Raw genomic sequence first — 72,089 nt, forward strand, 5'->3', positions numbered from 1 at the left:
TCAGGTGTCAACATACAATAAGTCCCTTTCCATGGATATGCTTCTCTCCCCTACCATTTTCTGGAGAGACGACAGATACTTTAAGGCCCCTATTCTAGGCTTCTTGCCTCTTTCTATCGAGTCCGCTTTGTTTTTGGCTTGACTCGATTTCTCATCTGAATCCAGGGTTAATGAGGCCTGAAAAGCATGGAAGTCAGCTTTTTTCGGGCATTCTCTTGCCAGATGTGTTCTCAGTGTTTGATTGGTAAGGCCTGCGGTCTCTACCAGAATGTTTGTCTCCCCCGACAGCTTTGGGAGAACTCAGACGACTATTCCTATTTCTTCTAGGTAAGGAACTTTGGTGACGTCTCACATCTTAAGAGTCACTAATCAGATCAAACAACCGTTCGGCTACCGCATACGCTGACGTGAGGTCTTGGACCCTTTGTTTAAATAACTTGGTCTTGGCCCACGGTTTCAGCTCTTCGACAAAACAGAAAACTTTGTCTTTCCCTGACATGTCGCGAATGTCTAACATCAACCTCGCAAACTATTTCACGTACTCCCGAATGTTGTCGATGTGTTTCAGATCACGCAATCTTCGTCGAGCCAAGATTTCCACATTCTCGGGGAAGAATTGCGAGTGGAGTTCTTTCTTCAAGACGTCCCAAGTATCTATTGTGCAACGCCCTTTCTATATGTCCATGTATCGGGACCTCCACCACAATTTGGCATCCTCAGACAGATGCATCGTTGCCAATGTCACTTTGACTTCCTCGGTGATTGTGTGTTATGGCCTTGAAGTACTGCTCGAGATCAAATATGAAGTTCTCTAAGGCCTTTGCGTCCCTTACCCAACAGAAGGGCTTGGGTTCTGAAACCTTTACCTTACTAATGGAAATTGTCCCTCCAACTGGAGTTTGGTTTGCCATTGCTCGCATTGTGAGATTCAGTCTTGCGTTCACATCTGCGATTTCATTCCTAACGACATCGAGAGTAGCTCGAAAGTCCTCCGACATGCCGTTTATCATCTCTAAGAGTGTCTTCTGGAAGCTATCTAGCTCATTGACACGGTCCTCCATGTGGACAACAAAGCCCAACGAACTGTCCCCATATTCGTAGTTACCAGTTCTTCCAACTGTCACTTCTAGAGTGTCAACTCTTGCGAACAACTCTTGTATCGGTAATCCTTCAACACGGTTAGCTACCGCATTGACTCTATCAGTTTTCTCAGAAATTTCTTCAAGACGAGACTTCAAGTAGCGGATGGAGTCGAAAACTTCGACTAGGTAGAGCATCTACTCTTCTAGCTCTACTAGTGGGTCTTTCAGGGTCTTACCCGCTTGATTTTTCGTCGACATACTTTGATCTTACTGTCAATTAGCCAACTACGCTTTGATATCACTTGTCACAATCGTAACCTTTAAACACGATTGTGCGACACTTGTTCTGCTCGATCAACAAGTCAGTCGTTCAATATTCGAAATCCACGGACAAATTCGGGGTATGATGTAGCCTCCCTCTACGTTCTTAGGAAAATGTCCTTATAAAATTGGAGAGAGAAAGTAAATTGTTGAAAACATCATGAAGAAAGCGTTGAAGACTGTCAATTGCAAGGAAAATAGCTTAGTTTGCAAAGAGTGCGACAAGGCTTGGGTGGAGGTTCAAATAGTGTGCTACCCCTTATAGTACATATTGAGATTTTTGGCCTTGGCAAGCTTGCATATGAAAAAGCCGAAATGTCACACTGTGGCTCGGCAACACGAAAACGCAAGAAATAACCTAAACTACTTATAATAAGTAAAGACAAAGCGATTTAGGGGTACTCGGGCATACGACCATAGGTAAACAACACCTTGGACAAGTATGCCCGTGACACAAAGCGCGTAAAAAAACGTCTACCTTGATGGTCCTTACCCATCAAGTAAGCAGACATCAAGAAAATCCAACCATCAAGAAAACTAGTTTTAGTCAAAACATGTCATCAAAAACTCTTTTTTGATTTGGCCATAAAAAAAAGAGACTTTGATGTTTTTTGCACATCAAGGAAGTTAAAAAATCTATTGAGAAAACCAGTTTACTTGATGGCTAAAACATGCCATCAAAAACCTTTTCTTGATGGTATTGGCCATCAAGAAACATAAATTTGACGCTTTTTACCCATAAAAAAAATTGGATTAGTCTATCAATATAACCTTTTTTGTTGACGTGTTTTGCCCATCAAGATAACCCTTCTATTGACAGTTTATGTCCGTCAATTTTTTTTTATTATTGACGTTTTTTGCTCGTCAACTGTAACAACTTTTGAAAAATTAAAAAAAAATATAGGGGTCGTCATTACGACCCTCTCATATATGCGACCTAAATCAACAACAAACAAGCTCAAAAAACTACATAACCTACACAACTCTGCCACAACTCTAAAACTCCAGAACTCCAACAACTCAAAACTTCTAACTGCACAACTTCAAACAACTCAAACAAAATATCAAAAATCACAAATATAAATTTCATACCATATTCAGACCATATAATTGAAACGCACATAACATATACTTCATAAACTTACTAGACATCCATCGAATAAACTAATTAATTTTCATCAATCAACTATAAACCAATGTTTCTACAAAAAAATGGTATAGAACAAATAGAATCATATAAGACATAACCCAATAGAAATTGACAGTGTATCACAATTACATAAACTAATAAATATAAGAACCATTAATTCATCGCAATAAATAACATGTATCGTATGTAGCATCCTAAAAATTCATAGTAATAAACTCTTATAACATCCAATTTAGATTCAGTGTAAGGTGCAAACAAAATAAATGTAATGTAATAACTACATTGTACTAAGTGTAAGAATGATAACTGATGGAAAGCATACAGACCAATGGAAAACAAGATCGAAAAAATTACTCTATGAAACTAAACACTTTAGTGATTAACATGCTTAAGACTACCCTATAGGGTTAAAATAAATTCTTACCTTTGAAGCTTTTCCCGACTTCTTCAAAACTTCTCACGATCACGAACCGGACCACCACCAGTGTTGACTCGCTATTCTCCGGACTTATAACCGAGTTCTGGGACCAATTAAGTGAAGGAATTTGAGAAAGAGATGGGAATTGATGAGGAGATTAAGTTGAGATTTTAGAGAAAAATGGTTTATTTTGTAATTCAAAATTACAAAATTGGCAAAAAAAAAAAAATTATCCAATATGAAAAATACCCTATTTATAGACTAATTACATACATAATTGCATGCAATTAGTTTATTAAATATCAACACCTAATAATCCAATAACAATTAGTGGAACTTAGTGTCCTAGGTGTTTACATCTCATGTAGCCACCTATCCCACTAAGTCCTAGTAGGATTATCCAACAAAATGTTGAATTTTTCACTAACTTAGTCCAAGGGCATTTTGGTCATTTGACCATTAAAGTCAAAGACAAACTTTGACTTTTTTAAGTGAAAAGTCTACATTTTGACTTTTTACCATTTTGTCCATCCTAACTAATTTTGACATCCCGAGCATGAATCCATAGTCATCTTTCTGAAATTTCAATCACATTTGAATATAAAGCCGGTCAAAGTTTGACTTTTCAAAGGCAAAAGTCAATACTTTGACTTTTTACAACTTTGACCTTTTTCATCAATTTCGAGCTTCCAAATATGAATCCATATTTATATTTTTAATATTTAAATCACATTTAAACTATAAAGCTCTATAACCGATGGCTATATCACATATATTCTTTAATCTCTCTCTCTGTCTACCTAATTCGAACAATTTGAATTATTCCAGCATATTGTTCTAAGTTAATTTTATATGAGCTAGCAGGGGAACCTAATGGACTTATAGATCATGGGCTCCAACGATCCGAGATTAACTGGCTAAACTTTTTTAAACCTAGTTAATCAACATTCGTTAATTAACAGGTTATTCCACTAAAGTCCTGTAGTTGTACTCCCCTCATTATAGATATATTTGTGTCCATTTGATATAACCATGATCAGTAAGTTAATCCTTTGCAGGTTGTTCGTAACCTCGGTTGGGTCAAAATACTGTTTTACCCTCGAGACTACATCTTGTTCCTTAAGTCTCACTGATTCACTATTAAACATTTGGTTTAAGGCCCAACCTATAAACTGAATCCCTCTCGAGCCAATGAGAGGGCAGGATCCCTTGTTCAAGACTTGGATTCAGTCCTTAAGGAAACAACCTATTTACTAACCCTAAAACGGGTAAGAGTGAATTTCGTCTTGCACTCTATGTTCCTAACCATCCACCCAGTCTTACCCTTGAAATGGGAGGCTTATTGAGCCAGCACCGTTGAGTTGCCCTCACCTACGCAGATCTAAAGATAATATCGATTGAACAGAAGTTCATAGTTAGCTCAGGATTAAGATTAAGTTACCTAGGTCATCATAATCAAAATAATCAGTTTATAAAGTCAATGATGTTATAACTTAAAAGTGACTCTATTGCATTGTTCCAATCTTATGCAAACTCTTTACATAGGATGCCCTCACTCCCATGTCTCTACATGAACGATTCAGGATCACATCGTTTATACTAACTACAGAGTGTGCCGCATCCATAGTGTTCTCTGTTGGGTTTTATGTCCTAAAACTCGTAGATAGTAAATATAATCAATTGACTATCATTAATAAAGTGTTTTATTATTATAATATCAATAAGTGTCATTGATTATATTATTAGTTTTGTCTTAATAACCTAAATCCAATAAACTAACATTCTAAGCTGTTTGATGAGTCTTGAACAGTATGTAGAGACATACGGGGATCAATGTTCAAGATCAGCTTAAAGGGTCTATAGTATAGGGTTAAGGTTGGGTACCTTATCCTGTTAACACTATGGATACGACTCACTTTGTATTTGATACAAACACATTGATCCAATGCCTTCATGTATGCGACAAGCGAGTGAGGGTATCCTATGCAATGAGTTTGCATAAGACTGGACCATGAAATAGTAATCACTAGATGTAACTCCGTTAGCTAGTTGGATTTCTATTTCATTAGGATGACCTATGTGACTTAGTCTTAATTCTGAGTGTATTATGAACTCCTGTTTGCGAGAGATTGTCCTTTGATTTGTACGGGTGAGAGTGGCCAAATTACCGAAGTAATCAAGGGGTAAAATGGTAATTTAACCCAGTTGGTTTTACGAACACTTGTGAAGGACTAACTTACTGGTATTGGTCTATATCCATGGACACAGAAATATATCTACAATGAGAAGAGTTCAGTTGTGAGTCTTTAGTGGAGTGTATACATAGTTAACGAATATTGATTAATGTGGTTAATGAGTTTAGCCAATTAATTTCATATCGTTGTAGCTTCTGATCTATAGGTCCATTAGGTCCCCTTCCTAGCTCATAAAGAGTAATGAGATTTATTTATATTGGTTGTAATTTGAAATGTTCAAATTTACTTTGGGAATTAATATAATGTATATTGATACATTATAACATAAAGTTTATATTTTAATTAGACTTTATTATATAAATTTAATTTTGGATATGATTCAAAATTAAATTACGAGAGAATAAAATATTTGAATAAGTTCAAATATTAGTTTAATGTGAATTAGATTCATATTAAAACTATAAGTTAAAATTTAATGTGTATATGATACATATTAAAACTATAGGTTATGAGAGAAATTTATATTTGAATATGATTCAAATTATGGATTAAATTAAATATAAGATATTTAATTTAGAAATTAATTAATTGGAGAATTAATTAATAGTTTAGTTTAATTTGATTTAATTAAATTAATTAAATTAAAACTATAGGTTATGCGAGAGATATTCATTTAAATATGATTTAAATGAAAATATTAATTAAATATGATTTAATTAATTATTAAAATAATTAATTATTTAATTAAATTAATTAATTAGTTTAATATATTAATTTAATAATAATTATTAAGTTAATAGGGAACGTGGGTGGTTAATAGGGAACGTGGGTGGTTTTCCCACGTTCCCATTTATTATCTTCAACTTCCCACTTCTTTCGTCTGAAGAAGTAGGAATACTTTGTGTAACAAAAATGGTGGTGAGTTCTGTGAAAAGGGATTGCTCTCCCATTTCTCTCTGAACAAATTCTCTCTAAGAAAAATTCCCTTATTCCAATTGGTTCCCACAAACCATCTCAATCAGAGAATAAGAAGGTTTTTGGTGGTGCCCAAATTGGTGATTGGTAGATTCAGAGTCGTCAACGAGCGTAAGTTTTCTTCTCTGTATTTTTCTTCAAAGCATGTTTAACCATAAAAAGTGTTTTTGTAATTTTTTGCCAATGTATTGGTTTTTTTAAGGTTCCAATTAAAATTGGGTTTCTGTAATTCTTCCGCTGTAAGGGGTTTTCATCCCTCCATTCTTGAAATAAGGGCCCAACCTTATTCATACACTATAGATCGTTTGAGCTATATACTCGAACTTGATCCACATTTATGTCTCTACATAAAGTTCAAGTCTACACTAGATAGCCTTGGGACTTTAGTTATTTGATTCAAGATTATAGTATTCTATTTTCACTAATAAGTTCTCAATAACCACTTTATTGAATAGAATATAATTTTAAACTACAAACTACGAGTTTTTAGGACATAAATTCCAACAATAACTTTATGAGATGGTAAAAGAAAATGCATACCACATCTATAATTGTGACGGTCTTTTGCCGTACTATGTTTGCATGAACTTCATAACACAATATCCACATATTGTATTACTCGTCTGTTGAGATAACTTGAGAAAGTTATACACTTAAGCTACTCTAAGCATATAAAGCAATGAGACAAAACTTATTATACTAACGAGACAACTTACAAATAAAAGAAAGTGTGAAATAAAATGTGTAGAACCCTCGACTTACACTAAACTTATATCTAAGTGACTATCATAATTGCAGGATAGTCATTCAATGTATCACCGAAGTATCACGACACACTCAAGCTACTCTAAGTAAATAAAACAATGAGACGAAACATACTCTAAGCAAATAAAGCAGTGAGACGAAACATATTATACTAATGAGACAACTTACAAATAAAAGAAAGTGAAATAAAATGTGTAGAACCCTTGACTTACGCTAAACTTATATCTAACTAACTACCATAACTGCAAGACAGTCACATTCAATGCATCGACAAAGTAAGCATCACGATACACTCAAGCTTTTCTAAACAAAAAATATTATTGTGGAATAGTATTGGTTTTGGAGATACAAGATCAGAAAAATACTTTATTCTTGAAAAGATGCCTAATACCTAATGCAAAGAACGCTTAGGGTATGTTTGGAAGAAGGAAAGGAAAAGGAAAATAATCATTTCCATGTTTGGGGCAAGGAATAAGGGGAGGGAAAAGAATATACATAATTCTCCTTATTCCTTCTTAATCTCTCTTTTTTCCTCTCAATCCCCTCTTATTCCTTCTTATTCCTTCTCTTTCTTCCTTAAAAGGTGTGATATTCTTATTATTATTATTTTAAATTAAAAAATATATTATTATTATTATTATTATTATTATTATTTTAATACTATATTTCAAAATAGAGTTGTATGATATAATTGATGTTCATCGTTTAACTGTATTAAAAAAAACATTTGTTTCCCATATTTCATTTCCTTTCAATGCTATTACGTTGGTCGTCGTTCTTTTAAGTCGATTGTTAACGGTACGTAATTTTTCGATATTGTACTTACAACATCAAATTTAAAAAAAATACACGTAATTTCTTTCGTAATAATGCATCAATTAATTTTTTGGCACGAAAAGCTTGCATACAAAACGTTCAAAATTAACATCGTATTTACAAAAGCTAATGAAACATGTTTTCCAATAAAAATTCCAAATTTCGGTAAATAAAATATGAATATTTGTATATTGGATTTACGATACGAATTAAAAAAAAATACATTTGTACAAATTAAAAAATAATAATAAAATTTTTTAAATCGATTGTTAACAATACGTAATTTTCTGATCAATATAAGAAATTTGGCCTTTAATGTCGGTTGGCAACCGAAATCTTTGCGAGCGTTATTAAAGGCCTTTAATGTCGGTTAGGGTTTAACGTCGCTTTATAACCGACATTAAAGATCTTCAATGTCGGTTATAAACCGACATCTTTGATGGTGTTATTGAAGATCTTTAATGCCAGTTTAGAACTGACATTAAAGATGTCTTTAATGTCGTTTTTAAACCGACACTAAAGATGCCTTTAATGTCGTTTCTAAACCGACATTAAATGCCTCTTTAATGTCAGTTTAAAAACGACATTTTTGCCTTGTTCTGGGCCTGTTTTTTAATTTTATTTTTATTAAATTGTTTCATTATTGTCCATTTTTTATAAACCGACATAAAGCCCATGTAGATAAATATTTTTTCTCACTCCAACAAATCAATTAAATTAATATTATTTTAGAAACTATAATATTTGTCTTTTACATTTGTATACACAAAATAAAATCTTAATATTGTATTTATATATACATTCTACAACAGTACATGAAACAAGATCCTAATACAAAACTTTAACAAGAAATTCTAAACATATCTTCTCAGTCTTCAACCTTCAATAATAGCCTATCTACACAATTGCTTTGCTTTCAACCCGATATGTCTTCAATCATTCTACAAGCAATATCAAAATAAACCATTTAATTTGACTACTGAAACATTCAAAAATTTCTTTATAGCAATTATAAAAGGACATTGAAATTGGCTTAAATAAGAGAAGCTAACACGATTAAGGATGCACATCTTCACAAAAAAAATAGTTAAAACCCAATATATGAAAAGGTAACTACCCTCTGTTCGAGCATTAGTCTTCTGAGTTTTGATGAAAACGACTTTCTCAAAAGCTTCCTTTGTACTATTTGTAGGTTGGTCATCAGTATAAGCTACATCGAAATACTAAATTAAGTAGCTTACTGAAAAAGTTTTACATATATTCTAATAGAGCAGATGCTATAAATATCAACATAATACTACCTCACCATTTTCAATTCTCAATCAAAAACTCCAATTCGTCATTGTTTTTTTTTTATGAATCACATTAATTCCCAAAGACATGCTTTATTTGGTTCTTTCCATCAGTAAACAAGCATAAAATCATGTTTCTTTCAAAATAAAATCCAATGTCATAACAAAGTTCCATAAAATCAAACGCACCATCGAAGGGAGCAGTCAGTTCAATACCATACGAAAAATGAAAAAAGACGTTTGAGTAAGAAGTAAAGAAGAAAGCTACATACTTCATATACAATTCTACTAGGTTTCTTTGTGAGGGTAGACACATCATATATAATATCGGAACGCTCAAAGAACACAATTGTACAAAAAGGCAAAAGTACAGAATCTATAGGATATATCATTTCAAGTAAGCAGTCAAGAAAAAGGCAATATTTCTTGAGACAAGTTTGCGGAAAACAGATCCTGCTCAAGTTGTCAACAAATAGACAATATTCTATAGACAAGTTTAGATCCTCATTGAATCTTAAAGCCCTACCTTTCAAAAAGTAAAGATTTGAACCATATACTCGTATACAAATTTATGAATAAACAATAATATAAACACGATTGAATACTATACAGAGAGTGAATGAGATTATAAATTGAAAGAAAAAAATTAAAGTACAAATTATTAGGAAAAAAATGCAAATCAGAGAGATCTAAATACAATGAAATTACCTTAATTTAGCTATTAGCAATTTCAGATGTTGGTTAGCTATACACATGTTGGTTAGCTATTAGCAATTTCAGATGCACATCAAAAAAATATAAGAAAGGGAGAAATCTCAAACCTCATTCGTAGATGTGAATTTCGTGTTCTTCACTTTTCAGATCTAAAATGAAATGTATTTGAATTTATAATATGAACCAAGGGAAAATATTGATGAATTTAAACTAAAATATTACAAAACCTTGTTGCGGTCGAGCATGACACCCTTATCCATTGCCTTCATTGCAAAGTATTGATCAGTCCCATATAGTTCTACCAAATGCACATTGCCGCCAATTATATAAAGATTTGTGCTTAATTGGCTTCATTGGCTTGAAAGATTTGTGCTTAAAGATCACCAGACTCCAAAGGCTTCATTGGCTTGAAATGTTCCAATCCTATCTTTTTTCGTTGTCCAAAATCTGTACAGAAGAAGATAGCATCAAGTTTTACTAAACTGACAATGACATAAATTCAAGAAAAGATTACACAACGAGCTGACTATAATGTAAAAAATTAAAGTATCTAAAACTTGAAAGACATATGAGTTTGGTTGCAAGAGGGATCAAATTACTCTTTGACAGTATTTATGTTTTTGAGGTAATATCATTCAGGCAAAAGAACAAAGCAAAATGAATATTACCTTCTAGATAGCTTTCCGAGGACTATCCTTTCTATGAGGTTTTGGTTGAACCTTCTATCATTTGTATGATCATTTATGCAAGTGTCTTAAAATGTAAAAACAATTACTTTCCACATAGCATAAAATTGAAAAATGAAAAACAAACCTTTTCAACATTTTCTTCATTATTAGTTCAAGTCCTGTTTCAATGTCCATGATCTACTCAACTTCCAAAATCTTCATTGAGTATATTTCTAAGGAAGAAGCATACAGTAAAGAGAGGGAAAAAAAGATCATAGGGAGTGATAGTCATCATCATTAGAGGAAAAGAAATATATTGAAAGAATATTCCACCTCAGCATCTGTATATGTGCTTCTAAGTCTTATACGTAATGACCACCGAACATGAACATCCAGACATCCAAAAGCAAACAAAAGTAAGTAGTAATACTATACATGTTCTTGAACATATTTGACCTTAACAAGATTAGAATCCCTAAATTTCAATTTTAAAAGCCATCTCTAGAATTAACGAACTAACAATCAACCAGGTACATATAATTTACAGTAGAAAACTACATAAAATAAAGCAAAACTAGACTTTGTCGACTCAAGTCTATCGCATAAGAAAAATCACCTGTGTTAAATCACTAACAGAGAGCATTAAACTGAAAAATAAACTTAATATGTAATTAAATTACTACAACTTTAACTCTTCAACAGAGAGCATTAAACGGTTTTTCTCATATTTCTTTAGAAAAGACACACAATTCAATAATAAAATTAAAAAAAATCAAAATAAACACAAGCCAAAGGATATTCTCCTCCACAGAGAAAGAAATATCACCACTCCACCGTCTCACAACAACAACAAACATAAACTCACCTCTGAAACTTCTCGGAATTAATAAACTTCAAAGATAGTTGCAAAAACAAAACGAAACTCTGAAAATCAAACTCCAACAAATTTTCAATGCTAATTAAAGAAACATAAAACAGACAAAAATACGAACCTTACTCAAATCTTCATCCTTGTGAGAATAAAAAAATGCTTATTTCTATGTTGTAATATACTCTTGACTTGTAACTAGATATCTAAAATAAAACATGAAGTTCCAAAAAACTAAAAAGAACAAAACAAGAACATACATATCTTAAATTTTAGAACATACATATTTGAAATCACAAATTATCAACATTGCATTGAAAATAAAGTTAAAAGAATGAAGTTAGATATCACAATTCAATAAAATTATGAGATAATGCCATAGATATTAGATAGAATCAATTTAGATATTAGATAACATCTGCAGAGAAAACGCCATAGATATTAGATAGAATCAATTTAGAAGTGTCAAATTTGAGATGTTGAAAAAAACTAACATTTTTACTCTTCTTGACTGTGACATGGCTCACACCGGAGATAGGCTTCATTCCAAGCTTCAGCATTGCTTTACGACTCTTTTTCTCACTTCTACTTTGCTTAGACCTACCATTGGCTACTCCATGTCCTACCACAAGAAACTCCATTCTCACAACATATACCAACCAAGTAAGGCATGTGCAACACATAAACACGAAATTATGAAAGGTTGAGGTAACATTCCAAATTAAATGGAAACAAACACAAAATATATGCATTCACTAGATAGAATTTTTTATATCAGCTGCCATCTTCAAAGCTGCCACAACATCCCCCAATTTTGTATATATATAAATGTATATCACACTAATCAGCAACTCTTCTTCGTTTTACTTGTATTATATATTTTGATTGGTGATTATCATTTTTAAAAGTTATAATAAGAGTGCACACACACATACGTATAATAATCCCCTGCACCACAACACTTGGGAAATGAATAAGATAATAACATAAAGAGAAAAAGCAGAGAAAATGCCATAGATAAAGCCTATCTCATAGTATCAAAAATGGCCATACCAACATAAATCCAAGTTAATCAGTAGTTAAAAGATAAAGCTCGTCCCAGTTTCCAACAGAACAAACAATCAGTGATATGGTTTCCACCGGTTTCAATATTACCAGCTGTAACTCAACACGGGAATTTACATACATCATAATATCCTGTTAAGCATACCAAAAGATTATGTTAATCAGTTATAAGAAAACCTGACGAACTATATATGAGCTACTTCCTTAAAATGAATAGAGAGAAAAGAAAGAGAACCTCATTGGGATCAATAGCATCAAGGTATAGAAGTTGAGCAACAATGATATTCGACATATCATCATCAAGGGCTCCACCACAACGAATAATTCTCTAATCCAAAAGCAAACAAAAGTATCAATATAAGAGAAGAAGTCCTTCAAATTGGGATGTTATTGTGGGATTTGGAGATTAGGGCCGATGGAGATGGAGGAGGCAAATGAGGATGGAGGGAGTAAAGTAATTTGTAGCTTTGCAACGGAAACTGAAAGGCTTCGAATTGGAAACATTGTCTGATAGTATGCGGCAGTGTGCGGCAGCGTGAGCCGAGAAGGAGGTGGCTGGAGTCAGATCTTGGTGGCGTCAGGAGTTGCAACACGGTTGGAATTAGCATCACGGCACCAGCAGGAGTCAGATTTAGTTGAGCTTGCGACTGGAGTCAGCACTGGCAGCGAACGATTGAGGCAGCGGCTGAGATGTGGTGACGGGGGCATGAGTGATTAACTTTGGAAGGGATGGAAAAATCGTGGGGAAGGGGAAGAAGGGAAAACTTTAATTTTTTACAAAATTAAAAAAATAAATAACTAATAAAAAAGAGCTTTAACGTCCGTTCTCAAAAAGTAGGATGTTTAATGTCGATTTTAAACCGACATTAAAGCTCTATCTTTAATGTCATTTTAAAACCGACATTAGACATCCGCCTTTCGAAAACCGACATTAAAGCCATTTTTCATTTTTTTCCACCCGACATTAAAGGGCAGATTTCTTCTAGTGGATATTGCACTTACAACATCAATTTAAAGAAAATAAATGTATTTTCTTTCACATGTAACACATCAATTAATTTTTTTGGCACGAAAAACTTGCATACAAAATGTTCAAAATTGACATCATATTTACGAAAACTAATGGGACATGTTTTTCGATAAAAATTTCAAATTTTGGTAAATAAAATACGAATATTTGTGTATTGGATTTACAATATGAATCTTTAAAAAAATAAATTTGTACTAATTAAAAAAAAAATTGTCATATTCCTTCCCGCCACTTATTATTTCCCCCAAACAAGGATTATAAATTATCTCTCATAATCCTCATATTTATTCCTTCTTTCAGACAAGGATTATAAATGATCCTTCCACTTATTCCTTCCCCCAAACAAGAATTATTATAATCCTTTCTTTTTCATAATCCCCCATTTTTCTTATTCCTTTCCCCCTTATTTCTTTCCTTCCCCCAAACACACCCTTAGAGTCCTGGTGAGCAATTAACAGTTTCAATGCAAAATAAATATAGTTTTCCAATATGTTTAGATATCCTTAAAACTATTTCTATATAACAAATAAGACTATCTAAAGATGTTAGCTAGATATTTGTTAATTTAGACATGTAATTTTAGACATTTGAAGATTTCAATTATATAGATATTTCCAAATAACAAATTACCCCGTTATAGTCGATCTAAACTTGAGTTTAAGATATGTGTGTGTGTGTGGGTCACGGTAAATTGAAAAGCCAAAGAAAATCCAGTTTAGGTAAACTAGTACCTGCTCAATAGTTTGGAAAGAAAACCGATTCGCCAAATCTCTCGGTCGTATATTATTAACCTATAGGTTAAATTTTCCACCACAAAAAAAGAAAAAAAGAAAATTAGAAAATACTCTTCCTCCTTCATAAGTGGGCTTGAGTTTATTTATTTCTTTTTGCAGAGGATATGAAAATTTTCCTCAAGTGAAAAGAGCCTAATGCACACACGATACAAACAAAACAAAATAAAATAAAAACCTCACGACAAATGATAAGACCAAACAAAACTAGCAGGGTGAAGGAAAACCAAGACAACTAAGACTTGATAAAAGGGGGAAAAGAAAGCATCCCATCTTCAAAAGATATCTTAAATGGGAAAACCACCAAAGACCTCTAATATCAAGCACCAATACTCTTAAGTCTCTTCTTTTTTCCCAAGTCAAATATTTTTTTTAATCTAACTATGCTCCTAACAATTTAAGTCCACGTCACACACACATTAAAATTTTAAATAAATAAAGTACATGTAAAGGAAAAGTGGAAACATCCATGTAACTAATTTTCTCATACCTATAATTTATAATTCAAATTTTTTCTCTTTCGTAAAGTTTTCAACTACTTCATAAAATTAAAGAATTACTCATATAAACTTCAAAATTATGTTTCACTTTAAGAAACTTTTTTTTTGCCTTAAAAAAGAAACAATTTGATTTACTTTTTCTGTTGCCATAAATTTCAAAACCTATAAAATGCTTTCAGCATGAAATTTACTTGATGATCTTTTCCTATGACATAGAAGATTAGCTTACGTGTTGGTTACATATCTTGTAGTTGCTTTTGATGTTGTTCTTAGTAAGTCAAGGTAGAACATTGTTTTGATCCACAACATTAAATATATATTTTCATTGCTCGTGAGTTGCCAACGACTGCATCATCTTCTTCGCTTGTCTACTTCAATTCAGACTTTCGTATAACTTTACCAATTTCATCCTTTTCAGTGGGGTGCTCCCATCCTGAAATAATGGTTCTCCAACTCCTCATGTCCATAGACATAAGAAATACCTCTATGCGCGAGTTCCAGTAACCATAGTTTCCTCCGTCTAGAAAGGGTGGCCTAGTGGTTGAGTTTCCTTCATGAATTTCGTCCATTAATGATCGATTGTTAACCCGTTTTGATACCAATTGAAATATGAACGATTTTAGTGATATATAATAGTTGTGCCCACAGTTGTATATAGAGTATTAAACTATAGTAACATGAAAAGAAACGATCAACACATCAACATTTGTTAACCCAGTTCGATGGATGAGCATCTACATCTGGGGGGCTGTTTGTCCGGGATAGAAGATTGTATTAATCACAAATGCAATAAGTGTTGAATACATAGTTATGACTAGAGGAACAATACTTCTACACTATTGTTACTGTACTATCCTAGAACTGTTTCAACAGAACTCAATCATGATATAACATAGTAATCATAACTACTTAGAGGGTGGGACGAATCTCCCCCTTAATTGCGGCACTAATCAATGATGTACTCAACTTCACTCCAATTAATTGGAAATTTTCTTCTATCAAAATTTCCTTATTTTTCTTCGAAAAAGCGTCCGTGAAGAACTTACTGTAATCGATATTTACCCTTGATTCACACCCGCGCATAAATTTCGTTAGGAAGTTATCAATATATAAGGTAGGATTTTAACGCACAAAAAGATGTTAACCAATGCCTTAACCATTTCTTTAAATAATATACTGAAATAAAATAAGTGGGATGATTCTATTCGGATAGAGTAACACATTTAAACATCATTTTTTATGTTCATTATTGTGTACATTATTTTACACTATATAAATAATTATTTAAACTGGACCTCATGATCATTCTAAAATACTCGGGTGCGACCGACAATGAATCAAAAGTAGTGTCTATTTGAAAATTCCGATCTCCAACAATTTATTACCCTTCGTCTGCCATAGTTGTCTTAAGTGAAAATAAAAAAAGAAAAACTAAAATCATCTTTGGCTTTACCTTTATTCCCTTTCTTTATTCTCTTCTCTTTCTTCTGCCCTATAACTCCGCATGTCTCTGCTGAAGAAGACTAATTAAAATCACTTTCTTTCTTTACATTTAATTAGTTCTCTCTTTCTCTCTTCTATAACCCTTTTCTCTCCCAAACTCAAAATCTTCTCTTAATAATTTCTTGCCCTATCGCATCTTTGTTTTTGTATATGATTGGTTGCTTTATTGTTATTATTATTATTTTCAGTATTTGAGTTTAGGGTAATTTAAATATGCCTAATATTCAAAGGGTTATAAATATTGAATCTTCTTCTTCTTCTTCTTCTTCTTCTTCTTCTTCTTCTTCTTCTTCTTCTTCAACTCCATTTCTTGATCTTTCTCTTCAAATTAGTCCACCCAACAGTATTATTAATCATTCTACCTTCGCTACTAATACTATTGAAACCTCTAATGGATCAACTAACCAATTGTTTACTCATCATTACACTAATAAATCACTCAATCAAATTAATAATGGGGTTTCCCTTGATCATCATCATGCTTGCCCGATCAATGGCTTCCCAATTCATCCCAACCCTTCAATTTTCTACCCTAAACAAAGGCTTACTTCTCCTGCATTCTCTGGGGCCTCTTCATCTTCTTCAATCTCTACTTTCACTTTGCCGCCGCCGTATCTCCACTACCACTTGGACTCTGATCGATTGTCGGCTGTGGCGAGAGGACGATCCATGAGGGCACCGAGAATGCGGTGGACGAGCAGCCTCCACGCTCAGTTTGTTCATGCTGTAGAGCTTCTTGGCGGACATGAAAGTAAAATTAATTTTTTTTTCAATTGTATTTATTTATATTTTGCTCTTTATTCTTTATAATTTGATTAAGTAATGTTGTGTTTGTTTAAGGAGCTACGCCTAAATCCGTTCTAGAGCTCATGGATGTGAAGGATCTAACATTGGCTCACGTCAAAAGCCATTTACAGGTTTTTTTCTTCTCTTTTTTCTTTTTTCATATAATTTTTAATTTTTTTATATTAAGTTCAAATTATTAATGTACAAATGAATGAATGCAAATAATAAATGCCCCTCCCTCCTCATCTGACACAGTAAACCCTAACTCACAAAGTGAGAAAAAAAATATAATTTTATCATTATTTCTAATCAATAATACAACCATCATCATGTATATCGCTGTAATATATATGTATTTTTTCTTACTGTTTTTCCAAATACTGTTTCAAATAATTATGTAGGATATAGAAGGAAGAAGGAAGAGCCATTATTAATTTTTCAATTTGTCTTGGGTTAACAAAATTTTATTAAAACATTAAGTTCTCGTTTACCAACCATTTAGAGTTATTTTATTCTACGAAAATTGTAACTATAAACTCTCTCTTCACCGTTAAAATTCTTATTTTATTCTCTTTACTAATGCTTTTTTAAAACAAGTTAAAATTTTAAAACTAAAAAAATCAAAATATATTCATAAAATTGGACTAAAAATCAACTCTTTGCTTAATAAAGATACAAATTATATGAAGATATTTAATTTTAAATCAAATGATTACCAAAATAATACGTATATAATTTTAACCTTAATTATGACAATTTATATATGACTCCACCCTTGAAATTTATGCAAAACAAAGTGTAAAGAAAAAAAAAATAATAAAGAAAAAAGAAATACAGTCATAATCATAATACACAACTTTCTAAATGAAAATTATCATAATACTTTTACATTTTGAATCCTTAATCTCGTTCACTTTTTTTTTTTACTTAAGACCACTTTCTACATGCTAATTATAATTATCCTTTAACATTTTGAATCCTTAAATCTCTCTTTAATTTTCAGCTATAATCTTAGAAAAGCAGATTTTACACTCATATGAGCTCTATATATGTTATAGCAAATAAATTATTATTATTATTATTATTTTTTGACAAAAACAACTTTTTGTTCTAGATGTTTCGGGCACATAAGATGACTGACAAGCCTGCAGCTTCTCCAGGTAAATTAATCACTTAACTTATCCCCTTCCCTCCTTTTCTTTTTACCAGCCTTATCTTTCTTTCTTTCTTTTTTTTTTCTTTCTTTTTTTTTTAATTTCATATTATTTTTAGGTTAATCGACATAAATCTAACCAAACCAAAAAATATTTAGGGTTCCTGTAACAAAATAAGAAAAATTCATGACGTACGATATTTTTTTTATAAATTTTATATGTCTTTGTAATTTATATCTTCTTTAGGATTTATTAATTTCGAGTCACTTTGATGCAATTAAGGCCCAAGATCGAATAACTAAAGGAAGAAGTCTTTCATCTTAAAAAATCTTAGGGCAATGTATGCTTGAGATTGAATAAAAAAAAGGTAAAATTATTTCATCCCGAGGCATCTCGGTATCACTAAGATCCGAGATCTAATAACTAAAGGAAGAATTCTTTTATCCTGGGGTATCTAGGATCATTTTATATCTTAGATCAAGTAAACTAAAGGCAGAATTCTTTCATTTAGGACATCTCGATGCAACTAAGACACAAAATCTTGTATCATGATCTACACGATTGTTTAAATTTGAAAGCCATCGTTTACACTAAAGTAAAAAATTGTGTAGATCTACCACTTACGTCTTTCATCTCGAGCCATTGTATGCCTGAGATCCAATAAAAAAGGAAGAATTCTTTCCTTCCTAGGGCATCTCAGGGCATAATATGCTCAGGATCGTGTATCAAAATGTACATATATAATCGAGTATCGTGCGCGTGTGGCTGATTTATCGCGTGTTGACTAAGGTAATTTTAGTATTTTACATGTAAATTTTTTTCGATTATTTGTTATATTTAAAAAAAAAACCCTTATTTTTTATTTTAGGACAGAATTAAAGAAAAAAAAACCACTCAAAATACGGTGATAACTACATTACATGAGCCTCGGACTTTCAATTAAAAGCTAATTGGTTTGTTCAAATCTATACATAATGCAGATTGATCAGCTGTGCATCATTGTATTTCAATTAGATTGAAACATCTCTAGTACTTTTATCCTATCCCCAGACAACAATAAATGTATTGAACAAGAAAAGAGATAATAGGCAAAGAGGTAGAGAAGAGCTCAAGTTTTTTATAAACAACTACCACAATATTTTTATTTATCTTGGCTTAAAATATAGGATTCTGAAAAACAAATAAAAGATGAGAGAAAATTGTGGATGGATTAACATAACAAGGTGCATTTGGCTCCCAAGTTAGAATTAGGGCCTCCCCAACTACAACCACGAGGGTGGAAACCCACCCATAGTTTGGTTCACCAGTAATTAAAGAAGATTGTTATTCAACTCAATTACTTCTTATCTTGTTACTTGTGTCAATTCTTCTAATTACTTACCTCTTATAATATAATTACTAACTCAACTTTGTGCCTCAATCATCTTTAATTAAAAATAAATTGGACTCCGTCTTAGAAAGAATTTTCAAGTACCAAGTCTTCCCACCTCCACCTCCACTATCCTATAATAGTCATTTGGCTTTTTGTTTTTAGTCTACCGTAGACTCATTATTTCACCTCTAAGTGTGTGTGTTTTTTTTATATAGTTTTTATCTATTTTTTTACTTATATTTTCAAAATTTAAACCAAACTTTGAAAATTAAGTAATAGTTTTTGTTCTCTTTTATCTTTGAATATAATATAATGCAAATCATTAGAAATAGAAAAGAATAAAATTGATTTTCTACCATGAAAATAGAACATTTCTAAAGTATTTACACTTCAAAGATAGATGAAGGATAATAAATTGTCTCTAGGTGGTTTATTCTGTGTGGTATAAATAGTTTGTCGATTTTTTTTATTTTTTTTAACCAAAACCCCTTTTTAAAAGCTAAAAGGAAAAAAAAAACGTCTTAATTTCTAAATTATTACCTATATATCTTATGTCATACGCTATAATTAAACTCACAAAAATAAGATAAAGTGGGGAAGTTTTCCTTTTTAGATGTTTTGAAACTTGTTTGAGCTCTTTTAAGCAAGTTTGATATTTGGTCATATATATCCACTTCACATAGCACACACTGTCAAAGTCTTTTATAATTTAAAGAGTAAAAATAAGAAGAGTTTGATGGGTTTTGTTCATTAAAGGTGAAGCAAAATCCAAATAATTCTCTATTCTGACACACTAAACCATACATAGATTTTTACGCCATATAGACCTCGTGTTTATGTCATATTAAAACTGAAAATAAAAAAAAAAGGGGGGGGGGGGGGGGGGGGCAGAATTCTAAGATCCATTTTGCTTTGGATTCTGTATGGATCTTGAAAAAGAAGATGATGAAATATAATTTTACATATAAAGAAATGGTGGTGTTGTATGAACAAAACTTGGCTTTATTTTGCTTTTTTATGTATATTTCTCTCTTCTTTCTTCTTTTCTGGAAGATTTTCTTCGTTCTTTGTCACACAGACGTTGCTATCAAATAACCTAAAAGAAAAGTTACACAAACTGAAAAAGCTCACCTTCTATAGTTTTTTACTTCCCATTGTTACTTTTTTGGGTTATAAATCATTGAGTTCTAAGTTTGAATTGTTTGTTACCCTCTTTCAACTTTTTCATCTTTATTATTTCCACTTTTTAAAATTAAGTCTACACATAGGTATTTCCATCTTTACGTTTTAAAAGGGTGTTCAAATTTCAATACAAAAATATGATAGTGTTTAGTCTTTTTTTTAGAATTCTGGCTAACCGTTCGATGATATATTTATTTTTTTGAGATGAAAACATTACGGAAAAAAAAAAAAACAATTTTGAAACATAAAGAAAAAAGCTAAGGTTTAAGAGAAAAAGACAATGTTTCTTAATGTTAACAAACGAATTTAAAGCATTTTATTGTAGTATTCAAAATTTGTACAATAAAAGTTTGAGAATGTTTGGCCGTCAGCTTGGAGTCGGGAAGTGTAGGTTATTGAACACGTTCAACATATTTTTGGATTCCTATTATGATTGTTGAAGATTATAATTGTTTTAACTCACAGTTAACTGTATTTTAGATCGACATCTAGTGAAAATATTATATATTTTTTTCATAATGACACTTCCGTAAATTTTGTATTTAAAAATACGTTCACGTAAATTTTTATGGTTTTTCTATTTTCATTTTTTAAAATGTCTTATTCAATACGGTTGAGACATTTTGTTCTCGTGAATATAGAAATTTCAGTTGAGTTGAACTCCTATCGATAGTTTTTCTATTTTCACTTAAATATAAAATAGTTTTTTCTATTTTCACTTAAATATAAAATAGTTTAGAACAATAAAATTACGAAATAATGTTTTCTTAAATTAAAGTATAAAAAATGTAGACAAATTTGAAGTTTTTGTAATTAACTTGTTTTTTTGTTTAGATTTAGTATAGTTATAAAAAAAATAAAATATAAAATAAATGAGCTCCTCAACATATTGCAAAATTAGTTTAATAAATTAGGTCAATAGCACACAACTTTTAGATTTGCAAAAATGGAAAAATTCAAGTTCAGTCGGCCACATTTGAAAAATGTAAAATTACAAACCTACCATCTAGAATTATACACATTTCACATGCACTACAAGAAATCTGGCCTTTAATGTCGGTTTAAAACCGACATTAAAGGCCTTTAATGTCACTTGGCGACCGACATCTTTGCGAGCGTTATTAAAGGGCTTTAATGTCGGTTGGGCTTTAATGTCGGTTTATAACCGACATTAAAGACATCTTTAATGTCGATTTATAACCGACATTAAAGGCCTTCAATGTCGGTTATAAACCGACATTTTTGAAGGTGTTATTGAAGGCCTTTAATGTCGGTTCATCTTTAATGTCGGTGGATAACCGACATTAAAGCTGTCTTTAATGTTGTTTTGAAACCGACATTAACGATGTCTTTAATGTCGTTTCTTCAAATTTATTTTTATTAAATCCTTGCATTATTGTCCATTTTGTATGACACCAAATAGTTAAAAATGAAATCTTTTACTTGTACATATACAAAATAAAATCTTAATAATGTGTACATTTATATACAACTTGCTCCAAACACAAAGAAATTATGAAGTTTAATTATTACACTGATCATCCTTTGGGAAAAAAAAAAAAAGAAAGAAAGAAAAAGAATATATTGAGAGAGCAATAACTAAAATTGCAACTAATAGTAAACTAGAACGCTTCACAAATGACCAACTTCAAGATCTTGTCACAAAGATGAGGGTCTGGCTAATTGTACTCACTTGCAACTATTTCTTCTATTGCAGTCATTTGTTTAGTGATAGCTCCCTGTAAAAGACATCAAGAAGGTTCAATTAAGTAACAATGTTATGACTTAGTTGCTAGTAGAAATATTCACATTTGATTACTAATTAATAAAGTAAAGGGTTGGTTACCAAACATAACTTTTATTGCGCAATGCGGAAGGTAGATCCTATTTAAACTAAGTATTTGAAACAAAACAAAAATGTAAAAAATAGAAACTAGCTTATTTAACAATTGAAAAATAAAATGAATGGGCTCAAAGAATAGGTAAAGAGATATAAAACAAAGGCGAAGGAGATTACATTGTTGAAATATTTCAAAGGATTTGGCCATAGGTCCTCTTTAATTATCTCAGCTACCTGCATTTAAGCCAAAAAACCAAGCACGTAAGTACAAACCAAAAAAACTAATAGATAAAACGTTGTTGCATTTACAAGCCAAGCGTTTATATTATTATGGGGCAGAAAGATGTTCAGACTTACTTCATCATGAAGCTCAGTGATATCCTTTTGATCGGTTTCACCAAACCAACTGAAGAAGCTGCATACATCAATATTGATGAACAATAGCGAGCAAATATGTTAAATTTAAATTAAACCAGATACCACAAAAGGAAGAGAAAAGTGGAGGACGGTGTTACTAACTTTGACTTTTCGATTTGACAAAGAAAATTCATTGAGGATATGAAAGAATAAATCATTGTAGTAGGATAAGAGCTCAACAGTGAAGCATAACATCAACACGTATTGGAAAATCAGAAGTTTCTTCCTTAAATACCTTTTAGTATCTAATTAAACTTTATGTTGAATACACGGATTTAAAAACTTTTAAATGATATTATTCTACACTAGTGCACAGAAGACTATTCATTTATTGTAGCTTTGAATAATTTTCTTTCGGTACACTGAATAAATCATTGCACCTGTCAAGAATAAAACAAATTATTTTAATAAAACAATACATTAAAATTTATCATGGTATTATTCTATTTTTCAAAGGATCAATTTCTAGTTAAAAAAATAACTCTTCATTTGGTACCTAATTGGTTTTTGGCTCTCAATGTATTAAACAAATTTCTAATGACTTTTTTCTAAAAAGGCAAAATAATATATTAAATCATTTTGTGTTCATCAAAAAATAAAATCAATGAACTGAATTTAGATTCTCTCTCCCACAAGCTCCCCTTCTTAGGTAAAGAACAATCAAGGAATAGAATAGTAAAGAACAATCATTAATCTGATCAAATGAACACTTGGAATTATTGTTTTGATAGAAATAACAGTTACCGAGCCATCCTTCCACTTGATTGTTGTTCAAGTAATTTTAATTGCTCCATCTTCAAAGAATGTATATGTCTTCTCTAGCTTTCTATCTTCAAAATAAGGATTCTCATTGAAACTCTGTAAATTTAAGGAGTTCAGTGACAGATCATCATCACATTCTGCAATTGAAGGAGGATACCAAATAGGCCAAAAAAGTAGCATATGAATGATGAAAATGAGTAAATCAACCAAGTTAGCTGAAGCTTACAAACATGATGGAATAGCCCATCTTTACATCCTTTTGATCCTCCACTCCAAGAGAATCTAAATGCCTAAAGATCTGTGCCAAGAATAAGAGACCAACAGGCAACGGTTAAGAGAGTATATACTTGCACGCATTTGATTCTTACAACATCAAAAGTCTCTTTAAATTAGGATTTCAATATAAACTGAGTATAAAAAACTTGCAGAAATATCCATTTTTCAATCAAGTTATGCCTCAACGAAAACCCAGAAACCACACTTCAATTAGCAACAAGAATTAAATCTATTCCAAATACATCAACGAAACACGATTCAAGTTAGTTCCAAACGAAGGAAATGAAAAGAAAATACCGATAAAAAATGAAAACTCCACCAATGTCTAGGACACGCCCATGAACATGACCTTTGAGGAGGAATGAAAAGTTAGGCTTCTTTCTCTTGGTCGTGGAGCAGGCCACGAGGAAGGCTTACGGTGCGTGCGACTTCAATAAATTACAAGATTGAGAATAAATCGATAAAGGGGTACAGATGTCCCGACTGGCGTCTGGGCTGATCTTACGACAAGGTAGCGATGTTCCGACAAGGTAGCGATGTTCCAACGGGTTTTTGTGCAAGATCGGTCCCAAATCTCTTGGTTTGTGAGCACTTCAGTTTTTCCATTAAAAAGAGGTTAGGGATGCGGACGACAAATAGATCCAAAGCAAAAGAAACACAAACAAACACATTACATATTCAAAAAGGGATGGAAGAAACTGACGACGACGACAGGGATGGAAGAATCTGATGTATGCTGGTGGTGGTGGCGGCAGCTGTCGAAGGAGAGAGGGAAGAAAGTGATGAGATTGAGAAGGGTGAAAGAAATTTGAGAAAGATGAAAAATAGTGTGTAGGAGGGTTTGAGAAAAGAGTAAAGTAAGAGAGAGAAAGTTGAATTTTTACAAAATTAAAAAATAAAAATAAAATAAAAATGGGCTTTAATGTCAGTTAAAAAAAGCAGGGTGTTTAATGTCGGTTTTAAACCGACATTAAAGATAGATCTTTAAAGATAGATCTTTAATGTCGGTTTAAAACCGACATTAAACGTCCGCCTTTTGAAAAACGACATTAAAGCCCATTTTTCACTTTTTTCACCCGACATTAAAGACTAGATTTCTTCTAGTGATGTCACGTGATATGTTGTTGAGACACTTGTTATACTTTGTTGTTACGCTCGATAAATTAAATAATACTCGATACACATAATTGGTTTGATACACTTGATATGTATTTGATACATTTCTTAAACTTTGCAAATACACTCAATCAATTAAATATACTTGATGCACTAAGCATAATATGTTTGTTGTATTGTCGATACACTTGTTATGTTTTGTTCATACACTCTTGATCGGTTTAATATACTTAATACACTACTAATAAACATTTTATACTTCATCGATACACTCGACAAATTTAATACACTTGATTAATTCATATGTTTGATACCTTTGATGTACTGTTGGTACACTTTCTATGTTTACCGATACACTAGCTAGATTGATTAAAATACACTCGATACATTTGAGGTTCTGTTGATACACTTAATATACTTCACTAGTATGCTTTAATACACATTATATGTTCGATACACTAAGTTATATCATTCATATACTTAATAATACTAAAATGAATTGCATAAAAATTTTAAAAATGAAAATCATGTAGTAAGTGTATCAACCAACTAATACATAAAATATAAGTACATCACAATATTGATATACAAAACTGATACAAAACTAATACATATAACTTGATGTTCTAACAAAACAAAGACAACCACATCTTCATTATATCCCAACTCAATAGATCTTGAATTAGATCTCAATGTCTTAAACTCAAAATTAGTCTTGATAGCTATAAAGCGTAATGACTTTAGCAAAATTTTTTTACTACAAAACAAATTCTTCTCCCTTAGAAACCAACTCATCCTTAATATTGATAAGATCAACATCTCTAAAAATTGCTAATTCACCTCCCAAATTAGCCTCAACTATGTAAGAAGAAAAAGAACCAATTGAAACATCCAAAACTTTATCCACAAAATGAGCAATTAAAGGATATTGATTAAACGATTGATCCTTCACCAATATCAAGAACCAAATCAACCAAATCACATCATTATCTTCAACAATCTTAATAACACAATTATTACCAATAGGCAACAAAACATAAAGTTCAATACATAACTTTACTTGAATAGTACGTATCAAGTTCACAAAAGAATCAAACAATGATATCACTCCATCAACAAAAATACAATTTTTTTTGTAGTCCACATAGCACTATCGCTCATCCCATTGATCACTATGAAAAACAATTATAGCAAGCTTAACCATAACTACAATGAACTATAATAATTTCGGAAAAATAAAAAACACTTAGTAAGTGTATCAGTCAACTAATACGTATAATATAAGTACATCATTCTTATCCTCATTCGTCGGAGAAGCTCTCATCTCATAAAGCAAATGGAGAAAAGGAGAATTAGGGATAAATAATCCATAGTGACCATGAAATGTCGGCCCAATATTCACAATGTCAATCGATTTCGACTCAAAAGAACTCATGGGAAGACTAAAATTGGAAAGCGTTATACTCTCCTGTGTGTGAATAATTTAATAGAACAACGACGAAGTAAGAAGCAGGAACACACTAAGAATTAGATTGGTGGGATTCACAGCATTCTTAATAGAAACGACAATTGCTTCATCGAAGATAAAAAGGAACTCACTAAGTATTCACGCATGGAAGGTTGAAGTTGAGTCCTCTGGCGGCCGAAAAACCAACTTATATAGCAAAGAATAATAGGGTTGAGCTTGAGCTTAACCGTCAGACTGGTGTCGATCGAGAAGAAGGTTAAGTGATTGTGAATCTATATGCTCGAGAGAGTTGTAAAAGCTATTGGTGGTACAAGAGCAGAGAAATTCGGTGACGATGGCAACGCGTAGTGATGGTTGAGTATCAGTTGAAGAAGATGAATCATCATCAGAGAAGGATAAAGAGGTAACGACAAAGATACGACCAAAAAGAAGGCCGTTGACGGCGCTAGAGGAGGAAGAGAAATGTTGGATCAAAGAAGCTAAGATTGGAGGAGAAGAAAACAAGAAGAAGATGAGAAAAAGAGAAGTAGTGAGGATCACAAGAAAGTTAAAAGGAAAAAAAAAAAAAAAAAAACAAAAAAAAGAGGAAGAGAAGAATGGTGGAAAATAACAAGAGGGCCAATTTGGAATAATGAAAAATTTAAAATAGAAAATACCAACCAAAATTAAAAGCTTGCTTGCAAAATTGAAAAGGTTGGTACTTTTATATTGCTAAAACATATTCTCATACAGCGTAACCAAATACAATTTTTCTAAAATAAATGTATTCAAAATCCTTTCTTAAATCAAAGTATAAAAAAATAAAATGAAAAAGATTTGCAAAGGTTGATTTTTTTTTAAAAAATTAATATAGTTATTTAAAAAATGTTTTCGACTCCCTTTCTTGAAGTAAAGTACAAAATATGTAATTAGAAAATTGAGAAAATTTTCCAATTTTGACTTTTCATAATATATAGCTTTGTTAGAGTTATAACAAACAAACGGATAAATAATCTAAGTTAAATTACACAAAATTATTCTATATTTTTAACTTTAAAATAAAAATATTTTCAATTTATTTTGGATGGAACAATTAGTGTGTTGGATAAAAGATAGTTTTAAATTTGGGGTTTTTTTTTTCAAAAACATAACAAATCGATAAAATATTTATACTGTATAGAATAATTATAAAAACGGAAAAATTCCACAGGTCCAAAATGGAAAATACCAAAAATACTTCAATCAACACGCGACTAATCGGCCACACACGCATGCGAGTAATATATTCTTTTTAACGATCGTGTACTACAGTCTAAACGAATGATCTACTATCGTTTATGTTATGATATACGATTGTGTAGTTCTTTTTAACGATGAAAAAAAATGCTTCAAATTTAAATGATCTTGTCGATCATGTTAAATGATCATGTTAGACCATGACAAACAATCATATTGATCATGAAAAACGATCATATTAATTGTGGTATACAATTGTATAGTCCAATGTCAATGATCGTTAAAAACTTCAAATCAAATGATCGTGTTGACCATACTAAGCGATCTTGTTGACCATGCTAAACGATCATGTTAAATATGGTAAGCAATCGTTTAGATCATGCCTACACGATCACATAGTTCGTTTTAAATGATGATAAAAAAAGGACTTCAAATTTAAACGAGATTGTGTTGACCATGGTAAACGATCGTTTTGACCATGATAAACGATCACGTTAACAATAGTAAACAATTGTTTAGATCATGTCAAAATTAATGATATTTAAACGATCTTGATATTCTCAAACATGAGAAAATTAAGACAAGTAGATTCATAGAATCTTACTGAAAATGATGAAGATTAAATAGGAAGTTTAAACAAAAGAATAGTTGAAAAATTGAAGAAAAAAATCTAGAAGAAGAAATGAAGAAAATTTGGAAGAAAAGATGGATAATTTACAAAGAAGAAGAAGAAAAAGAAGTGACGAATTGTTCACAAATATTCAAGAACAAATCTCAAAATTATGAAAATATTTTACCAACTCCATGGATTTTTATTTTTTGTTATACTGATCGTTAAATATTTTTAGATTTTGTTACATTTATGTAAATTTATATTTCAATTTTGTTAGATTTAAGAAATATTCTTAAAACTTAAAAAATATTATACAAAAATAACTTAAAAAATATTAGTGTTAGTATATGGACAATAACCATTAATGGACTTCTAATTTATTTATTTTTTCCTGTTTTCTTTTCTTTCCCTTTCATTTTTAGTACATTCTTTTTCCAGTTTATTTCAAACAAACAGACAAATAAATTAATAGACAAAAATTAATTTATATCTCTTGGACGGTATCAATTTAAATATCCATACAAAAATAATTGTATCAATTTGAACCATAAATGTCAGAGGATCTATTCAATTTAAATTTTAAACTAATAGTTATATCAATTTAAACCTTAAACTTTCACATGTGTGCATCAATTTAAACTATAAACTTTTATAAATGTATCGATTTAAACTTTCAAATTTTACAAGTGTGTTCAAGTAAAACATAATAAAGGGTTTAAAGGGATACATTTATAGAAATTTAAGGTCTAAATTGACACAATGTAGGTTCTAAGTAAATACAATTACTAGTTTGAGGTTTAAATTAATATAACTATTAAAGTTGTTGTATTCTTTATATCATTTTTATTGGTGTTTTTCATTGTGATTGCTCCATAAATAAAATTTATGGATGTAGGAGGGGTTGATTTGAATGTTGATGAAAAGCTACTGTGAAGATCATCAGTTGCATTTGGATTGTCACAAACTCTAATTTGGAGACGGCTTTGGCAGGTCTGATTTGGCATATACTAAAGCAGATGTTTAATTTCTCCTCTTAATCATTATTACCTTTTTTCCTTTTCAATTCCCTTTTTTCAGTCACATACTTAATTAAATATAGGGTCACTCGATAGATCTCATCAATTCATATATATTTTAGGGCTTGGAAAGAGAGTTCATATCGATATTGTTTGATCACTTTTTAGTTGTTTTTCATTTTTTAGTACACTATATGCATATAGAGATATTTAACTTTAAAAGAAATAGTACATGTCAACTACAGCTTAACTATGATTACTATGATACTTCTAACATTTGTCGATTGTTATTTTTTATATTGGGTTGCTCATCATTATTTGTGAATTTTTAATTTTATAATTTTCGAAACAAGGAAAATATATAGTTGCAATTTCATTGTTGAAATTAATGGAGGTATTAATTTTTCATTGTTCGTAATCAACAAAAAGTCGTCTCCAAACCACATAATCGAATATGGATTGTTTCTCCTAATTAGTTACTTTCCCCATAAAACAAAAGCCGAGCTTAATTTGAATTCATTTGTAGGTATTTGATTTAGTGATATATTGGTCTTCCTAAAGAAAAAAAAAAAATCCAAACAAGTTGTACTTAAATATCTCAATATATAAATGGAAGGGTAATTAAAATAACTAAGGAGATGTTTGTTAACTCATTTATTTTTTGTTTCTTATTTTTTAAAATTAATACTTAAAAAAAATTAATACTCCAGCTTTCAAACCCATTCTGGCTTAAACCATGTATTCACAATCTTTCAAATTTTATTTGTTGACTTGGAGAAAGATTTCAAGCTTAAACTAAAAAGAATTAGTGCTAAATGACTATCAAAATCCAAACCCTAAATCAAAGGTGTGCTAGGCTGCCATCCTCTGGAATCTCTCTCATCAAATGCTGGTAACTGAAATTATAACACAAGTAGAAACAAATTCAAGCGATAAACAAGAAATTCATATGAAACAATTAATAATAAATATTTAACAAATAAGTAAATAATAATACAGAAATAAATTGTGTGTATCTATCTTTTGATAGCCAACATTCTTTAACTTTAAAAAAATTGCAGCAAATAAAAGACCTATAAGAAAAATGATGGAACACCACCTTTTGGTATGAATTTCCTCTTCTATTTAGATTCTCATAAGGGGTACATTCTGGAATTGAGTGGACTCAATTCCTTTCTCTATCTATTGTCTTTCTCTCTTTCAAGAAATTACAGTAAATCTTCTTACAAAATTCTCATATCCTTCCTCCCGAATTCTATTAGTATTTATACTAATCTTGCCAGCCTCTAACTAACTCACATGTGAGTGTTATTACAACTAATATAATAAACTAATGTAACAAACTCCAGCTGGTATAACTAACTTTTCCTTCTGCTGTAAACAAATCTAATTGGGGGTCTATCATTACTCCCCCCTTTCAGATTCACCTTGTCCTCAAGGTGTGTTCACAGCTTTCTTTCCCTTTTTTTTTTTATTTTTTTTTTTTTAGTTATCCACAATTTTAGGGTTTAGTTTTCTTTCCTCTAACCTCATTTTCTATCCCTTTCTACCACGTCATCAGCATCACGGCAACATCTCCTTCTTTACGCAACTCTCCCGCTTCCGTATCGTCTTCTCGAACAACCACCATTTGCCGGCGTTTTCTTCCTCCTTCTCATCCACACGACTGCTGCCGTCTTCTTTTTCCATCGAAACCAGTCAACTTCAGGTGTCTTCTTTTTCCATCGAAACCAGTCACTTCCAGCGTCTCCGAATTGCAACTTTTTCTTCACTTGGATCTTCGTTTTGGGTCTTGCCGGTAATTCTCGCTGATCTTCCACGATTTTCGGTTTGTTTGCTAAGAATCGCCCGCGGCTAAGTTCTTCCCTCACTGATTGGAGAGGAAGTAACAACCCCTTGTTTTAATCTCAACCAATCCTTGAATGCATCGTGTTCATCCTTCGACCGAAACTAATCTAATGTGGTTCCATCGAATCTGATTACAGCAACGTTTACTCTCGCAGAATCGATCGGTTCATATTTTTGGAAATTCCGTTCGGTCCAAAAAATAAATTAATCGAACTTCTTGCCGCTAAACCTCTGTAACTCTACATTCTTGAATTTGTTTCGATCACTTATATCTTCTTCAATTCCTATCTACTTTGTTTGTTCTTCACCTACCTTCTTTTCAGTTTCTATTTCCTTCCTTTGTTCTTCGGTCTCGATTCTTTTCATAGGTGTACTTCCTCCTTCAACTATACTCTTCATCACTGGTAGATTCGATGTGATTCTTTCACTCACTATTTGTTCACTCACTATCGATTTTTTTTTCACCATGGTTTCAACGCATTATAACAACAATTGTTGATTTTCTTCGGCTTGAATTCTTAACCGCTGGAGGCTCTTTGTTAAGGATCTCAGATTTTCTTCAATTGCCGGAATTTTGCTTAATTCTTTCTTCATCCCAATCACTTCTTGTTCAAAGGCTTCCAGTTTTTCTTCAATTTGCATTTGCTCCATTGTTGATTTCCTTCCCAAGATTCACCGCTCTGATACCAATTTGATGGAACACCACCTTTTGGTATGAATTTCCTCTTCTATTTAGATTATGATAAGGGGTACATTCTGAAATTGAGTGGAACTCAATTCCTTTCTCTCTCTACTGCCTTTCTCTCTTTCAAGAAATTACAGTAAATCTTCTTACAAAATTCTCATTTCATTCCTCCTAACTTCTATTAGTATTTATAGTAATCTTGCCAGCCTCTAACTAACTCACATGTGAGTGTTATTACAACTAATATAACAAACTAATATAACAAACTAATATAACAAACTAATGTAACAAACTCCAGCTGGTATAACTAACTTTTCCTTCTGCTGTAAACAAATCTAATTGGGGGTCTATCAGAAAATCAACCATACCTCAAGGTGAGATGGAACGAGCGACGAACGTAGATTGGATCGTGAATGGAACGAGCAGTGGCAGACGAACAGAACGAGCAACGACGGACAAGCAGAACAAGCAGTGATGGACAAAACGAATATTGAGATGGAACGAGCGGCGAACGTGAACAAAACTAGCGACAGAACGAGCAGATGCAACGATTGATGGAGAAATGAGCAGATTGGATGGAATGAACGGTGGCGGCGAAGAAAATGTTGGGGAGAAAACGAGCAGACGCAATGGGGAAGAAGGAGCTGAGAAACGAAGAACGCGTGTGGGATGTGTTGAATTGTAACTTATTTGACGTTTTAGAAATTTGAAAGGATGACTCCCCTCCGTCTTTTCATAAAAGTTCTTGACGTTTTAATAATTTATTTGATATTATTTGACATTTTTAAAATGTCAAGGAAAAGTACATATCACTTGACGTTTAAAAAACGTCAAGAATGTCGAATTTATAAATATTCTTGACGTTTTAAAAACATCAAGAATTTAATAGATATTCCTTGACGTTTAAAAAACGTCAGAAAAAAATACATATTATTTGAAGTTTAAAAAAATACATAGACAGAGCTTGAACTTTATGTAGAGACATAAACATGGATTAAGTTCGAGTTAATAGCCCAAATATTCTATAGTGTATGAATAAGGTTGGGTGCCTCATTCTGGAAAAACACTATGGATGCAGCCCGCTCCGTAGTTAGTACAAACGATGTAATCTTGAATCGTTCATGTAGAGACATGGGAGTGGGGGCATCCTATGTAAATGGTTTGCATAAGACTGGAACCACGAAATAGTCACTTTTAGTTATAACGCCGTAAACTATATAAACTGACTATTTCAATTATGATGACCTAGGTAACTTGATCTTAATCCTGAGCTAACTATGAACTTCTGTTCATTCGGTAGTATCCTTAGATCTGCATAGGTGAGGGCAGCTCATCGTCGCTGGTCCAATAAGCCTCCTATTTCAGGAATAAAATCGAGTGGATAGCTAGGAACATAGGGTGCAAGATGGAATTCACTCCTACCCACTTCTGGGATAGTAGATAGGTTGTTCTCTTAAGGACTGAATCCAAGTCTTGAACAAGGGGCCCCACCTTCTCATTGGCCCGAGAAGAATTTAGGTTTATAGGTGGATTAGCGGCTCTTAAGGAGCAAGATGTAATCTCGGGGTAGAACGATATTTTGATCTAACCAAGATTACAAACAACCTGTGAAGGATTAACTTACTCATCATGGTTATATCAGGTGGACAAAAATATATTTATAGTGAGGGGAGTATAACTATGAGCCTTTAGTAGAATGACTCATTAGTTAACGAATGTTGATTAAACTTGGTCTAAAAGAGTTTAGCCAGTTAATCTCGAATCGTTGGAGCCCATGATTTATACGTCCATTAGGTTCCCCTACTAGCTCATATTGATTCAACTAAGAACAATATGTTGGAATAATTTGAATTGTTCGAATTAGAAAAAGAGAGAGAAACCAACAAGTATATAACATATAAGTCGATAGATATAAACTTTAAGCTTTGTGTTTAAATATGATTTAAATAAATATGAATATAGATTCATATTTAGAAGCTTGGAAAGTTTTGAAACGGTCAAAGTTGTAAAAGTCAAAAGTTGACTTTTGACTTTAAAAAAATCAAAACTTTGACCGAAATTTATATTCAAATATGATTTCAATTTTAGAAAAATGAATGCGGATTCGTACTCGGGATGTTAGAATTAGTCAAGACGGGTAAAATAGAAAAAAGTAAAAAAAGTTGACTTTTGATTGAAAAAAGTCAAAGTTTGACTTTGACTTAATTGGTCAAATGACCAAATTGTCCTTTTGACTAATTTCTTAATTAACTAAAAGTTAGTGGGTAATGTGGCAGCTTATTGTGAATTAGAAGCCATTAATTCCATTAAAGAGTTACTGGATTAATTAGATGTTGAGATTATATGAAATAAATTGCATGCAATTTGCATGTAATTTTCATATATAAACTTCTCATTACAAAATGAGTAAAGGATGATGTTTTCTAAAAAAGATTACCTAAATGATACACCTAACCGCCTACCTTCTCTCTAAACAATTTCCTTCACAAAAACGAGTCCCACAACTCGGTTCTTGGTCCTGAGTTAGGTCAACTTAGTGGTTGTCCGTTGCTTGTGATTTTCAGGCAGAGAAGTTTTTTGGAACGAAAAAGAAGTTATGAACTACAAAGGTAAGCTCATCGTTTACCTTTTATACTCTTCGTTTAGGTTTATCGTGTAGTAATTGCATGTTAATTTCTAAATCGTTTAGATGCATGTAGAGTAAAGCATGATCTAATTCTTCCGCTGTGCATGCCATCTCTAATGTTTTTGTTCCATCATGTGGTATCAGAGCATGCTAAGTTTTACTCATATGCATATGGTGGATTCTTACAATTTATATGATAAATTGCTATGGTTAAACTAAAATGGATTAGTTTTGAATTTGGCTGTAAATTAAGTTGTTAATTTGAATTAATCATTGTAATTAGTTTTGTTGGTGGCTTAATTTATTTTTGCAAAGAGTCTGTAATTTATTGGAGTCATTAGAGTTGAATTTAAGTTGTAACTACTTCATTCGGGAAGATGAAGTGCTGTTTTGAAGCTCAGACCCGAGAAGAAATTGTTTCAGACCTATCGTTCACTATCTCAATGATCGCGTATGGTACGCGCATCGATTGTGCCAGTGAACGTCGCTCTTACCAGCTAAACGATCGTGTATGGTACGCATATCATTTTAATAAGACCCCATCGTTTACTTGCTAAACGATCGCGTATGGTACGCGTATTGTTTGCATAAGAATTAATCGTTTCCCCGCTAAGCGATCACGTAAGGTACGCATATTGCTAGCACTTAAACAATCGTTTTCCAGCTAGGCGATCGCGTAAGGTACGCGTAACGCTAGCACTTAAACGATCATTTACATGCTAAGCGATCGCGTATGGTATGCGTATCGTTGGTACCTATAAATGATCACTTACCTTTGTAAACGATGGCTCACCTAAAATCCTGTCGTTCAACGATTGTTTACATACTCAGCGATTGCGTTGGTATGCTCGGCGATCGCATATGGTATGCGCATCGCTTATGCCTGTGAATACCATCTTCCTGCTCAACGATTGTGTAAAGAATATCAAGCAGTTATTGTACTCCATCAAATTATTATTGTAATAATCTAGTTTTAACTTAATTTAGAGAGCGAAAATCAATCATTTTATGGTGTTTTTAATTAATCTTGCATGTGATGTATGATTTAATTATTACTAAAATTGTGTGTGCATATTGTATGACATATAGTTTTAAAATCCCACCACAGATTAACATGTTCATGCATGTTGAGAAATTAATATGGAAATTAATTAATATGATTAATTAATTGTTAAAATTTAAATTAATATGATTAATTTAAAGATTAATTGAATTAATTTTATTAAATATGATTTGACAAAATTAATCAATTATTGATTTATTTAAAAGTTAAATAAATAAAAAATATCATATTAATTGTTAAATTCCTAGATTAATGTTATAGGTTTATCTAAGAGTTTTATCAGTGTTATAAAATAAATTTGATTTTAAAATCTATAATAAAGATAAAATGCATGCTTACTTAGGTTAATACCATATCTTTCAAAATTAGATTTAGGTCGATATCTTGTAAAACTAGGTTACAAGAGGCACACCTGATTCGATCTTGTCAAAAAGTCATATAAGATGACTAAGGTGTAGAGGTTTTTAAGTTGATGGTTTACGGAACACCTCTTACCTGAAGATCGTAATAAGTTCTTGAGCCTAGTTAACCTAATTTTATGAGCATGCGTAAGAGATGTAAGGTAATAAAATTGGTTTAACACCTAGACATCGTAGGTTAAATTCAGTATAAAAGTTATGCTTGGATGTTTTACCTAGATTTAGGATTTGTTTAAGTTAGCCTAAATTAAATCGTGAATAATTTACCCAAAAATCTTTTCAGAATACTTCAGCTGGAGAAAAGTATCGTACTTTTAGCTTAACGTCCCCAAGAGTTTACACCGTGAGGTTCATGCAGGGCTTTGGGTCGTGCATAGGAGCGGACTCCCTTCGGAGAGTGTTTACATGAGCTATGAACAAGGTGAATGGGGGAAGTAGTTCATAGTAAGTGGGTGAGGGATATATGACAATACATCCCACAGTCTCTTCCATTGGGTCGCACCGTGAGATTCCTATAATGCGTCTGCTTGTCTGCCCTGAAGCAACGTACCTTTCGGAGGGCTATATTATAGGATTCGGAACACCGCGAACTCCATATATTGGATAGGGTCTCTTAGATAAGTTTTCATATTGTCTTTCCACTTTCGGGAGCATAATGATTCTCATCTCTAAGGACCGAAAATGGAGGGTTACGCTTACAAGAATTATTAAAATAGTTAGTATATTCTTGATCGAAGTAACGGTAACTAAATGCGAAATAAATATAAGATACTTGTGAGTTAGCATTTGGTCAAGATTGTCTTGATTCAAAGGATGAGTAATCGGCTACCCCTCGGTAGAGTTTATTCTGAACCTTTGAAATATCGTCGCAAAACATAATAAATGGTATATTATTAAAAGTTTTTGCTAAAAAGATTGGTTTATTTAGATTATAGTTTCTAAACAAAGTATGTTTGTTTTTCAGCATGAATAGCTCGATACTTCAATTGTTAGCTTTCGAAAAACTTAACGGCGATAGCTATGCGGCATGGAAATCAAATCTTAACACAATACTAGTGGTTGATGATTTAAGATTTGTCTTAACTAAGAAATGTCCTCAAACCCCTACCTCAAATGCAAACCGAACTAGTCGGAAAGCATATGATTGATGGATAAAAGCAAATGAGAAAGCTCGTGTCTACATCCTTGCTAGCATGTCTAATGTTTTAGCAAAGAAACATGAATCCTTAGCCACAACTAAAGAGATAATGGATTCATTAAAAGGAATGTTTCGGCAACCAAAATGGTCCCTAAGCCACGAGACAATTAAATACATTTACACTGAGCGAATGAAGGAGGAGACCTCTGTTAGAGAACTTGTCCTCGACATGATGATGCACTTCAATATTACTGAGGTAAATTATGGTGCTATTGATGAGGCTAATCAAGTTAGCTTTATCTTAGAGTCTCTTCCGAAGAGCTTCATACCATTTCAAACAAATGCGTCCCTGAACAAGATAGAGCTTCACCTAACAATCCTTCTAAATGAGCTCCAACGTTTCCAGAATCTTACCAAAAGTAAAGGAAAAGAAGTAGAAGCAAATGTTGCTACTACAAAAAGAAAATTCAAAAGAGGATTGTCCTCTAAATCTAAAGCTGGACCCTCAAAACCCAATCGTAAGATAGAAAAGAAGGGAAAAGGGAAGACTCCCAAACAGAACAAGGAAAAGAAGACTATAGAAAAAGTTAAGTGTAACCACTGTGGTGAAAATGGGCATTGGTTGAGAAACTGCCCAAAATACCTTGCTCAGAAAAAAAGCAGTGAAAGAAGCACAAGGTAAATATGATTTACTTGTTCTTGAAACATGTTTAATGGAAAACGAAAATTCTACCTGGATATTAGATTTATGAGCCACTAATCATATTTGTTTCTCATTTCAGGAAAATAGTTCTTGGAAAAGGCTTTCTGAGGGCGAGATCACTCTCAAAGTTGGTACTGGAGAAATGGTCTCAGCTAAAGCAGTGGGAGATTTTAAGTTGTTTTTTAATGATAGATATCATACTCAAGAATGTCTTGTATGCACCTCAAATGAAGAGAAATTTGATATCTATCTCTTGTATGTTAGAACATATGTACATAATATCTTTTGAAATTAATGAAGCGTTCATTTTCCCAAAAGGTATTCATGTTTGTTCTGCTATACTTGAAAACAACTTATATAAGTTAAGACCAACACGAGCAAACTTTGTCTTAAATACTGAAATGTTTAGAACAGCTGAAACTCAGAATAAAAGACAAAAAGTTTCTTCCAATGCCTTCTTATGGCACTTAAGATTTGGTTACATAAATCTCAATAGGATTGGGAGATAACTCTTTACCTCCATGTGATTCCCGACTTGAAGGAAAAATGACCAAAAGATCTTTTACTGGAAAAGGTCTTAGAGCCAAAACACCTTTAGAGCTCGTACATTTAGACCTTTGTGGACCAATGAATGTCAAAGCTCAGGGAGGATACGAATATTTCATCAGTTTTATTAATGATTATTCAAGGTATGGTCATGTTTACCTCATTTAGAACAAGTCTGATTCTTTTGAAAAGTTCAAAAAATATAAGGCTGAAGTTGAAAATGAATCAGGTAAAACAATAAAGACACTTCGATCAGATCGAGGTGGAGAGTATATGGACTTGCGATTCCAAGACTATTTGATAGAACATGGAATCCAATCACAACTCTCTGCACCTAGTACGCCTCAATAGAATGGTGTATCAGAAAGAAGAAACTGAACTTTGTTAGACATGGTTCGCTCTATGATGAGTTTTGCTCAGTTGCCAGATTCTTTTTGGGGATATGCTTTAGAAACAGCTATCTTTATTTTAAACAACGTTCCCTCTAAAAGTGTTTCTAAAACACCTTATGAGCTATGGAAAGGGCGTAAATGTAGTTTACGTCACTTTAGGATTTGAGGATGTCCATCACACGTGCTGGTGCAAAACCATAAAAAGTTGGAACGTCGTTCAAAATTATGCCTATTTGTATGTTATCCAAAAAAATCAAGAGGTGGTTTATTTTATGACCCTCAAGAAAATAAAGTATTTGTATCGAAAAATGCTACATTCTTAGAGGAAGACCACATAAGAAATCATCAAATTCGCAGTAAACTAGTATTAGAAGAAATTTTCAAAAATACTACAGATAAACCTAGTTCATCCACTAAAGTAGTTGATAAAACTAGGAATATTGGTCAAACACATCCTTCTCAAGAGTTGGGAGAACCTCGACGTAGTGAGAGGTTGTACGACAGCCTGATTGCTATTTAGGTTTAAGTGAAACTCAAAACGTCATACCTGATGATGGGATAGATGATCCATTGACCTATAAACAGGCGATGAATGATGTGGACTGTGACCAATGGATCAAAGCCATGAACCTCAAAATGGAATCCATGTATTCCAATTTTGTCTGGACTCTAGTAGATCAACCAAATGATGTAAAACCTATTGGTTGTAAATGGATCTACAAGAGAAAACGAGACCAAGCTGGTAAAGTACAGACTTTCAAAGCTGACTAGTGGCAAAAGGTTATACACAAAAGGAGGGAATAGATTATGAAGAAACTTTCTCTCCTGTTGCCATGCTAGAGTCGATTAGAATACTCTTATCCATCACCACTTTTTATGATTATGAAATTTAGCAGATGGATGTCAAGACAGCCTTTTTGAACGGAAATCTTGAGGAGAGTATCTCATAGTCCAACGAGAGGGGTTTATATAAAAGGATCAAGAACAAAAAGTTTGTAAGCTTCAAAAATCCATATATGGATTAAAACAAGCATCTAGATCCTAGAATATAAGATTTGATACCGCGATCAAATCTTATGGTTTTGAACAAATTATTGATGAACCTTGTGTTTACAAAAGGATCATCAATTCTACTGTAGCATTCTTAGTTATGTATGTAGATGACATTCTACTCATTGAGAATGATGTAGGTCATCTAACTGATATTAAGAAATGGCTAGCTACGCAATTCCAAATGAAAGATTTGAAAAATGCACAAAACTTTCTTAGACAAAATAGTTCGGAACAGAAAGAACAAAACACTAGCCATGTCTCAAACATCTTATATAGACAAAATGTTGTCAAGATATAAGAAGCAGAATTCCAAAAAGAGTCTACTGCCGTACATATATGGAATTCATTTATCAAAAGAACAATGTCCAAAGACACCTTAAGAAGTTGAGGATGTGAGTAACATTCCCTATGCTTCTGTTGTTGGGAGTCTGATGTATGCAATGTTATGTACTAGACCTGACATTTGCTATTCAGTAGGGATAATTAGTAGACATTAGTCCAATCCTGGACGTGATCATTGGACAGCCGTTAAGAATATTCTAAAATATCTTAGAAGAACAAAAGACTATATGCTTTTGTATGGTTCTAAGGATCTGATCCTTATTGGATACATTGACTCCGATTTTCAAACTGATAAAGATGCTAGAAAGTCTACATCATGATCAGTTTTCACTCTGAATGGAGGAGCAGTAGTGTGGAGAAGCATAAAACAATCCTGTATTGCCGACTCTACTATGGAAGCTGAATATGTAGCTGTCTGTGAAGTAGCAAAGGAAGCAGTATGGCTTAAAAAGTTCTTAATAGATTTGGAAGTTATTTCAAATATGCATCTGCCAATCACCTTATACTGTGACAACAGTGGTGCAGTTGCAAATTCAATAGAACCTAGAAGTCATAAACGAGGAAAGTACATGGAACGAAAGTACCATCTTATCAGGAAAATCATACATCGAGGAGATGTTACAATAACAAAAATCTCCTCCAAGCAAAACATGGCTGATCCATTTACAAAAGCTCTCACGACTAAAGTGTTTGAGAGCCACCTACATGGTTTAGGTCTACGTGGTTTGTAAACTAGGACAAGTGGGAGACTTAGTGGGATTATGCCCTAGTTTATATATATATGTATATTGTACTCATATATATACTCTTCTCTCATTATAAAATTCTAACTTACTTGGAGTTTTAGTCCAAGTGGGAGCTTGTTGGAATTTATATCCTAAAACTCGTATTTTGTTATTTGATTCAATAAAATTTATTATTAAATGCTATAATCATAAAACCAATAAATTAAGGTCCCAAGGCTATATTCTTGAGTTTGTCAATACACTTGAACTTTATGTAGAGACATAAACATGGATTAAGTTCGAGTTAATCCCAAATAGTCTATAGTTTATGAATAAGGTTGGGCGCCTCATTCTGGAAAAACACTATGGATGCGGCACGCTTCGTAGTTAGTACAAACGATGTAATCCTGAATCGTTCATGTAGAGACATGGGAGTGGGGGCATCCTATGTAAATGGTTTGCATAAGATTGGAACCACAAAATAGACACTTTTAGTTATAACGTCGTAAACTATATAAACTGACTATTTCAATTATGATGACCTAGGTAACTTGATCTTAATCCTGAGCTAACTATAAACTTCTATTTATTCGGTAGTATTCTTAGATCTACATAGGTGAGGGCAGCTCATCGTCGCTGGTCCAATAAGCCACTCATTTCAGGGATAAGACCTAGTGGATAGCTAGGGACATAGGGTGCAAGATGAAATTCACTCCTACCCACTTCTAGGATAGTAGATAGGTTGTTCCTTTAAGGACTAAATCCAAGCCTTGAACAAGAAGCCCCACCTTCTCATTAGCCCGAGAAGGATTTAGGTTTATAGGTTGGACCTTAAACCAATTGTTCAATAGTAGATCAGTGGGTCTTAAGGAGCAAGATGTAATCTCGGGGGTAATACGGTATTTTGACCCAACCAAGATTATGAACAACCTGTGAAGGATCAACTTACTCATCATGGTTATATCAGTGTTCAGAAATAAATGTATAGTGAGGGGAGTGCAACTATGAGTATTTAGTGGAATGACTCATTAGTTAACGAATGTTGATTAAACTTGATCTAAAAGAGTTTAGCCAGTTAATCTCAAATCATTGGAGCCCATGATCTATAGGTCCATTAGGTTCCCCTACTAGCTCATATGAATTCAACTAAGAACAATATGTTGGAATAATTCAAATTGTTCGAATTAGTAAAAGAGAGAGAAACCGACAAGTATATAAGATATAAGTCAGTAGATATAAATTTTAAGCTTTGTGTTTAAATATGAATTAAATAAATATGAATATATATTCATATTTAGAAGCTTGGAAAGTTTTGAAACGGTCAAACTTGTAAAAGTCAAAAGTTGACTTTGGACTTTAAAAAAATCAAAACTTTGACCGGAATTTATATTCAAATATGATTTAAATTTTAGAAAAATGAATGTGGATTCATACTCGGGAGGTTAGAATTAGTCAAGACGGGTAAAATAGAAAAAAGTCAAAAAGATGACTTTTGACTAATCTTTTTGACTAAGAAAAGTCAAATTTTGACTAAGAAAAGTCAAATTTTGACTTTGACTTAATTGTTTAAATGAACAAATTGCCCCTTTGACTAATTTCTTAATTTACTAAAAGTTAGTGGGTAATGTGGCAGCTTATTATGAATTAGAAGCCACTAATTCCATTAAAGAGTTAATGAATTAATTAGATGTTGAGATTATATGAAATAAATTGCATGCAATTTGCATGTTTTCTCAAAAAGATTACCTAAACGATACACCTAACTACCTACCTTCTCTCTAAACGATTTCCTTCACAAAAACGAGTCCCATAACTCGATTCTTAGTCCTGAGATTAGTAGTTCAACTTAGTGGTTGTCCGTTGCTCGTGATCTTCAGACAGAGAAGTTTTTTGGAAGGAAGAAGTTGTGAACTACTAAGGTAAGCTCATCGTTTACCTTTTATACTCTTCGTTTAGGTCTATCGTGTAGTAATTGCATGTTAATTTTCTAAATCGTTTATATGCATGTAGAGTAAAGCATGATCTAATTCTTCCGCTGTGCATGCAATCTTTGATGTTTTTGTTCCATCATGCTTACTTGTTTAAGATCTTGTCAAAAAGTCAGATAAGATGACTAAGGTAGAGGTTCTTAAGTTGACGGCTTATGAAACACTTGCTACATGGAGATCTTAATTAGTTCTTGAGCCTAGTTAACCTAGTTTTATGAGGTAATGAAATTTATTTATCACTTATACATCATAGATTAAAATCCAGTATAATGCTTATGGTCAAATTTCTCACCTAGACATAGGATATGTTTAAGTTAGCCTAAATATGATCCTAATTTTATGAGTACCCTAAAACATTATCTTAGAACACTTCAGCTAGATAAAAGTGATTACTTCTCACCATGTTTGCTTATAACTTTTACTTGCATGAAGTATGTACCATGTGATAGATGCAAAATTAATTTGTGGATTTTTCATGCAAAATTAATTTGTGGATTTGTCATGCAAAGCTTTAATAATACTACTAAGCATGGCATCTACATTAAGGTTATGTAATAAAAAGTGTATGTCCTACCTATGCATTGCTAAATGCAAGATAATGAGATGTTAGTACAAGTTTGCATCTTCCTCGCCCAAGTGCAAGCGGCGAAAGTGGCTCCTAATAAGTCTAGGGTCGAACACAGGGAATCAATTTTCTAAACGAATCTATCTTGTGTCGTAACCTTATGCAATAAGTATATGATGTAAAATATGCACACTATATTTTTGTTTCTAATTACTTACACTAATTGTGTGAATAAGAGTAGCAAGGTGAATGAGGTGGTGAGATGTGATGAAACATAAACTCAGTGCTTTAGCGTGGAGGTGAATGAAATTTAATTAATCATGTGTAAAATATAAGAGTTTAATACTTTGAGGCAATACAAAGCATCTAATAACTTCAAAATTAAAGCTAGCGAGCAACCTCTTGGTGCTTTTGCCATACTTACTCACCTCTCGGGATCTAAATACTTGAAGTTCATTTATGATTTGTATTTTTTGTTTGTTCGGATTATAAGTAATACGTTCTTAATAACCTCTCGGTGTCTTCACCACACATATTGTGCATCTCTGAGATATATGCAAGAAACAAGTTTGGCGACAAGTTTGTGTTGCTACGATCTCCTCACTGTACGGTTAGCAAAACTGAGGTTATCACGCAACAAGTGATAACAATCAATGCTTTATGTTTTCTCTCGAAGGAGATAAGTATTGATGGTCATATTTGGCTAAGCAAAACTTATAATGCATTCAAGAAGAATCTCTAGTGTTAAAACAACCTACATCATGCAAAATATTAACTGTACATGCAATGAATGAAGAGATGAAGAAATATGGAAGAATGAGAGAAATAAAACATCAATACTATCATGGAGCCATTATCACAAATCAATGTTACAAAATACACAAATGGAACATAGGAGAGGGAAGCAAGTCACAGAGTATGAGTGCTCATACTCTTTCACTCTAGGTTCTGCCTTGACACAGAGGGGAAATAGAAAGGGGAAGTCTCTCTCTTTTTCAGACTCTCACCTAAAACAAAGAAAGGAATGGAGGAAAAAGCTCATGCTCTCTATAATAAAGTTTGCCAAAATTCGCACACACCCAATGAAGAGGAAGCCTTTTATTTATGGGCAAAAACTGATGTGATATAACAGTATGGGTAGCAGACAGCATGGGCTCTAATTAATGGTCACGCCCCATCACACATGCCACTTCTCACGGCCAGATGGGGGACATGCCACTTAGACACTCGTCGCGTATCTTACCACGAGGTAACGCAATGAACACCTAGTAAGCGGAACAACTTACTCCAACTTGTTTAATCGCAAGGTCTTCGCGCGAACCTTAAAGACATAACTCAATGTAGGGAAAAATTTGCAACCTTTAGACTTACTCCATCGCTTAGCACTCTTGTCACAATAAAAAGATTCATTACTAAGCAGTAAGTACAAACAGTAAGCAGCGAAATAAACATGACTTCTCCTTTTATTAACTTGCTCCTTTACATAGGGTTCAAGCTTAACAGTTACATTTCTTTTCTCACTGGCACAAAAATTAAAATTGAGTTCTTATCCACTTTTCTTCCATCACCCTCCAACGTTGCTCCTTATGGAAAGGTATTTAGAGATGTAAAGACCTTATTTTCATCCTTCTCTTTAGTCGTCCAGTGACCATTTCAGGGACAACCTTCATAGCTTCCTTTTTATGGCTCAATTCCTTTACACTCGTCGTTTTCGGCCTTTCGAACCTTAACGCGTCGAATGGCCTTCCTTTGATCTAAGTAGGAGTCCCTGGCATTAAAGAGTGAAGTTCTTACCCACTGACTCCTTCAACACGAGGTAGGATGACACAGCTTGAATGCCACATAAGTTTGTGTAACAACCCTCCTTTCCCTCCTTTACTTTGGCTTCTACATCGACCTCCATTCCTTACTTGGCCTCAACACCTAACAACCTGGGGGAGGGAAAACTTTAAATGTAAGTCGAAGGCTTAGTGAGTGATGAGTTTAGGAAAACCTTTTTGGGAATACAACAGATTCAATAACGACAATAACCATAATAACAACAACGACAATATCCACAATATTAAACTTCATAAACATGAGCTTTTTGTTGCATAAAACACAGCCATGGAAATTACAATGATTCCATGTGACTTAAGCCATTAAAGCACTCTACTTATTTTCGGGACTTAAAATTCTTTCATCACCTGAACTTAGGATTCACAGACACCAACATCTTGCGATTTTCTAGGATTTCCACCAACATCTCACAACATTTAATCTCATCTCAGACCTGGGATTAACTTTCACTAGCGTCTTCACATATCATTTCTCGTTCAAATATGGGATACACACTCATCAACATCTAGCATTTCAAGGACACAACTCATACTCACTCAGACCTAGGGTTCACTTTCACCAGCATTTACCTGTCTAGACCTAGGATTCATGCTTACCAACGTCTTACGTTACGCTTGAGATTTCCACCTGCATCTCATGATAGGTCAGTCACCATTACTCATCATAATACCAACATCACATGAGATGCGTTAGCTCAACATATATCACTTTAAACACATAACACAGATATGATACAATAAGCATCAATGAAAGGATTACAAAAGAATGCTATAATACAACATTCATAAGATACTTGCCTGTTTGTCAAGATCTTAAATTACAATGCTTATGTGATAAACAATATGCATTTAGGATACACATTTGTTTTATAAGGATCACTCAAAACAACACTTAACCTTAACTATTTCATCCGACTTCCTCTTTTTGCCTCATGGTTTCTTTGAACCGACTTTTCAAGACTCCGAAATCTACTCTTAACAACTCAGTAGAAAGTTTAGCAAATGACTTCTACTCTTCTCCAGAGGGTCGTCCAGTCATTTCAATAGAACACCTGACCCATCACTATACTTTTAAGCGTAGGTACTTTTTCCCGCGTTGCTACTCTAATCGCTTAGCCCTTGGCGTTAAACTCAACTTCTTCACCAACAACCTTAACGCGTTACCTAATTCCATGCAATGACACTTAAACAAATACCTCTTTTCGCATCACCCTTTCTCTAATTGCATCATTCTTCGTAAAATACTTCTCTCTACACTTGGTCAAAATAACTCATCTTACAAAGTTCTTCTTCAACAGGACTCCCTTATGGAATCATGGTCTCACATTAATTCTGATAAAGCTGAGTCACTGCCACAGAGGTCTTTTGTCAGCTTTACAAATATTCACACCTACTGCAGGTTTTCGCGCCAACCACTCTCTTGTTTGCTAGTGCTTTATCTCGCCTAGTCTTGCTACAGTGATCGCTTGGTTGGTTCATGCACACCTTTCTCGCCTAACATTATTTCACTTGGCTACTCTTCATCTTCCTTAAAATTCTGAAATGAAACACTAAAACACGATAAATAGGCATAAGGCTCTTTTGTAATCCGCAATGCACAACTTAGTCAATTTCCTTACTTTCCTACGAGTTTTCTTCCAATTTTATGCATTAAGGCTTCATGATTCTACTTAAAAGGCTATAATAACTTTTATTTCTACAAGTTATCAAAAAGTAGCGTACATTTAGCTCTAATATCTCTAATAGTTCACACCGTGAGGTCCATGTAGGGCTTTGGGTCGTGCATAGGAGTGGACTCCCTTCGGAGAGTTTGCATGGATCAATATCAAGATGAATAGGGGAAGTAGTTCATAGTAAGTGGGTGAGGAATATTTGACAACACATCCAAGGTCTCTTCTATTAGGTCCATCGTGAGATTCATATAATGCACCTGTTTGTCTGTCCTGGAGTGACATTCCCTTTAGAGAGTTGTTTTCTATCGAAACACCACGAACTCCATAGATGGATAGAGTCTCTTTGATAGGTTTTCATATTGTCTTTCCACTTTCGAGAGCATGTTGATTCTGATTTCTGAAATTCAAAAATGGAGGGTTACACTTACAAGAATTACTAAGTTGTGTCATTCTCGACCAAAGTAGCGATAACTAAGTACTATAAGAATATGAGATATTTAGAAGTTAGCATCGGGTCAAGATTGTCTTGGTTCAAAGGAGGAATAATCGACTACCCCTCAGTGCAGGTTATTCTAAACCTTTGAAATATCATTGCAAAACATAATAATGATAGGTACATTATTAATATTGGCTAAATTAATTGGTTCTTAAATGATTATAATTTTTCCATAAATAGAATGTGTATTATTTTTAGCATGAATAGCTCAATTGTACAAATTTTAGCTTTCGAAGAACTTAACTACGATAATTATGCGACTTGGAAATAAAACCTAAATACAATACTAGTCGTAGATGATTTAAGGTTTGTCTTTACTAAGGAATGCCCTCAAGCTTGAGCCTTAAATGCTAACCGAACTCTTCGGTAAGCATCTAATCGATGGATTAAGGCCAATGAAAAGACTCGTATCTATATTCTTGCCAACATGTCTAATGTGTTTTAGTAAAGAAGCATGAATCCTGAGCCACAGGTAAAAAGATTATGGATTTATTGAAGGAGATGTTTAGTCAGCCTTTATGGTCCCTCAAACACGAAGCAAGTAAGCACATTTACACCAAGCGAATGAAGGAAATGACCTCTATTAGAGAACATGTCCTGGACATGATGATGCACTTCAATATGGTTGAAGTAAATGGTGGTCCCATTAATGAGGCATATGAGGTGAGCTTTATTTTATAATCTCTTCCAAAGAATTTTGTACCATTTTAAACAAACGCATCTCTTAATAAGATAGAGTTCACTCTGATCATCCTTCTGAATGAGATCCAATGATTCCAGAACCTTACCATGGGTAAGGGAAGGAAGTAGAAGCAAATGTTGCTACCACAAAGAAAGAGTTTTCGAGAGGATCGTCCTTTAAAACTAATGTTGGGCCTTCACAAATGAAGAAAAAAGGAAGGGGAAGACTCTAAAAAATAGTAAGGAAAAGAAAGTTGTGAAAGGTAAATGTTATCACTATAATCAGAATGGGCATTGGTTAAGGAATTGCCCAAAGTACCTTGCTAAGAAGAAAGCTGAGAAGGAAGCACGAGGTAAATATGATTTATTAGCTGTTGTAACGTGCTTAGTGTAATATGATATTTTAACCTAAACACCAGAGTTTAGGGTTAGTTCTTAAAAAGCTTGTAGAAGGTGGGATCATCCTCAAAGTTTGGAACAAAAGAGGTTGTCTCAGCTGAAGCAGTGGGAGATCTAAAGTTGTTTTGGTAGATATATCATACCTTAAAGATGTTTTGTATGTTTCGCAAAAAACTGAGGAATTTAATATCTATCTCTTGTATTTAGGAGCAAATGTATATAATATATTTTAAAATCAATGAAAGGTTCGTCTTTCTAGAAAAAGTATTCACTTTTGTTTTGCTATACTTATAAACAACTAATATAACTTAAGACAAATTAGAGCAAAACATATCTTTAATACTGAAATGTTTAGCATAAAGGACAAAAATATTTCTTCGTAGCCTATATATGGTACTTAAGATTTGGTCACATAAATCTCAATGCGTTTGGGAGATTGGTAAATAGTAGACTTCTAAATTAGTTAGAAGATAACTCTTTATAAGTGGTAATTGATCAAAAGGGAGTCTTCCTTAACTGTTATAACAATTATTTTTGTACAATTCTTAGTACTGATGGTTGTAAGTCGGTTCAAGGGAAACACAGGGATATGTGTTTAGTGTGTTGTTCCCACAATCATAACTTTGTAATCATCAATTACTACACAAGTAATATATGATCTTCTATCATGGGTCAAGGACCCCCAGATGTAGATGCTATGTCATTGAATTGGGTTACCAAAGTTTGATGTGTCCTCTCTCCTTTTCTTATGTTACTATTGTTTTTCTCGCTATCACTAACAAACGATACAACTTAAAGTACAATAATTACTATGTCTACTTTCTCATAAATATTTAAATTGGATGCATATTATCATTTATTTTGGATCATGGAAATACTCATACCTTAACAGAAATCTAGGTAAGAGGGCGAGCTATTGTGTTTGTTTTAGCATAAAATATTTTTAAGACTCTAAATTAAAAAGAAATAAAAAAGTATAACAAATTGTAATTCACATAATAAATATACACTTAATGTGAAATATTTGTTAAACACTTACGTGTTGACCATAGATTTCAACTCGTCTTGGACACCATGTCTTAATGAATCGAATGCATATACCGTATTCGTTTACAATGAGATAACAAATAATATCCAATGATATCTATATAACAAACATATATTTCTATCAAGTTAATAAAAATTATTTATAATTAAAAACATAAGAAAAATAACAATACTTGTTTTCTAACTTACACGCAATTAAACAGACATATGAATAGTCATTTTTTATGATACCAATCTAGTACGCATGTATCGAGCTCTATGTTCTTCACTACGTAAACTACGAGAAATTTGTCAAGGATTCATGAATAAATATTCCTCTTGAATACTTTGGTCAGATTCGTATAAGCATCTAACATTATCTAAAACAAAGTACATTGTTTTGAACCTATATAAAACACCTATTAAAAAAAATTAATTCAGTCTGCCAAATTTTGTAGTTTGGCTTGATCGCTGAGGCATTTAATTTAGAAGAATCTTGCATCATGATTGTGAAGATGCTACTTGTTTTATTTCATATATATATATATATATATATATATATTTAGAAGCTAAACGACCAGCTAAAAACTTCAGGGACAAAGTTTTCCTCGTTTGTATTCACAGACAACAAGGTCTTAGCAAAAACTATAGTTTTCATGGATATGGTTTTGAGTTCAAATGAATGACATTTGAATTATTGAGTAATGTTGTACAAGATCGGTTTGACTTTGCGCAAACTCACATAGAAGAAGAGAAGAAGAAAAAATGGAAAATCCATTATGAAGACTTTAATGGTTTCTAAAACCAGGAACTTCAGCCCGTTTCTTCTATTTGTTTTGCACTGCTCCATGAGATTAAATACAGTACGAGAAAAACTACCTCTAATTTTGATATATTGGCTTATGATAGTTTCTCATCTGCTATTGAATTGAAGTAACTTTCTATGGATGCCTCCACAATTCAAGTGATACTTTTTCTGGTTCAGCTTCATGATGACTCAGTGTTATAAAGTGCTGAGTAAAGGACATGAGATTGATTAGGTTGTAGTTGCCGGGGAAGCAATTCGTAATGAAAAATCTTTTTATGTTCATCTTTCTTTTAGGATCTGTAGCCATAATTTTCGGCAGCAGACGGAAGGAAAGTAAAATCAAAAGAGCAAATGACAAGTAATCAGAAGATGCTTCTTATACTGAATCAAGAATCTGGGTTTTGAATACTACATTTATCAGTAGCATTGTGCTTGATGAACGAAGATATATACATTTGAATAATAACTTACCTTGATGAACAGAGAGCGGATAATGACACACGGTGGCGAGGACAATTACACACGGCGTGAACGGAACTTCGAGCGACAGAATTACACGGTGACCTTCGAGCGGCAGAGTTTCACGATGCTTACTTTGAGGGCAGACTTTTAACAACTTTCGAAAGACTTTGAGCTATGGAATTACGTGACCTAATTGCGTTTAAATTTTTTTTAAGGGTGTTTCTTGATGGATCACGTGCCTTTTGCAAGTGTCATTTTATTTTTTCGGTAGTCAAGAAATCGTATTTATAAAATTATTAATATTATATCCATATGGAAATACATTTCCAATACAATGTTAAGATATGTTATATTCAATGAAATCTTAGAAGTTTAATAGATCCATAAAAGACATGAATTATATATTAGATAAAGAGACATGTTTTTAAAGATGAGTTTTTCTTCATAGTCAATGCCCATCAAGTAAAACATTTCTTGATGGCAAGAACAATGTAAAATACCAATTTATTTTTCAAATTATTTTTCAATTCTTCAATTTATTTTTCAAATTGTTTAAAAAGCAGTAGGTAATTATTTCTCAATTTATTTTCAAATTATTTCAATTTTTTTTCCACAATTACTTGATGGGCAATGCCCACAAGAAGTATTTTTTATATGTAAATGTTTTTTACCATCAACAAAATCCCAACTAAAAAACTCACATATTTTACAATTTTTCATGTGTCCACAAAATAAGGGATTTTTTCTTAACAGTCAGGACCGTAAAAAAAAAAACAATTGCATCAAAAAAATATTTTTCCTAATGGTGTTTAGTCATGGGCCATCAAGAAATCAAAATTTGTGTGTTAAGAAAGGCCAAATTTTTAGTCGTGTTTCAATATCCTCCTGGACTATCCTTGATGCCCATCAATCTCCTATTGGTTTCTCGAATTCATCACATTTGATATGTTGTAGGAGTGGTGACAGGAAATGTACCTTCAATGCTGTATTATATCACAAGCAATGCAGTTCAGAAAAACCCTTACTTTCTTCAACAAACCACACACCATAAAACTCATGCTACGAAGTAACAAGAAGCAATCTGCACAATCTCAACAAGCCGAGAAAATAGGAATAGAGTAACATCCAACTCAAAAAGCTCAACAACTAAATCTCAACCAAAATACTTTAAAACAAATAAACAAAGTGGGACCACGTAACTAACAAACTCCCTCTTGAGACCAGCTTTCTTTATTTGAGCAGACAAGCACAGAATCAAACCAACCATAGTCAAGAACAGAAAACCTTAAAATCAGGAATAAAACAAAGAGCTTCAACAAACAACAAGCCACAGAGAATAACGAAAACAACAGTTATAACCATAGAGAACAACAACAACAACAGTTATAACCACATTCATACACATTAACAATCAAAACAGAAAATACATTAACACTATATAGAAATCAATTAACACTCTATAGAGACCATATAACCAGTTCTAGAAGCAGCACATAAAAGAGTAGAGAAACAAAAAGGACAGTAATAATCAGCGACAGTCAAATAAATTTAAGATGGCGGTACCGAAGCAGCGAGATCAGAATCCAGACGTTGTAAATCCCGAAGCAGAGAATCACACTACAAGAAATCGAGATTTTTCCGACGCCAAAAAACGTCGGGGGCAGTAAAAAACACGTCGGGAAAGGATCTCCCGATGTTGTTCTCGGCGTCAGGACAAACGTCGGGGGAAGTGAGTCGGGATAGGCTTTCCCGACGCTGTGTTGGTCACCCGTCGGGAAAGCCTCTCCTGACGCCGTCTTTCCCGACGCAATGCACGGCGTTGGGAAAGCCTCGTCTGTTTTCCTGATGCCATGTACTGCGTCGGGAAAGCCTCCCCCGACAGGCTTTACCGTGCAGCTTTGTTAAGGAACCATTTTTCCGACACTATACTGAAAGCTCGAGAAAAGGCACTTAAAAAGGTTCGTTAAACTTGAGATTTTTCTTGTTTGTCCAATGTTAGGCCAACCCTATGATGCACAGACGCACACATATTCATTCAATGAAAGTTGTTTCAATAAAAAAAATATTCATTTGAGATATATCTGTTTAGAAAGTCATTGACCGACTTAGCTACAGGGTGACAAACGAGATCCTGAAAAAGTGAGAATGGAGAGAGAAGAACTTGAAAGACAGCAAAGAGAAGGTTGGAGTCTTTACATTGATGACAGCACAATTATAGTAGAGAAAGTAGAGTGATCAAAACAATTTCAGGAAGTTACAATCATAGTAGACGACGGCGAGGGACGGCAACGACGATGGAACGGATGGCGGCGAGCTACGGACGACGACGAATGTTTCTCTCTTCTCCAAACCCTCTCCCTTTCGTTTTCAGTTCTGTGTAAAACATGAACGAAATAAATATTCAAGGGATCTCCCGACGCACTACTTACGACATCGAGAAATCCTAGACCTTTCCCGATGTACTACTTACGGCGTCGGGAAAACCTAGGCCTTTTTCGACGCACTACTTGCCTTTCCCGATGTACACTTACGGCGTCGGAAAAACCTAGGCCTTGGGAATACCCCTTATTTCCCACGTGAGACTTTTCCTGATGCACTACTTACGGCATCGGGAATATCTAAACCTTTCCCGACGCCGGCCTAACGCGTCGGGAATACCTTTTATTTTCCAACGTGTTAGGTCAGTGTCGGGAAATCCCTTATTTTCCGACGTCTTGTGCCCGACGCGTGAATTGTGCGTCGGAAAAACCTCTTATTCCCTACATCTTACTTTATGTGTCGGGAGAACCTCTTATTCTCGATGTCTTTTATGCCGACGTCTTTTTCGACGTCGGAAAAGGCCCGATTTCTTGTAGTGTCAACTACAATGCGTCAATCAGACAAGCCACGTATTACCCATGTAATGGTACGAGATTCCTCAGAAAGAGCTTGGAGCAAACGAGATGCCAGAGGAGCAGACAATATAAGGCTCGATGAGGTCAAAGCAACATTCGTTTGAAAATTACGGGAACCACTAGGGGTAGAACAAAAATCGAAAGGCAGGTTAGGAACATGGGCTCCTTGGAAAGAGACCAAAACTGAGGGCTATAATCTTGGGAGCTGGACCGACCACATCCAACACAGATAAAAGTGGGATGTTGAGACAGCAGATACCCACACAACAAACGAGGAAAGCAAATAGGAATATGAATGCCAAAAGTGTTAACACGGCGTAAGAGAGCATTAAAAACACACTCACCAACATCAATCTTTGCACCAGTGCCAATCAAAAAAATAAAATGGCCAAGGGAGGTGGAGATGGTAGAGGCATGAATTGAGAGGATCCAATTCGCTATACCAATTTTGTGTAGTATATAGCATACTTAACGTTCAACGAAGCAACAAAAAGCTAACCATCTGCTAACCATGTATTCATAGTCCCACCAGTTAATTCTACAGCAAGACGCTCGAGGGAAGGATAAGACACCAAATAGTAATCAAGTAGAGAGACATCTAGGAATTCATTGTGAAGAGCAGGAGAAATAGTGAAGCATACACCCTGAACATGTACCTTGTGAAACTCATCAGCATTGAGTTCATTAAAGTCAGAGGGAAGGTTGACAATCAATTCGCAAACCAAGCGAGGGTAAAAGGGGCCAACTTTAGACATTGTCTTCATCAACCTAGCATTCTGAATTAGGTCAATCACAAGAGTGCATGACTGATGCTTGTTAGAGATATTCAGCTCGTTAGGAATTTTTTCACGCTATCTTCCAAATGGATGAAGACACCGTCAATCAGGACAATAGGTACATTATGAGGGATCTTACGACGATTGGGGCTTTGGTGGTCACCACCTTTTAACCTTTAACAAGAGGCTTGCGAGGAGCCTTAGGTATAGACCTGGACGCCATAGCCCTAGCATATGGCATGGCAGATGGAGCACACCCAAAAACTGAAGAATCATTAAGGCCAACAAGTGGAACTGGTGGAGCATCAGTAGTAGTAGTAGTGACACCCAGAATTGGAGGAACAACATCAATAGCAATTGAGGGTGGATCACATCGAAAGGAAGATGAAAAGGTCTCCTGCACAAGAGGAGAAGTAGAACTTATACCAGTAGCGGAAGACAGAATAGTAGAGACACCAGGAGGAACAAATACGGATGCAGGAACCTCAATTACAAGAGGATCCCTAGGCATGAAATTCAAGTCAGGGAGGTCAAGAGAGGCAACTTGAGACGACACTTTGTGAGCAGAGACAACAGGAGATAGAGAGGCACCAAAACCAACCTTTTCACCAGACATAAGAGGAGAAGCATGACCAGAAGCATGTGTAAAAACGACCACAATGACGAGTCAGAAGCTTGGATAAAACCACATTATCATATTTGTCATAAGAGTTTGAATCAGAATCAACATTTAAACGTTTCAATCAAAACCCTAAAGGCCCATCGAGAAGAAGAAGTAGAAAACTTAGATACTTGAGAGCCAAGAGCCTTCAAAGTTGTGGCTTAAGAAGCAATAGTAGAAGAACTTTTAACAAGAGGATCAGTATGAGGGGGAGACAGAACAGATGAAGCATGCATAGAAGCCTATGGTTTTGGAGAGCTAGTCGGAGCATGAGGCACAATAATCGTATTCATATCTCGAAGGAAGCCTTTTGAACAAAGAATGGGTAAGAATCATCTTTTAATGCTTACCCTTAACTAGAGCAACTTTAGATGGTGATGGATACACCATTGCAGGAGCTTGAGCAGGTAATAGGTAGCTTTTTGAGTGGCCACCATTTGCACACAAGTGGTCAGTAAAAGGAACGGTAGAGTTGGAAGATGAAGGTGCTTTGTGAAAAAGATGAAACGAAGCAATCAATAACCAGGCAGCAAAAATTAAATTGAAATAGATACCTTGCGATGCAGGAAACCCAAAGACAACCCAACCAAATAAAGCCCATAGACATTATTTAAAGCCTAAAATAGTAATTATTATTCAGGTGGTTTGAAAAATCCAAGCCCAACCCTTAAACCTTCAAACACAGCCGCCTTTAAGGGTTAAGTGAGAATATCTGCAAGCTTGAAAGAGGTTCGAAGATGCTCTAATTGAATCACTTGATCCTCTATAAACTCACAAATAAAATGATAACGAATGTCAATATGTTTTGTAGGACTATTCTATACTAGGTTCTTCGAAATATTGATAGTGCTCTCATTATCACAATACAGCACCATGTAGACTGAGAAAGACCATGTTCAGCAAGCATTTTCTTCATTCAAAGTAATCGCATACATCTACTCCCAGCTGTAATGTATTTGGCTTCTGCAGTAGACAAAGATAAACTATTCTGTTTTTTGCTAAACCAAGCAGGTAGGTTATTTCCCAGAAAGAAACACCCTCCGAACGGCTGGGAAGAAGAAGAAGAAGAAGAAGTACTTACGGAGGGTGTTTCTTTCTGGAAAATAACCTAACTTGACGGTTTATAAGTTTTAAAAAAATTATAAATAAAGGAAAAACTAAATAAATATAAAATAGAAAAGAAAAAAAAACTAAATAAATAATAAAAGATTCATTCTTATATCTCTTTTCTTTCTCTATATTTTTAAAGATTTTTTATAGAATAATGATAAAAAAAAATGACGAAAAACATAAGAAATTTTCCTTATATACTTTTTCTTTTTCTCCACGTTTAAAAAAGAGAAGAACAAAAATAAGAATTCAATCCCAAACAAAATTACTTGTTGTATGAGGTGCGGATCATTGGGAGTAAATCATTACCTAAAGCAACCTCCAACAAAGTGTTTCCTTCGTTATGGGATTAGATTTATAGTAAAAAAAAAAGACACTATATAAATAAATAAATAAAAATGAAGATAAAAATAAAAACAATAAAGCGAAAAAGTGAAGAACCCACATTTTGTAAAGGAATATGTTTCTTCAAATAATATTTTTCGTAGAGTTTCTCTATAAACACTTTCTTTTTCTCGTAGAGATTTTCTCTCTAAAATAAGTTTTTCTCTATACAAATGACCAAAGTTCCCTATTTATAGACCCCGGAGTGCACCATAAATTAGAAAATTTAATAATTATAAAATTAAATTACATATTATGTAATTTTATTAATTTTCTTTTTTTCTAAACTAGTAAAAAATGTGATATCGAAAGATTTTATCCAAAATAAATTTATTTGTTTTTTCTAAAATGATAAAGATAAATCAAAATATGATATTAAAAGATTTTGTATAAAATAAACTACTTTGTTTTTTCCTAACTCAAATGTGATTTTAAAAAAAAATAGATATTTTCATCAATGATTTTTATTTTCCCTTTTAATAGAAGATTTTAAAAAAATAATAATAACAATAACAATTATCATAAAATTTTATATTATTACAAAAAAAATTACCTTTTTTTTTTCTTTTTTTAACAAAAGATATAAAATCTTAGTCAATATATTTTAAAGAGGAAAAAAAAATGTAGGATAGAATTAGGTGGCTACATTATGAATTGTAGACGTTGCCCTAAATAATATCTATGTTTTTTATGTTTAGTAGTTTAAGGATTCATTTTATGAATGAATGTTGTTAGTGAATGTTATTTGTGTACATTTTAGTTATGATTTGGTTGGAAATTGTTGTTGTGATAATTTAGAGTTAGTTTGTGGTTGAATTAGATTTATATTTAATTTTGTAGGAGTGAACTAATAGATTGTAATGAATTAGTGTGTACTTCCTATCAACACAGTTTTAGATTTGTATTTGTGGAATGTTGTTGTATTTGTGAGATGTTGTATCATTCTTTGTGGATCAACATTTTAACTAAAACTACTAGTTAGTTGAAGTACTTAATAAGTAATCTACAAATGTTATTTGTGGAATGTTGTTGTATGAGTCCCTATGGATCAAAGAATGTTATAAACTTCCCAAGTTATTAGTTTTGTTTAGTAATAAACTTCCTAAGTTATAAGCTTTTTAGTTTTTTTTTTCATTTATGCATATAATTTATCTTTTGAGCTTCATATCTCCATCAATACTAACCCATTTTATGCATATGACCACTAGATTTTATGCGTTTTTTTATGATCTTTACATCTATTGTCATAAAGTTAGCATTTTACTAATGTATCTTGACATTGAATTCCCTTCAAAATTACATAAAATTATGTTGAAAGTTTAGAAGTCCCTAACTTCGAGCATACTTGTCCAAATTGCACAATTTTTTTATTTTTTGTTCCATGTAACTTTTTTAGATCAACCAATTAGTCAAGTTGTCGAAGGCAGCTTGTCCAATCCTTCATCACAAAAAACGCCGTTTTGGCTCCCAAATAGGACTACACAATGTTTTCATCAAAGTTTCATTGTTTTGAAGTTTGGAACTACCACCTTGAAGTTCCTCTATGGTTCTAAATTTTGTATCTTCTTTCTTTTATATGTAGTAACAATAAAAGAACATAAATAATTGTGTGGCAATACTTGATTTTTAGTTGATACTTGCTTTATGTCATAGATACTTATGATTTCTTGTAGCGGTTGTAAGAACGTGGTATGATGTGAAATACATGTGATGTCTTCAACCTAAATTCATGAATCTTTCTTTAGCTACTTAAGTTCCTAGTCTCTCTATGCTAAGTTGGATACTCGAAAGTAGAGTGTAAAATGTTTTAACTATTTGAACTATTATTTTTCATGCTGAAATGGAGAAAATAGGATATGTTTTTGGTTGCTTGGATCAATCTAGCTTGGACTGTGTTATTACAAAATATATACCTTCCATTATTAAATGGAAGGTATTTTTTTCTAAAAAAAATAGACATCTCTTGACGACTTATGAACAACGTCAGGAGTTTACAATTGTCGACGTTGTATATACGATGTCGAGAGATGTCTAGGATCTCTCGACGTCACATGTTGTGCGTCGGATATCCTTTTCCGACAAATGTTTTTCAACCCCAGTTTCGACGATCATTTATGCGTCGAAAGATCCTTTTTCGATGCTTTTTTCTATGACTCCCGATGTTTTTGTGCATCAAGAGATCCTTTTTTCTTGTAGTGGGAACATAGTAACATCCAACCAAAAAAGCTCAACAACCAAATCTCAACCAAAATAATTTAAAACAAATAAAGGAAGTGGGACCACATAACAATTTATTTTTATTTTAACATGTGTTTTGAAATATATGTATGTGTATAATGTGCTCAATAGCCTAATAGTACAAAATATGGATACTATGTTATGAAGTCCATGTAAGACATAGTAAGGCAAAAGAGCGTCACAATTACAAATGTGTTATGCATTTTCTTGTATCATCTCTTACAGCTATCATTCTTACATTAATTCAATCTAGTTATTAAATTGCATTTATTTCATTTGCAGCTGACGAGACAAGCACCTTACACTCAACCTGAACTAGATACAATGAGAGTTGATTACTGTGATTTTCTAGGACACCACATATGATACATGTTTTTTATTGCAATGAACCGATACTTCTTATATATTTATAGGTTTAGGTATATTGTGATATGATCTCAATTTCTGTAGGGTTATGTCTTATATGATCCTATTTGTTAGATACTATTTTTTGTAGACACGTTAATTTACAGTTGATTAATGAAAAATAGCTAGTTTATTCGATGGATATGTCTAGTAAATTTATGAAATATATTTTACTTGCATTTCAATTATATATAGTTTGATGATATGGATTTTATATTTGTGATTGTTCATATTTTGCATGAGTTGCTTGAAGTTTTGAAGTTAGAAGTTTCGAGTTGTTCGAGTTCTTGAGTTATGTGAGTTTTGTAACTAGTTTTGGAGTTGTGGCAGAGTTGTGAGGTTATGTAATTGAAAAAAACTTGCAGGAGTTGTTTGAAGTTGGTTTGTAGTTATATGTAACGGATGTATATTCTGACGTTTTGGTATTTTCAGGTTTTTTTTAGCTTGGTTTAAGGTCGATTACAAGTAACATATATGGGAGGGTCATAATAACCTTTTTTTTTTTTTTTCTAAAGTTGTTATAGTTGATGAACACAAAACGTCAAGATTAAATTTTTGTTGACGGACAAAACCCATCAATAGAAGGGCTATCTTGATGGAAAAAATACGTCAACGAAAAGGGTTATCTTGATGGACTGGTCCAATTTCTTAATAGGCAAAAGAAGTCAAAGTCCCTTTCTTGATGGCCAATACCATCAAGAAAAGGTTTTGATGACATGTTTTAGCCATCAAGCAAACTAGTTTTCTTGATGAAAGGCCAATACTATCAAAAAAAGAGTTTTTGATTACATGCTTTAACCATCAAGAAAACTAGTTTTCTTGATGGTTGGCTTTCTTGATGTCTGCCTACTTGATGGGCAAAGACCATCAAGGTAGACATTTTTTGACATGTTTTGCACATCAAAGAAGGCTAAATTTGTAGTAGTGCATGTAGTAAATTATTAATGAATAGGATTTTGAAAGACATTACAGACAAACTTAGTTCATCCACTACAGTCAAATTCGTCTCAAGAGTTGAGTGCCTCAAAGTAGTGGGAGAGTTGTTCATCAGCCTGACTATTAACTGGTTCTATCGAAAACCAAAACGTCATACTTGATGATGGTTTAGAGGATCCATTGACTTATAAATAGATAATGAATGATGTAGATTATCTAATTAACATCAAGAAATGGCTAGTTATGCATGTTTAAATAAAAGATTTGGAAATGCACAATGTATTCTTAGGATTCAAATTGTTCAAAACTGCAAGAACATATTAATAACCATGTCTCAAGCTTCTTATATAGACAAAATGTTGTCTATATATACAATGCAGAATTTCAAAAGGGTTTGTTGCATTATAGATATGGAATTAAAAAGTCTAAGGAACAATGTCCTAGGACACCTCAAAAAGTTGAGGACATGAGACATATTCCCTTTCCATTCATTGTCAGGAGTTTGTTGTATGAAATGTTACGTACTAGACCTGACATTGGCTACTTAAAAGGAATGGATTGTCGTTAAGAATATCCTAAAATAGTTTAGAAAAATCAAAAGACTATGTGCTCGTGTATAGTGCTAAGGATTTGATCCTTACTTGGATCCACTGATTCTGATTTCTAAAGATGCTAGAAAGTTTGCATTGGAATCAGTATTCACTCTAAAAGGAGGAACAATAGTGTGAAAAAGCGTAAAATCAAATAGTACTATCTTAACCGGGTAATTGTGCATCGTGGTGACCGTAAAACCCCAAAATTTATAGGAACTTTTAAGAAGTTTTGATAAAGGAAAGAGAAAATAAATTAATAGGAAAACAAGGAGAATTTCTTGGAAAGGTTAATTTAATGTTATGAATTGAGATGTGAGTACTAAGCCAAGAACGAAGTTGAAAGATGGCTAAATGTCAAAAGAAAAAGGTGCAAGGCGTTTAGAGGTTATATTGAGTAGCCTAAGTGTTGAGAAAAACCTCCAAGGATAAGCGTTAAGGATGCTATGCTAGCAAGGATTTTTGGGCATGAAGATTGACTAAAAAGGTTAACAAGGCTTGTTGTGGACTACGCGAGAAGATTGGTGTTGGCTATGCATAGAAGCTTGGCCATATGCTAGGCGAGATGACACACTAAGAGAATAGTAGGCATGGAAAGTAAGTGGCCAAAAGCTAGGTGAGGAAGGCTTTCACACAAGGGAGGTTAACAGCAATAGAGGTTAGCAAGGCACATGATAACTTGTAGAAATACAAGTTATTGTAGCCTTTTGGGTAAAAAAATAAAGTTAGAACACGGGATAAAGTACCAAAACGCTAACTCTTATGACAAATTTATAAAGATAAGAAAATACAACTTACATAAATCTCCAAGCCTGACTTATAACTATGCTTTTCTCAGTGTTTTTATCACGGGATGATGTAGAAAAGAAGATATATATATAGAAAATTGCAGTAAGAACGCATGCATAGGCTTATGCGATAAGAAGTTGTTCGACAAGTAACATTATTAGGTGAGATGCCACATCATCATGCAAGGAGACTTGCTAGACGATAATTAGAATGGTAGGTGGAGTGACGTGACTTGACAATGCGACGTTCAATGCTGACAAGTAGAGAAGATAAGGTATAGAAACTGCCCACCCAAATTAGCCTACAAAAGTCTCTATCTCTACCATGTAAAAAAGGAGGTCTCACTATAAGAGATGGAGGGACTTCCGACGCACAACGACGTCAGAAGAAGCTACAAAAATGTCGGGATATCTTTTTTCAACGTCGTTTACTACATCAGGACACACGTCAAAAGAAACGCATCGAGAGAATAATTTCTGATGCATGACCAACAAGGCATCGAAAATACCTCTCCCGACGTCTCTTATGCCGACGCATGTCATCGCGTCGGGAATTTCATCTCCCGACATTTTCTTATCTGACGTCGGACACATGTCAGGAGAACTATCTCCGACATGTCGTGTACATCATATTCCCGATGTTAAGTTGCATCAAAAATTCCTTTTTATATGTATTTTTAAATATGTAATTTTAATTTTTTCTAAAAAAAATTGCTTAAACAAGTTCTCTATTTTTGTGAAATAATGACATTCGTTTTGGATTAAATTAAAGAAAATTAAAAAATTATGAAATACGAACACAAATTCAAAAAGAAAAGATTTGATATTCGTAATATTCATAATTCAAAAACATAATAGCGTTAATAATAAAAAATCTAGTATTAATAATACAAAAAAGAGCAAACAAAGTCATACATCTCCTAACGAGGCTAGTACGCACCATTTTACATCGCGGGTCCTACAATGATACAAAAGTAGCTAAGTTTAGTACATATATCCATAGCATCACTGTATACTATCATTCCAAAAACTTAAGAATAATGGGAACATATATACGTACCACAAAGCTAAGGATCATGTGGTGGTCCTTGTTGTGCCCGAGTCATGTCCTGTATCAGCTTTCACATTTGTTCCATTTCTGAAGCTAACGCTTGGTAATTTCTATCTTGTAATTCAATCCGTTCTAAAGCTTGATCAAGTATAACTTGTATTTGAATTTCTCTTTTTGTGGCCGATTGAGAACATGACGTCGTAGAACTGCTCGCACTGGTCGTCTTGTGGGCCTTTGACTTGGGTCCCCAACCAAGGCCTTTTGAGTAGCATGATCGTTTACCCAACACCTGATCGTATATCTCATCCTCAGAGAGTGGCTGACTATCCTCATGGGTAGGCTGTGACTGGAGTTCCAGCATTTGATTTTACAACAAATTTAAACATTAAGTTAGGTAATGCAAAAATATATAATGAAAGAGGATAATTAGTAAGGGCATAAAAGTTGGTTCGATAACTTACATGCGCATCCTCTATGGCCTGCAACACGAACGTCCCAGCTCGAACGTGTGTTTCTTGAAACAACTACACACGATCGACTAGCTTCCCTTTTTTCTAAGTGAGCTCGTGTCGTCCTTGTAGAAACGACTTTAACCCGTTGCTATGATTGTAAGGCTGCTACTGTCTAGCAGCCTTGTTCGTCCATGTTTGCTCCTGCATGAAAAAAATTATATTGTTTATTTCTTATATATATTAAAATTTGAAATCATAATTAAGCATGACAAATACCCGGAATGCATGGCTCATGTAGTGGTCGCAAAGGAAGTGTCAATCCTTATGACGTCTAACCAATACGTTTGGTGGGTTGGCACGAGCCTCCTCGGGGTCGCTGTACTTTTCGAAGTGTCTGTGACAGTCGGCCTGAAACTCTTTAAAGGTGGTGAGCATCTGATGCTCAACAAACTTATTCATTGCTTAATCATTGAAATCAAGCACAAAAACCGTCACACATTAGATATATTAGTTAACTTAGATATATTTCAAATGAAATCATAAATATGCAGTAGACTTAATTACCTGGAGGTCACCCTTGACGACCTCAATGTATCCTCTACCAACACCCGTCCACTTAAGGCAGCAGATGGAAAATGTCTTTCGCACGCACACGCCTATCACCTGGCTGAAGCGAATGACGTGTGGGGAAATAGGCTTCTTCGCTCTAGAGTCGATCGTCATCGGAATGCACCCATTGACTGCAATGCAACACTCCAACTCTAAGAGTCGAGACCACGCACGTTTCCTAGGAGTCGAAGTCGCAAGTGGTTTAGAAGATAACCCTGCTCAATAAATTATAATAACATATAATGTTAGAGAAAAAACATGAAATAATCCTAAGTTAAAATGAAGGAAATTCTTAGACTCACCCGTATTGTCGCCCACGGATGAAGACCTTCCTGCAAGGTTATCTAAATCATCCTCAAACTTGAGGAACATAGCGTCCGGCTCTAGAAAATTATTACGTGCATATGACATAATATCTGTGGACATAAAAAACAAACATTCAATAAGCAAATACAAACACATAGCTACAATCAAATATATAAAATACATAAATATGTGGGTACGTGAGATGTCACTATAATTCATCATCGTCACTTGCATGTGACAAGTTTTCATCTACATCGTCGATGAAGTCGTCAGTGACATAACGCACAACCGGTCTTTCAACGATTGTAGGATCAACGTCAGTCCTGAACAGAGTGTCATCCTCGATGTGATCATCCATTCGGTGGCTTATAATGATTTTTAGTACATTAATGTGGTTGTTCTCAACATCCTCCACTTCTGGCACGTCCCATATACGCTTATTTTGGACGACTTGCACAACTTTCCAATTGCTACCATTTTTTGGGTCAACTATGTAAAAAATTAGATGTGCTTGAGTCGCAAAAATTACAGGTTCCTCCGTGTACTAAAAATGAGAGGTGTTGACAGATTTGTACCCTAGTTTAACGTGTGTTCTTTGAATTTTGTTTAGGTTGGTGTCATACCACCGACACTTAAATAGCCATACATTTCTTCTCAAAGGATATTGTACGTGCAATACTTCGTCCAGAACATCGTAGAAATTATTGTCGCCACTTCCACTGACATCGCTTTAACCAATGACCGTTACTCTACTCTTTTGAGTAGTACGTCGGAAATCAAGTTCGGACGTGTGAAATCTCAGACCACCCACAATGCATCCATTGTAACAACAAATGTCAAATAATGGTCCCATCGCAAGTGAGAAGAAATCGTCAGATAGATTTGCAAACTCACGTAGTTCTAACACCCGAAATGAATATCACAACGATTATAGACATCTCACATGTTGAATACATTAGTGTTTATATTTCATACTCAAACTTGCTATATACCTGTGCTCGAAACCATTCAGGGAATGCCCGTTCATGTCTTTTATACAAATCCATAGCATTTTGAGCATGTCGACGTATTAGCCTCAAATGTTTCCTAACGGGGATGAGGATGAGTTTAATTTCTGTAAGAACAATGTATAACAAATATTTAAGAATTACGAAGATGAGGAATGCTTATTTACGATACTCTGATATTTCGTCTACATTGTTCAATATGTACCAATTGAAGAGTCGTTTCTCTTCCTGTGATATAGCACGAACACTTGACGCACCTAAGGGTCGTACTTTCTGCTTGAAAATTTCAAAGTGACCAATTACCAAGTCCTCTACAATGGTATCATCATTTCGCTCATCTCTTGTTAACCGAGTTTCTATACCACTTAGGTAATGCAAATAAAAGGTGCTTGATTCGTTCATGACATACGCTTTTGCAATTGACCCCTCGGGACGTGCTTTGTTTCTAACATACAGTTTTAACGTGCATAGACTTATTTCAATCGAATATATCCAACTGTAATAAAGTAGACCAGTAAGCTTCGTTTCATATGGTAAGTGAACGACAAGGTGTACCACAACGCTAAAGAAGGCAAGTGGAAATATTCTTTACAACTTACAAAGTATGATTATGATATCTACTTCCAATCTGTCAAAATCACTTACTCTTATTGTTTTGATGCACAAGTCACGAAAAAAATTACATAATTTGGTAATAGCAGTGTACACGTTTTCCGGTAAGAATGCTCGAATACCAATGGGTAGCAGTCGATATAATAAAACATGACAATCGTGCGTTTTGAGCCCCTAATATTTTTCCCTCTCTTTCATTCACAAATCTCGATATATTGGAAACAAATCCATCGAGAAACTTAACTGATTTCAGAAACTTGAAAAACTCAACTCGTTCACTGCTAGTCAACATGTAGCTTGTGTGTGGCTTCATGAATCGATTACCAACTTCTATAAGGTGTAAATCCTTTCTTATCTTCAGATCTTGTAGGTCCAACCAAGCATTCGTGCTATCCTTGGTTTTCCCTTTGATGTTCATCAACGTACCAACCAAACTATTACAAACATTCTTCTCGAGGTGCATTAAGTCAAATTTGTGACGTAACAGTAGTCTCGACCAGTAAGGAAGTTAGAAAAAAATACTTCTCTTTGCCCAATTAAGAGCTCTCTTTCTTTTCTTATCCTATATTGAAGGATGTTTACTCATAACTGGAAACTCCAATTGATCTAGTTGTTCTAATATTTCATGCCCATTCATCACTACTGGAGGAGCCCGATGCTTTACCTTTCCATCGTGTAGCCTACTTCAACGCTACACTTAGTTCTCTAGAAGATAGCATCTATGTCCCATGAAATATATTCTACCTCGTATCCCGAAGGACGATCTATCACCCATGCATATAGGACATGCCTGATACCTCTTTGTACTCCATCCTGATAGGTCACCATAAGCCGAGAAGTCATTAATCGTCCACAACAAGGTTGCATATGGCTGAAAGAACTAATCTGTAAGAGAGTCATACGTACGCACTCCAAAAGTCCATAACTTTTTCAATTCCTCAATCAATGGTTGGAGATACACATCAATTTCCCTACCAAGAGATCTAGAACTGGGTATAAGCAATGACATGAAGAAATTTATCTTTTTCATGCATTTTCATGGTGGCAAATTGTAAGGAAGTAACACAACAGGCCACATACTGTATGAGGTACTCATTTGATCAAATGGGTTAAACCCATCTGAAGCCAAGCCCAAACGCAAGTTTCGTGGATCAGAAGCAAAATTAGGATATTCATAATCAAAGTGCTTCCACCCCTCTGCATCAGCTGGATGTCTCAACAAATCATCTGTTTTAACACGTTTATCCTTATGTCATCTCATGTCAGTAGACCCTTCCTGCGATACAAACAAGCGTTGTAATCTCGATACCAAAGGAAAGTGGCGGAATACCTTATGCAGAATTTTTTTTCCTCTATTATGATTAACCTTGTACCTAGTCTCGCTACATGTAGAACAATGTTGCAAATCAGCAAACTCTTTCTAATACAATAAAGAGTCTCGTATCCCAAGCCCAAGTCATGAAGTTTTCGTTTTGCTTCATAAAATGAACTAGGTATAGTAGGATTGCACATTGAAAATACTGCTCTTAAGAGTTTTAACAACATGTCGAACGACTTGTTACTCCAACCATTTAAAACCTTCATATGCATCAACTTAACCAAAAAATTCAATGACGAAAATTCATAACAATCGGGGTACAACTCATTACTTGCTTCATTCAATAAGTCCTGAAATATGTTTGTTCTATGTTCATCTATATCTACCCCAACATTCATCGGTATTTCATCTTCCAAACGACGTTCCCTTGTTTCCTCTTCCTGTTTAACCGAGGCTTGTAAATCATTTAGCATATCAAATATATCATCTTCTTCATTAAATTGCCTACCACTAGTTCCTTCATCAAAATGATTACTACTAGTTCCTTCCTCAAAGTTTTCTGTACCTCTAAAGCTTAATGACTCTCCATGATACACTCATTCTGTGTAGTAGGGGATATTCCAATAGTCAATAGATGTCGTTCCACGCCCTCTAATGAGCTCCAATTTAAATTCAAACATCTCTTGCATGGACACCTTAATCATCCATAGACATCAACATGAAACTTGGTAAATTCTAAAAAATGGGTCACTCCCTGTCTATACTTTAGGGAGAACTTCTTTCTAATGTTTATCCAGCCCTTGTCCATCGTTTAAGTCCCTAAAACAAAAATAGGTTTGATTAGAAACATATCTCTCTCCCTCTCTCACATCCATAACTTACTTTCCTGAATTTTCACTATTTTTCAATAATATACAATCTCTCAAATTTTTGAATAAAACTAACTTCAAACTACAGAGGCTACCATAACTACAGGATAGCCAACACAACCTAATTATTAGCAACAAAATACTTCAAAATCTTCGCATCCTACTCACCTCTTCACCCCTTCCAACAATGCTACCTTACCAGCTATCTTACTACCACCCCTTGAAACCATCCCAAACAAAAACAAATTCAAAACAAACAAGGCTACTCTAACTGCAGGATAGCCATCCCAAATAGAAACAAATTCAAAACAAAAAAGGCTATCATAACTGCAAAATAGCCATATCAAATCAACAACAAAGTTATTCAACACAAACAGGCTACCATAACTGCAGGATAGTCAAGTCAAATTTTAACACATATTACATTTTCAATTCAAAACATAAACCCCCCCCCCCCCCATTCAAATTTGAATTCAACCATAAACCCCCCCTTCAAATTTTAATTTAACTATAAACCCTCCCCCTTCAATTTTCAATTTAACTATAACCCCCCCCCCCCCCCCGGCTCAAATTTCAATTCAACAATAACAACATTACACACATTCTATACAAAAATACATTTAACAATAAAAAATCTATTCCAAAACAAAATTCTAAAACAATTTTTTTAAAAAAAAAAACCCTAAACTATCTACCCTAAACCTAAAAATTAACTTATTTAAACTTACCTGTATGGTGGCAGACGGCGACGGATGGCGACAACGAAGGGCAACGGCGGCGAACGACGGCAAGGCAACGGCTGTAACTCCTTCTCCCTTTCTTTTCTCTCTTCCTTCCCTTCCTTTTCTTTCTTCGTTTCGGTTCTATTTAACACAGAACTGAAATGAATTTATAGGGGATCTAATGCAGCAAGAATACATTGGGAGATCCCACTTATGGTGACGAGAAAACTCCTTATTTTCGACGTCGTTTCCGAGCCACTATGCATGGCATTGGGAATACATGGCTGTCATAATTAATGTGACTTTATTTTCGACGATTTTTTCCCAACGCTTAAAGTATGCATCGGGATAACCTACCTTTTCCGACGCCATTCCCGATGCTAAGCCTAATGCATCAGGAATATCTTTTTCTTCCAACGTCTTACCCTTTGCGTCATGATAGCCTATTATTTTCGACATCGTTTCTACCGACGTCTTTGGCTGCATCGGAAAAACTTCGATTTCTTGTAGTGTTTATAGGGACCAAAACCTAGTGGGCTTCGGGGAGGTCTGTCTCCCTAAAGCAGGTGGATGAGAAAAGTTCTACCCTTCTGTAAAAGTTCTTCTCTTTTTCACCTCTTCTAAGGTTAACTTCTGAGTGAGAGCTAAGAGAGAGATTAGAGATAGAAACCACCAACTATTTCTCTAACTTGTAAAAGAGCCAAGGAATGCTCAACAACAAATTTTGTGGCTCGACTCACCTTTTTACTTTCTATTTTTGTACTTTCAACGTAATGTTTTGACTTTTATATTTTCATGGCCGAAAGACCTACAACAATCAATATGTTGCATCTTTATTTGTCAATCTATCACTTCTTTATTATTCATCTTGTTTTTGTGGTTATAAGTAGTCTAAGAGTGTGATAAGTGCTTGATAAGAGTTCTTTACTTATAAGGTTCATCACGTTTAGCTGAGCTCAAGTCTATCGCTTAGCCAGCTTTCGTAACCAACTACTCGAGAGAGTAAGTAGCAAGGAAAGATCTAAACACGCGCAGAAGGAAGTTTGGTACCAAACTCCATGCTAGTGTTTGACTTCCACGATTTGTGTTCTGAAAAGAGAACAAGTGTGATGATTAGGTACCAAGAGGTAACTCACCTTAAATAGACAGGTAATGTGACCCTTACAAGTAAGGAAACCTCGATAGCCATCCAATAATTTATCTTTATCATTTGTATCTCAAAAGTAGAACAAGTGTGGCATTTTATGTACTGAAAGATTGTTTGCTTTGATTAGAAGGTGGTTAAGTGATATCTATCGCATCAAGAACTACCGCACGACTTAAATGCCTACAACTCAAATACCTTCATTCACATTTCTTTACTACAAGTTAGTTCACTTTTTACAACCATGTCATTTCAAACCACCTTCTAAAGATCTTCTAGTGTAAATAATAGATTTAGTACATGTTGTTGTACAAAGATTCATTTGAAGATATGTCATGATAGGCTCTAAGTGAGCGACTTAATGGGCGACTAGGATAGGATGATACGATAAAAGAAGCATGTCCTACCTATGTGTTGTTGATTTCATAATGATATGCATGTAGTACAAGTTTTCCTCTTTATCGCCTAGGTGTAAGCGAAGAGAGGTTTCCTAATAATTATAGGGTCGAAGTCAAGAAATTAGTTCTAATTGAATCTATCGTGCATTTAATGCTATACGGTATACTCTATACAGTATAAGTTTGCACAGTATGTTTGTCTTAACTATATACACTAAGGTGCAATTGGCAGTGCAAGATGAACATGGTGATGGAGTGTAATGAATTGTGAACTCATGTAATAGACATGGCATTAAAGAATATTTAACTAATTCATTGCAATGTATCATCTATTAATAGTTCGAGACAATATAAAGCATATATTAACTTCATAATTAAGGCAAGCGTCCTCTCGACGCCTTCGCCATACTTAATCACCTCTTAGAATTAAAATACTTAAAGTTAATCTATGATCTATATCTAATCAATCAGTATGCAACATAAGTAATTTATCCTAATATAAGGCGAGCATCCTTTTGGTACTTTCGCCGTTCATGTGAACATTTCTGCAACTTATGCGAATGATGAATTCGGTGATGAGATTGTATCGCTACAATCTCTTCTCCATTCGCTTAGTTAAATACAGGCTTTCACTCGTCAGTTGATTACTAATATCATTGGATTGTCTTTTCTCTCGAATAAAACAAGGCTTTGATGTCTGCGTTTAGCTAAACAAAACTTACGAAACACACATCTAGATTCTCTGATATTAATAACATATTACATTGTTCAGAAACTAATTAAATGCATTGAAAGTGAATAGTAAAAGAGAAATGGGAGAATGGTAGAAGAAATGCATCAATATTATAACTACAACTTTAGGCCTCTTAGCCATAGAGTTAGTCAATTCTTCTACTTTTCCCAACATTTTCTTCCAACGATAAGGCTTCATTATTTTACATAAAATGCTACAATAACTTGTATTACTACAAGTTATCAAGTATGCACATACTTCATACTGTATAAATCTGTATACCGCATGAATGAGAAGAGAACATTGTAGTTAAATTAAGCTTGATAAAAATTCTTTGTGTTCATCCTTCCCTTATCTTGGAAACCTCTTGCTCACTTACACTTGAGCAAACAAGAGGAAAACTTATACTCTACGTAGATTAAGTAGCTACACGTGGAAAGGATGTATACCTTTTACTACACAATCCTTACCTAGAGACATAGCTAGCATAATGCATGCGATGATCATGTCTAGCCGCATAGCGTAGTCGCAGATGTAGAACCTCTATGACACACTAATGAACTCAATACTAAGCAGATGAGAGACGTGTTGACCATCATGTGCCCCATCTTGCATGGGTATATCTCATTGATTCTACGAAGAGAGGTTTGTGCTAGAATTATTAAAATGAAAAATTTACTACCCCATATATCCAACCGCAAGCCCATAACCAAACGTACGAAAAAGTCCAACAACGTGTAAGTGAGCAACATGGTTGATTAGGGGCAATTGGTTTGATAAACATTTAGGTATCTTAAGCATATTTCATGTATTTTTCGGCCAAGTAGGATGTGGATTAAGAAAATTAAGAGGTGGATTAAGGAAGCTGAAGGTGACATTTCAGTTTCATGCGAAGCTTTACTATTAAAATACTCATAAAATCCACTTGTGCCATTTGCTTTAGAATACTCCCAAAAGATCAGGAATTGAATCTAATTTCTAGACAAGGGTTGCTAGTTAGTTTGGAGGCGAGGAGGATTGTGTTCAAACAAAGAAAAGGCAGAAAGGACAATTTTAGGGAGAATATGAGCCAGGTGCACACTTTGAAAGCTGCAGAACGCATATTTTGGAGTTTGCATATGAAATTGTGAGGTAATAAAGTTAAGACATTTTCAAGTAATTTTGTAGAAGAAATTTATCCATAAGATTTATGGATTATTAGTTATGATTTTTCAAAGTAAAGTTAAGTTTCTAGACAAAA

General features: G+C 33.7%; 1 protein-coding gene and 1 long non-coding RNA gene across 11 annotated transcripts; one reads left to right on the forward strand and one right to left on the reverse strand.

Moving 5' to 3' along the window:
• Positions 1-8,430: 8,430 nt before the first annotated feature.
• LOC103501387 (uncharacterized) lies at positions 8,431-13,104 on the reverse strand. Of its 10 annotated transcripts, none has more exons than XR_007823701.1 (8): positions 12,565-13,104; positions 12,318-12,461; positions 10,730-11,886; positions 10,542-10,629; positions 9,956-10,175; positions 9,836-9,877; positions 8,840-8,932; positions 8,431-8,663 (listed from the first exon to the last, which is right to left on the reverse strand). It is a non-coding gene; the product is annotated as an uncharacterized LOC103501387 (long non-coding RNA). The 10 variants fall into 10 exon arrangements; XR_007823700.1 differs by having other exon boundaries at positions 9,956-10,450; XR_007823699.1 differs by adding an exon at positions 10,397-10,450 and having other exon boundaries at positions 10,542-11,886.
• A 3,343-nt stretch (positions 13,105-16,447) lies between these two features.
• On the forward strand, positions 16,448-29,447 carry LOC103501386 (transcription repressor KAN1-like). Its single transcript, XM_008464954.3, has 4 exons — positions 16,448-16,904; positions 16,994-17,070; positions 18,054-18,099; positions 29,250-29,447. Exons 1-4 carry the CDS (start codon positions 16,823-16,825, stop codon positions 29,285-29,287), a joined length of 243 nt encoding a protein of 80 aa, XP_008463176.2. The 5' UTR covers positions 16,448-16,822; the 3' UTR covers positions 29,288-29,447.
• The last annotated feature ends 42,642 nt before the right edge of the window (positions 29,448-72,089 follow it).

The sequence above is a fragment of the Cucumis melo genome, chromosome 9, assembly GCF_025177605.1.
Source record: "Cucumis melo cultivar AY chromosome 9, USDA_Cmelo_AY_1.0, whole genome shotgun sequence".
Taxonomy (NCBI): domain Eukaryota; kingdom Viridiplantae; phylum Streptophyta; class Magnoliopsida; order Cucurbitales; family Cucurbitaceae; genus Cucumis; species Cucumis melo.

What these genes read in the sequence shown, in the direction of transcription:
- LOC103501386 (XM_008464954.3), top strand. Translation starts at nt 16,823, where the DNA reads ATGAGGGCACCGAGAATGCGGTGGACGAGCAGCCTCCACGCTCAGTTT. An exon ending in GCTTCTTGGCGGACATGAAA is followed by an intron (nt 16,905 to 16,993) that starts GTAAAATTAATT and finishes TGTTTGTTTAAG; the next exon opens with GAGCTACGCCTAAATCCGTT. An exon ending in CAAGCCTGCAGCTTCTCCAG is followed by an intron (nt 18,100 to 29,249) that starts GTAAATTAATCA and finishes TTATGGATGTAG; the next exon opens with GAGGGGTTGATTTGAATGTT.